A 63,266-nucleotide genomic window follows, 5' to 3' on the forward strand; every position below is an offset into this window, starting at 1 on the left:
CCACAAGGTCAAGAAAAGCATGACTTGTTCTTGTCCACTTCTTCTTCTCAAAACGGTGAATATAAAGAATCAAAATAAGATGGATTCTTTTTCACCACCTACCCAGGGTGCTGGTTCATCTTTTAAGGTTTTACAATTAAACGGCTGAGTTCATGAGAATTTTGGAAACTAATATGGTTGAGAAACTCTGATCCTTGCAACTCTCCACAGACAAGAGCTCGGAACATTTTTATTTCTGCAAGCAAATCCTTCTTGTGACAGCACAGCAGCATGATATTCTCAGGTGATGTGTACTCAGATACACAAGCATGCACTTCATACTTAGTAAGGCTTAAGTAGCCAGAGTTCCTGAGGTCAGAGAGACACTGGGTGCACAGTGCTGTTCCTATGTGGGATGATAATCACTACCATGATGCATAAAGATGATTGGTCAAATTAAGATATGAAGGATATTTTGAACACAGAAGTTGCCATGACGCAAAGTGAAATGAGATGGCATATGACTTCAGGTGAGAGTTCAGGTAAGAGAGTGCACCGAGGTTCAGTATGCATGTGTGGATGAGCTCATACAGATCCATATGAGCATGTATTATGTACATCAGGTGTACATTATTGCCCCTGTTCACCTCTGTGTCCATTCTCATTTTACCGAACACCATCTCCTCCATATGGTTCGTCCCTGGAGCCATGGGGAACTCTGAGCCTCTAATGCACTCAGAGCAGCCAGAAGCAATTATACATAATTAGCTTGGTGCGGTGGCTAGGCTAACAGGGAGTCAGTATTGACCCTCTCTGTCATTTAGTCATCTCTCTGTGTGCTCCCGCTGTTGATAATGACTGTTTGGGGCCTGAGAGTTCCAGTTAGGCAGTGGCACACGGATTGTAGGACACGGCCTTGTGTTCCCTCATCATGTCACATGGTCCAAAAACCTACAGACATTACCACCTGCCGCATTTAGCAACAGGAACATTAGAGGAAATTCTATTTCAGGCATTTTCACATGGAACATTGACTATTTTTGACTCACCACACCTCCCAACTTAACCAAGCTCTCACACATTTGTGCACTCATTGGTGTTTACATTGAGTTGTCCTTGCCTTTATCAGCACACTGAGTGAAATAGGTGGCATTGGAGGGACCTTGTCTTCTTATCTGCTGCTTACTTTTATCATCCTCTGCCTTCAGCATCCTGCACTCACTATAAGTCTGACCTGTTAGTATTTCAAGCAGCCTCAGCTTCTGCTTGAAATACAAACAAGCAGCTTTTAAATCAACTGATCCAAAAGCTTAGTGCAGCGAACTGAATTAAATCCTCAATTGCAGTGCAACAAGTCACTTATCTTATATCTCCTGGAAAAATGGTTGAAAATTCATATTTAAAATTGCAGCATATTTATGTGCAATCACAACCATTAAGATGTTTACCTGAATTCTCCCTGACGGGGTATTTCACGGAACAAAAGCCTATGTAATTGTTACACTCAGTGAACTCTGTGTTCCTGAAAACCTCTTTTCTACTCAGTCATCCCTCACTATGTTAGAAAGTCAACACATTCTCGTACCTGATCAACCGAATGGACTGATCACAAAGATTCCCAACATGGCTTGTACGACTGCTGAAATGCACCAGCAAAATGCACTCCAGACCTTCACTCTCACGTGGTTTGCCTTGTGAAACAGTCGCATTTTGATTAAGCTTAGGCACTTAGGCTTCTCGGTTAAGTGTAGGCAGCAGAACTACTTGGAGAAGATAGTGGTTTGGGTCAAAATAAGTGTGTCAGTTATATAAAAGTTACATTACGTACATGAAGTGAATTAAGTACGTTAAAATAATCATTAACTTTTGATTTCACCTAGGATAGGATGCCATCTTTCTGAAGAGCTGTTGCTGTTGTTGTTGCTGTTGAGTCTCTTCTTGTTCCAGTTCAGTTTGCCACTCCAGAATTTCTTCTCAGCAACATTGGAAACTTCCTTATTCCTGTTTGACTGCATGTGGACCATGACATTTCTTAACAATGACAATGCAATGAACAAAGCAAAGTTGGTGTTGACTCTACAGGTTGCTCCAGCTGAAGGAGCGTTTAAGGACATCCTGCTTGAGAGTAAAGTGATGCACACAATCTTCAGACAGATAAAAGCAGCATCTGCACTTATGCATAAGTATAAGTGGATGGGCTTATTTGACTGAGAACAGCTGGTAAATTTCACCCCTATAAATGATTTACTCTGTGTTATAAGAATTATGGCAGTTACTCTGGGATAGAGTAATCCTTTGACACTCATCCTTGATAGAAAATATGAGATTTTATACAAACCTTTACAACCAGGGAGACTCAGGTGACACAAAATGGATGAACACAGAACGATTTATTGAATGACATTTGACAGGAACCCAGTGGTTGGATGGGGAAATGGCTGACTCAGATAAGGAAGCAGTGCTGCCTCACCGGACGCCTTCCACTGCTGGTGGTACAACGCGAGGTACAAAGGTGAAGAGTCTGGCTGTGAACAGCAGGAGACAAGCTTTTCTAATTAGCGGTCTCACTTTTCTGCTTGCCTGCCATCAGCAGCCACTGAGAGTCTTTACCAGTGAAAATGTTATGCCTCTGTTAAACGGTGTAGTTGAGGAAAGGATTATGCATTTGTTGAAAAAAGTAAAGGTTACTCTAACAGCAGATCCCCAATCTAACTCAATATATTTTTGTTGTACCTCACTGTAAAAGTCACTCTCAACTTCAGTTTCTCTCCACCTGAAAATTATTTCCGTTAACTTTTTAAACCCTGCGTTAAATGAGATTAGTGGGACTAGGAAGTGTAATACCACACATTTTTCTCTTGGAAAGAGTCACATGGTATGTTGGATTTGGATTTTTAAAAACTAATATTCAGAAGCTTTCACAATCCACTGGTATTATTTATAGTTCAAGAGTAGCTTTCTCAAATAGTTTCCATGACGCAAGATTTTTACAGATTTGACCACAATAAGTCAATCACAATGGAGTGAAAACACATGCTTTTTCCTCTCTTATTTGGTAAAGGTCAAAATGATGCTTTTATTGAAACTCTTCAGACGGTGGCTTTAGGATTCAGCTCAGGCTGCACTTTCTCTTAATGTTGTGCGTTTTGAGATGTGTGCTGTATCTGCCCATTTTAACATCTTCTGCGGATACACTGTTGCTCTGTTGAGGTTTCTAATTGCATTCATGTATGAGCTGTGATCCATGTGATCGCTTCCTGTTTACATGTCTGATCAAACTCCAAAAGAGGACAAAAGCCAAGCTGTCAAAGCAGATCAACACACACGCAGATCACAGTTCATTAAGTGGTCTATCGTGTGTCCAACTTGAAGCCCACTGTACCAGCGCTGTAAGCATGCCTGTGCATGCTGCCTATGCAATTATTTGAAAAGAACGTGCATATATGCCTTATTAGTCAAACAGTAGGAATGTCCGTGCTGACCACTGAGTGCTAACTGTTGAAGCAGTTGGTGGGATTGGCGTCACACTGAGTCAGAACGGACACTCGTTACACAGAGTAGATGTAAACAAAAACAAAGAAATGGGCTGTACAGGCCATGTGTGTGTGTGTGTGTGTGTGTGTGAGAGAGAGAGTGAGAGAGAGAGAGAGAGAGAGAGTGAGAGAGAGAGAGGGAGATGTGGGCATGCATATGATTTACTGTGGTTCATCTTGTGTTATGAAATCCTGCTTTGCTGACTTGTGTCTCAGCACCTGGAGAGATATTCTTTCATTCAAAAACTGAAAGTGAAATTTTAAAAACTGCTACAACAGTGATGCTGTTGATACCCATAGCAGATTTATTCAAAGCATAATTTAAAAAAAAAAAAGCCTGTTGGATAAAATGAGCGATGAGTAGGCTTTTAGCAGGATTAATAGTGACAAGATGTGCATTAAACAGTGATGGATGGTGTGATGCAGCCCTGACGCACAACCTCTGGAGACATGCTATCAGCTGATGCGACATTAGAGGGAGAGCATTTTGGGTGTCACATAGCTGTCGCTGCTGTCAGCACTGCAATGACAGCTATGAACTGGCAGAAATTTAGATTCATGCAAAAAGTTTCTTCAAATAAATTGCACAAGCCCTGCATTTTGCCAGCAACACTTGTGTCATACAGTTTTACCCACAGGCCAGGTGGCTGGCTTTAATGTTTCATACACAGCTCAGGTAACTGTTGGCGAGTTTATGTAATATTTGTTATGACTGGGAGTGGGAAGGCGAGTTGGCGACTCCCTGGAGGGTGGCTCAACTGATGTTATTAGTATTTGGCATTAAAGGTGTGTGTACGTGCGTGTGTGTGGGGGTGAGGGGAAATTAAATATATCAATCCTTGCCAAAGACTTGCTACCTTTCCTCTCTTTCCTTTCTTCCCCCCTCCCTCTCTTTTTTTGTCTCTGCGTGAAGCTATTAGAGTTACGTAAACGGTGCTGCAAAGGGCAGCAGCTCACTGACGTCTAAGGTTAAGCATTTATAAGATCACTCAATGGTAGTCACATTAACCAACTGCACTCCTCAGTGAAATAACACACATTTGGAATTGGCCATCACAGAATGCCTCATGGAAAAGTGAAACACCTACAGCCAAATTTCCAAAAGCGCTTTTTACTGAGCTCCTTTGTCTGCAAGAAACTCGTCTTATTTGTTACATGCAGCCCTGAAACAACTGATACCTTAAAACTCCACTGTGTGTTTCTTAAATGTATTATAATTAAATGTATTTCTTCTTATTTGACCCTTTTCTTAGTATTTTTATCACACACACAGACACGCACACACACACACACACACACACACACACACACACACTTCCACAGAGGCAGTCTGAGGCCTAATTTGACAGAGAAATTGTCATCTTCATAGTTCCCAAGATAATGTACCTGAGTGGATATTAACATGTATGTCAACAACAATGTATGCAAAACATTTTGAAAAAGTTGGGCTGTACATATAGTGACAAAACACAACACTGGCAATTAATCAGATTTTTACTTACGAATAACTTTGAAAAGACTTTTTACTAGAAAAAGATTATTTACTTAAATAATTAAGATTTGGTGATTTGATAAAAAAAAAAAAAAAAAAAAAAAACACCCAAATAATAAAAGTTACAGTTCAGCTTTCATTTGTTGTGACTAGACAACAAGAAACCAGCTCATTTTTATTAGAGATATTAAGGTGTATTTGTTATTCTTTTGGTTGTCTTATACTTAAAATTACTATAGCTGAACTTGTTAGCGTTGGCTTATTCTATGCACATTTGCTATTTTGAAATTCTTCACAACTAAGTGATGCACGGTTACGCGAAGGAATGTGCGTAAATCTGCATTGACTAATTTCTAACCACTTCTATTGACTACTGTATTATCACTTTATAGAGTTCATATGACGTCCATGTATGTCAAATGTTTATTTGATTTTTGATCTTCTTCTCTGGATTGATTTGATCTTGTTGGCCATCCGATGACTGTAAGGCCATTTACTGTCCTTTCAGCTCTCTGACCTCCAGTTACTCTTGATGGAAATATCTGCCCCTTTAGTCAAAAGATGCTACGCCATGCAAACTGTCTGTCTTCTGTAGCGAACAGTCAGTTTATTGGAGCATTTTTGATGAGAAGAGATGCCTGCTAGTGGCTTAAACGTTGATTGATACTGTGATACAGTCGGTGATTAGCCTGTCCTTTGGGTTGTTTCGAGAAACAAGCATGTATATTAATGTAATTGACCTCCATCTGTAAGGTGAGTTCAGCTCTCCAGGTCCACATAATCAGATGTGTTTGTCTGTGCATTCAGTGTTCCTCAGTCCATTAGGAAAATAACCACCTGTTCAAAAGAATCCCAGTTCAGACAGGTCAGACAAGGAGAACCCTCTGAACCACCATCTGAACCACCATCTGTTCGGTGTGTGTGAGTGAGGCAAATCATTTCTGATAACTCACAGACAGGCTGGAAACCTGAAAACACACTGCTGAGAGTCATCATTTCTCAAAAGACTAAAAATTACAATGATGGATGAAGCATCATAATTTTCTGTTGCTGTTTTCCTCAGAATGAGATAAAACTGGTGTCTAGCCTGCTCTATAAAACAGATCAGGAACATAAAACACTAAAAACACAGGTGTCGCCCTACTTGTGCTTGGCTGCCATATAATCATAACAATGATATTTTGCTTCACATATTTACAACCTCGTGTCGTACGTCATACGAGTAGCCTGACCTCAGGTTGCATGTCACAGATAAAGACACAGTTGACAGATTGCTAGTTTATCAAAACATACAGGTGGTCGGCAAACTGAACCTGAACTGAGGCCATGACTCTGATTGGCTCTGAAACCTGAAGCCTTTGTATTGGAAACGGCAGGCTCATGCTTCATTCAACGGTTTCTCTGCAAGATGGCCCGGACTGACACGCAACAGTCCAAATTCTCACGCCATGCAGGCCTAAACACAGAATGACCCCCTGTCTCACTCAGCATGCAAGATCAGGTATCCTCTCCAGCACCAGGAACACTGAATTCATCAAGCTTTATCTCAGCGTAGTATCTCTCCATCACAGTGGTGATTCTGCACCTAGAGAGACTACTTAGAATCTTCTGTTCTTGAATGTTCCAACAAACACAGTTGAGCTTGTAGGCCCGAACCCAGACACAGTCTTTTGTTTTTGGTTTGAACCAGGTGGCTCTTTAAAGAAACGTTCAAAGTCTGAAATAAATCTGAACACAAAAGATTATTTGAGTTTGGAAGGTAGAAGATTTTGAATAGGGGACAAAACAAATTCATCAGATGGACTTGTCACAGTATACCTTATCTAGAGTTCAGGGAAGTACTGGACTGTGTATGTAACTGGTAAGCCCTCAGGGCCTCCTCAAGGCTGCACAAACCTTTAAAATTCACATCTTAAAAAAATAGCAAGCATAAAGACAAAAAAGCACCCTTCTTCAGCATGTAGGCATCTGATGTAACTGGGATGCACACCTGTGCTGAATCAGGTTTTTTTCAATGCACCTGATAGAATATTAGGATATGCATCAACTATTAAAAATACTGCAAACTGCATCATGACTCCACAAAAGTTGCTGAGTTTCGCAAAATTTCATGCATAAAGTCAGACTCATGACAATGCCATTAATGTATATGTTACCAGTATGTCACCTCAATTAGTTTCTATTGCACAAATGAGTTATGGAAGTTGTTTTCCCCTCAAATGTTTAAAAAAAACCAAAAATCACTTCTTCAAGCTAGATCAAATGTGTCTTATAAACCTTGAATGAAATATCTGGGAGAAACTTCAGAGTTTTGGCAGTCTCACAGTCACATGTCTTGTACATGTGTTGGATAAAAGAAAACACGTAAACCCAGGCCTCGCAGATTGCTGTTGATACACTGACGTTTGGTCGATATTGTGCCCCAGAAATCCAAAGACGTGCAAGTCAGTGTGGATCAGCTGTACTCATCTCCACCAACACTTCACAATCACACAGACACACATTGTAGGCAAACACACACCTATATACACACACACATATGCTCTTGTCGACTACAAATTAGATTTCTCACAAAGTGATTGTGTGTCAAACCCCTAACGCACACGTGGCTGTTCATGTGTGATGTGTCATCACAAGGAGCCGGGGTGATGACACAGAGCCAAAAATGTTGCTGTTCAGTCTGCTCAGATTTCTAACATATTTGCTTCAATAACAAATGGAGTCTACATCACTGCTTTCAGTCACGGGGTTCTTCTTCTTCTTCTTCTTCTTCTCACACGTCGTGTTTCATTCATAAACGTGCGAATAAAGTCAAACCACCGAGCATTACAAAGGTCTCTGCTGCTCCTCTCAGCTACAAAACGCTCCACACTTCTCCACAGTCTGCCTCAGCTGCGACCTCAGCCTTTCACTGACAAAAATAAGGAGACAATCCATGTTCCTATTTCATCATTTTTATGGAACTGATTCCTTCACAATAAAAGGTGGCTTTGGTGTGCCTATACTAAAAACTCACACAACATCTATGCAGTTTTGTTTTCACATCAGCTGTGAAGCATTGTGTCCTCACAGAGGGCTACAACATCTTTTTTTTCCAGTCTTTTCTGTCCTCTTTACTAATTGATGAAGGCAAACATGGCTGAGAAGGAAATTAGTCTAATGCGTATGATTGGCCATGACCTGAGTGGGCTGCAGCTGGTGTGTTTACTCTGTTTGAGCACCACGTTGCCAGGACAGTGTATGCGTCGAGGTCCAGCCCTGTAACAGAACAGACTGCGAACAGCCTGGGACACAAACATAGTCCAGGTCTAAAAACTTGAGCCAAGACGCACTCAGAAAAGGGACTGTGCCTAAGAGACACATGATACTGGACGGTATGTTTGTGTTTTCTAGGACTGACCCTGAGCTGGTTCTCAGGTGAGCAGTCAGGGTCTGTGTATTTGTCATTGACGTTCAGCAGAGTGAAAATGTTGATCTTTCTCTTCTTTCTCTCTCTCTCTTTTTCAAACAGATGATGAACCTCTGCCATGCCACGTCCTTTTCTGTGTCAGCTGTTACCAGGAAACTGAATGATTTAGCAAATTGAATCTAAAACCCATGCTGTAGAATGAGCCGTATAATTTTTTCTGAAAATGATTTTTGTGTTTGTTTAAATGTGCTATTCATCATTTAGCAATGACTAAAGACTGTATTGTTTAATAACTACTTTTGCCTGTGAAACGGAGTAATCACACACCAACACGAGTGAGTAAAACAAATTATAGTTAACAACAGAGAGCTAGCTTTCCCCGCAAGTTATAGCAACTAGAGGGCACCATTGATTGTCAAACCATGGGACACACACCAGTACGTTGACACTAAGGAATTTCTCTGGGTTTGAATGGATGGAAACATTTGAAATTACACTAAAAGTACACTACTCAACAAAATATATTACAGGTCTGGTTAGTGCATATTAAGTATCACCTGGCAGTTACCTTATTTATTGCCACTAGAAATGTTGACAAAATACTTGTGATTAATTAGTTAAACTATAAAAGCATCGACATACAGTAAGCACAATTGAGTCTCGCCATGGATGACAATATCCATGACAATCTATCATGTACCCTGTCATGTTTTTGCGCAGGCAGTTTTATGGCGGTGCCTTGATGAACAAGCCATTGTGCACGTGTCCTGTTATAGCCATCGCTGGGAACACACTGGCTTAATTGCTGACCAATAGTCGACAGCGTCGCATTGGCCCACTCCACCCCCGTTACACAAACCCCTTGATCAAGCCTTGAACAACCAGGCTTATGTACACCTATCTGATTTCATCCCCAGTGCCCCACAGAGGGCTAAAAAGGTCATGTGTACTTGCAAGTTTTAGATTTCACATAAGATCAAGGTAAATACCGAGACTTATGGCTACGTTTTTTTCTTCTTCTTCAAACTGTTGAGGCTATTATGCAAAATATTATTCGCCTTTTTTTATTTCAAGGATAGTTAAAGTGTAGACGTGTAAAGATAAGCTGGCATGCAGGGAGCAAAGAGTACTTTAATGTCAACCCTCTGAACCTTTGTGACGGCTGTTGCTTCAACATAATCCAGTGGTGATTTGCAAACTGGAAATTTTGACACACTGACAGAGATCAAACACCAATTGCTGTAAAAATGGGCATCAAATAACACAAGATATCTTCAATTAAATTTTAAAAAAACTTACATTGAAGGTATTGTTTAATGACCAAAACAGCCTTTCCAAATTTTTTTTCTACATTTGTGGTTTGGCCTATGATCTGCACCTGCAATTTACAAGGAGATTTGACAGATATTATCTACATGTATGTTTTATCGTTTTATGTTTGAAACTATTACTTATAAAGCATGCATTAATAAAACAAATCACAAATCACAGCTCAAATAATGGCAAACCACGGAAGTAATATGAAATATGAAAAAAAATATATGAAAGAGATTGTTTACACAATAAATATAGGCCAGTCTTACAATAATGAAAGGGCCATGTTATAGCGGCTGCTGACAGGCAGCACCAGTAACACATCAATCACAAAACTTTCTCATTTAGGAGTAATTTTCTCTCTCTACACTGATTCTTAGGTGAAAAGTAAAAGGTGATAAGTGGTTAATGTGCCAAAGTGAGGGAGCAGAGTTTGAGTCACAAACAGCGAGCTCTATCTTTAGACTGTCTGTGGGGTTCTTCAATTAACACATAAGAGAAAGTCAATACATTGGATTGGATGGCTCACAGGCACCATTCACACCTGGTCGTTCTCCAGTTGTGGGGTTTCTCATCTCTTGTTGAGATGATCTGACGTTTTGTCTAACCTGTAGCAGAGAGGACGGCTTTACAAATAAACAGAAACAGAAATATTAAAGTGCTAGAAGGGAAGGCATCGTTTCACCTGTCATCTGAAAGGCTTCTTCACTTTAACTGTAACTTTAGCACTTTAGCCCAGATGGCTGAGAACCTACATAGACAGAAATAGAAATGACAGAAAACATGGAATGACAAAACAGATTGAAAACCAACAAATTAATAGTGGACAACAACAAATATGCTATTTAAGAAGGGGAAAACTTTTTAAAATTATGACTAAAATAAATACAGCACCTACCTACAGTGAAACACATAAAACATTTAAGGTTGTAGAGGAAAACCTGCTGTTATTATGAGGATTATAACAGCAAAAGTACACTTTTCTTCTCCTTTCACATGGCATCTGTGCTTGCTGTGTGCCGCTGCGCCCCCTCTGCTCTCCTAACATTACAAACTACAGCTGCTTTCTGCTGAAAATACAGCCTGTTTACTAATATTTGTCTACTGAGGGAACAAATGAAGCCGATTTTATTTCTGCAGAAGCCGTCTGAGCTTCATGACCGACAAAACAACAAAAACAAAGTAAACTGCTACTTTGGATGAGTGCGCATGAAAGGTTAATATGAGATGCCTCAATCTAATGCATTAAAACTCTGAGGCACACACTACAAATAGTTTTGTGGGGCTTTCATTTTGATAATAATAAAAAAAAACAGTCAGTTATGTCCATTTCAGGAACATTTAATTTGTTTCAATTAGGCATGGAAGCGTACTCAATGTTTAAACAGTTAAGTGAATTCTATTTGAAAATGAGCCTGTGTCTTTGTCGTTTTCCGCGGATAAGGGGTAGACAGGGCTGACGCACACAAACACCCTTAGTGACATTATATTATCGGGTCTTGCTCCAGCTCGGGGAGCTGGAGAGTGACGCATGACGCACTGGGGAGGCGCGGCAATCTTCCCCCATAAATTCCCAACCTGCTCCCACTCTGGCTTCAGACAGACACTGAGGTTATATCCCTCACCTATAGGATTTTAAACCATCTCTTGCTGCAGCAGCGTCGACCTCTGGGTGCATCCGCTGCAAGTATGATTAAGAAAATGTCACCATCCGAGAATGAGTTCGACATCCCGGCCAAGAATTGCCACAGGATGGTGATTCTGGGCTCCACTAAAGTTGGGAAGACGGCCATCATCTCTCGGTTTCTCAGCGAGAGGTTTGACGACCAGTACACGCCTACTATTGAGGACTTTCATAGGAAATTCTACAGCATCAGGGGAGACGTTTACCAGCTGGACATTTTGGACACGTCTGGGAATCATCCCTTCCCTGCAATGAGAAGGCTGTCAATTCTTACCGGTAAGTTGATTTTTAAAACCACTTCAAACTCACAGCAGTTTGGCAATTTGTTGACTTCGCTGACTATTAAACTGTAATTATTTAGCACTGAATCCGTCTTCTCTTGTGTCTTCCAGGTGATGTGTTCATCTTGGTATTTAGTCTGGACAACAGAGACTCCTTTCAGGAGGTGCAGCGTCTGAAGCGCCAGATCTATGAAACCAAGTCCTGTCTGCGAAACAAAACCAAGGAGAACGTGGACGTCCCGCTGGTCATCTGCGGCAACAAGTGTGACAGGGACTTTTATCGTGAGGTGCAGGAGGACGAGATCGAGCAGCTGGTTGCTGGAGACGAACACTGCGCTTACTTTGAAATCTCAGCAAAGAAGAACACCAACGTGGACCAAATGTTTCAGACTCTTTTTACCATGGCCAAGCTGCCGAACGAAATGAGCCCCGACCGGCACTGCAAAGTTTCCCTGCAGTACTGCGAGCTTCTTCACAGAAAGTCCCTCCGAAACAAGAAGTGCAAAGATGGGAACGCATACGGGATTGTGGCGCCGTTTGCGCGGAGACCCAGTGTGCACAGTGACTTGATGTACATAAAGGAGAAAGCTATTGGAGGCAGCCAGACCAAAGAGAGAGGCTGCATCATCTGCTGACACTTTCGTTGCCTGTCTGCAAGAGACTTTCTTTAAGACTTTCCAGACCCTGATGAGGCCAATCACATGTGCCCAAATACTGTAGCCTTCGCGCCCTGAGGCGATTCTGCGCTGAGACGCATGGGGCAGGTGGCCTTTTGGTCCCTGTGTAGTGAAAATGTTGTAAAATCTGCCTCTTTAGCTGACCGAGAATGGGAAAATGTTTACATTCAGCAGTTTTGGGTTTTTTTTTCAAAACTTGGTGGAACTTGAATATTTGTTGCATTATGAACAAATCTGACTCTGAATGTGTATTTATTATGTCTATGTCAACTTTTTCAGAAAACAGAAAATAAAACATTACTTTCATAGTCTTGTCTTCTCTTTCCTTTCAAGCGAAACACAAAAACAGTTGCGTCGAACACCACACTGTCACCCCATGAACTGTTAAAACATCAAACAGACTTCCCACAGCACTTTCACATAGATGTAACTTAACAATAAATGCAGTATTCCACTATTTAATCACTGAATTACAAATTGAAAAGTTTAAAAGCAACAGAATGGATGATCACTTTGCATACTGATAGTACATAGATAGTAGTTTCATTTTGTCAAGAAGATGCTTAAACTATATAGACAAAAGTATACAGACACACCTCTTTATGAGGCTGTTTTTCGGGGTTTGGACTACATCCAGTGAAGAGAAATCTTAATGCTTCAGCAACACAGTTTGGGGAAGACCCTTTTATATTCCAGCATGACTGTGCTCCAATGCACAGAGCAAAGTCCATAAAGACATGGCTGGATGAGTTTGGTGTGGAAGAACTTGACTGACCCCCACAGAGCCCTGACCTCAACCCTCATTTCCACAGAAACACTGTATAAAACTTGTGGAAAGTTTTCCCAGAAGAGTGAAAGCTATTACAGCTGCAAAGCAGTCCATGTATTGAGAATGTGATAAAGGTATTATTGGTATAATGGTCAGGTGTCCCAATACTTTTGTATATATAGTGTAATTAACGAGGAAAGCCACTACGCTTAAATGAATGCGTGCCACTAGCAGGACCAATTTAAATCAAGGCTTTAAGCCAATCAGTTCTTAATCACTTTGTTTTATTACAAAAATATGGATATTACACAATATCACAAGATAATAAAGATAAACCATGAAAAACTACATTTAATAGGTCTACTTAGATTGCATAACCAAGTTTTCAATGCAAAAATTAAAAAGACAAAAACAGGACACTGTCTGATGTTCAACATCTTGCGACATGATGCAGCTGACAAAGGAAAACAAGTCCTTTTCCAGTTAAACGTCCATCCCGTATTCTTGAGTCACGCATTAATCTGCTCCATGTTTGAGTTTTAAATCAAAAAGTCCTTCCTGCACCCCGCCTGTGTGAGTTTCCTCCAGAGCGTGCAGCAATCCAGTCTTGAGCTTCATGACGCTTTCGGCACATCAAACATGCACAGACTTTTGTATTTTTGCAGCAGCTGGTTCTTGGTGCGGACCTGCTCCCGCAGCGTGGCCAGCTGCTGCTGCTGCTCCGTCGGACTGCTGTCTACCCCGGGCATGTTGGTTATCTGCTCCCGAGCCTCCTGGATTTTTGCCTTCAGCTTGGCCAGTTCTTGATGGACATCCTGGCTATCCTTGTCCATGCTTAAAAAGAGAAAGGTGAACAACACAAATGTTAGTCCCCTGGTGTTAAGTTGTTTAGGACATTTACCTTTTAAGTTAGCCTGGGTATCATCAATAGCCATCGTTAGCATTAGCCTATAACAGGCTTAGCAACACCAAAATGCTTTAAACGAGTGAAGAGGCGCCGACAGAACCATGAAAATCAAAGGGTCAACACACACGAACACCCGCGGACAATCTTACCATTTGATAATGTCATGAACTAAAGGCAACAAAGAACAATCATCGCCGTCTTTCTCTAGCTTTGGCTGAACCCCGGCCATCACGCTTCCTGCTTCGCGGCGCAGAATGTTTACGTTTCTCGTTGCGTGATGACGTCTCTAGTTACAAACCGCTAAGTCATTTTTGAACGACACCTAAAAAGTGACTAATCACCTCCAGACTACCAAAGTAAGGGTAACGGCACAAACACACGCAAGTTTTTAATGCCACTGCTTCAAAAATGCTTCAATATCTCAGGCTTGGTGTTGTATACGTGAAGGGGGCACCAGCACGCGGAACGGTGTGATGCATTATAGTGCTGATTGTTTTATCATGTGACTCAGATGTAAAGTATAACAACTACACCTCGGTGATACAAATACTCAGGAACCTGTTAACTAACCATTTAGAAGCACCTCATGTAGAGTAACCAGCATGGCACCTTATATGGTATCACCTTTACTGCCTGCACTATATTTATTTGATTTAAGATGTCGTCTATTGTCAGATTTCTGAATTACACACCAAATATTATGATTTTATTGGATAATATAAAGAAAGAACAAGCATGATATGCTGATGTCATCAGTGTGTGTGTGTGTGTGTGTGTTCTGCATCTTCACTGCTCCTCCTCCTGAAGGAGCTGAGGCCTGAGGTTGGTGGAGCAGCCTTTTCCAACCTTTGGTGAACTGAACGTAGACCTTCTTTAGGTGTGGTCCTTGAGATATTCCTGAGCTGTTTTCGAAATGTGACGTGGTGCATTGTCCATTTTTAAGTAGCCCATTGTATCGTATAAATAACTTTTGGAGAAACCAAATAAAATTTTTCTTAATTTTAGTTATCCTTCTATAATATTTATGTAAGACTGTTGCCCAAGTGAAATTTCATTTGAATGAAACCCCTGATAGTCTACATTTCCTCTGAAATAGGTCACAGACAATCTCCTAATACACAAAACCAACAGATCTGACCTGTGATGGCCGGAAATGAGTGCTTCACATGTCACCACCTAGCAACCATATAAGCACGTTTACCTAAATGCAACCTCCTTTGTCTACAAGCGTGACACCACACAGGGTGTGCATATAGAGTGAAACATGGCAACATAGTGTAATCATTAATGTGTACGAATATGGTCTAATGGACTGCAGTGAGTCATACTATATGTCAGTTCTGTAGATCAGTGAAGAGTTGTATCCAGGTCATGAGTTTCTATCTGGGTATCCCTTTTCCTTGTCTGCACACATGGCAGCTTGGTGTTGAAATTAGATTAATGATACAAGGTGAAAGGGAAAATCTAACAAGGCATGGACAGAGGTAGGCAATAATAGTGCGTACCATATTTCTGAGCAACAGCCAACTGTCCGTCAAATGCAGGTGGTAGCAAATGCATTTTGTCTTTTCAGTGGGTATCAGCCCAGCACAAGTAGGCATGAGATACACGCAGCGGTACTGCGGCTCTGCAAATAAAACCCTACCCTGGTCCATCTTTTTTTTCTCCCCCTCACTGACCCATATACTTGTGATATCAGGGCCTCGATCACCCACAGGTCTCCATCCTCTCTGTGTCCTCATCTGTAAGCCCCATTAGCCTGGCAACTTAGATGATTTCACAATGGGCTCACATAGTGTTTGACCACTGATAAGTCAGAGTTAATATTGGTAATGGCTGTGTGTAATGCTTATTGATTAGCTTATCACCTGTCTGCAAAGGGAAGGATTATGTAGACAACTGTGATTAACAGCATTGCAGCATCACAGATTACACATTGTGTTGAGGGTACACTTAATACATCTAAAGATGTATTGTCTTTTAGAAACACAAAACCACATGCAGTAGCTGAGTTGGCAGGTCTCTGCATGCTGTAGCTGTTGAAATTCTATAGTCTTTTGATTTTGTCTGTCGATCTTCAAAACCTCACTGACCTACATATATTTTCATTACTATATGTATTCATCAAAGGGTAGCTTCAGCAGTGAATCTCCTCTGTTTCTCCCACATACCCACACATTACCCAGACCCAGTGAACACTACAAATTCTCATTTGCTACCACAGCATAGATGCCACTGCCGTGACACAGCCAGTGAGAACCCGATTAAGAGTGGCTTCAGTGAGACTTCATCTAGATCTTAGGCTTACTGAACATTTTCTTTGGTCACAACTCATACTGAGTCGCATGTTGATGATCTTACTAGACTCTAAATTTTCTGGATGTTCTTGAACGTTACCGTTGAAACTTACACATTTAGCATACAGTATTTGACCCAGATTTGAGCTTGCAGGGCATTATGCAGTCACACTGTTTTGCCATTTGGGTCATGAGGGAAGCTCCGACACTTCACATTTGTGATTTGTGAAAAGTGGGCCATTTCATGACCCCTCAGCGTCATCTCGCACAAACAACCGAACAGATTTGACTTGAATAACAGGAACATTGTTACCATAATTGGAATGACATTAGAATATAGCGGTTTTGTCATAAAAAAATGACATGTTGGGGCAATAATGAAGGTAGTAATATATCCTGTCCAGGCAGGATAAGTGTCACATTATTATGTCTACCTAAGAGTTTGTTTCATTGCCACTTTTGTTTCATTCTAATACATTCTGGGTTATTTTGACCCAATTGCAGCTGGAAAATTGGCCACAAAACAGGAAGGAGCTTGTTAACTCTCTGTCTTGTTGGTCACAGTCGCTGATATCTTCGATCGATTTAGTTTGTGTTGTTTCTTTGGACCTTTTAAAGGGTAAGTAATTAGCCAGCAAGCTATTGATTCCTGAACTATCCCTCAGCGGCCCATAGATAGTCAAGTGACGTAGCATTCAGAAGGTTAATAACAGCATAAGCATAAATGAGGATAATATTTCGGTCATGGCTCATCTAGCTTTTCATTTGAATACTTGCTATTTAAATCACCACAGTAAAGGCCCTTGTATTGAGCTTGCCAAATTAGTTGTTTTCTTGATGAAAAAAAGCACATATTTCAAGTACTTTCGAAGGAATTGAGAGCAAGACATCACATTAAAACTATGCAAAGCCATGACATAATGACATAAGTTAGTGTACAAATATAAACGCTGCACTATTCTGTGTGTTCTGAACGTTAAATTTGTTTTAATCTAGTTTGCAAAACAAACATTACAAACATCATACAGTGCTTAACTATTAAAAAAACTCAGAGCTTGACTTCTTGAAATGGGAAAGTTTACATTAAGTCAGCACACACTTTCTATTCGCACTCCTGCTCCGGCAGTTCTCACACCTTTCCTTCATCTTGGCATCTTGTAGGTGGAGAAAGGCAGAAAATTATTTTTCCATGTATAGGCTTAACGGAAGCTTGATGTATGCTGTGTGAGATGTGCACTATTTATATCCCCAGTTTGTATTTATATTAAATGTCACTGAAATAATTATTTCTCTCTCTGTTGTTGTTTTTTCTTCTACACAGTATCATGATGGTAAGTCATTAACAAAAAGTTAACAAAGTGTAGATTTACACACACAAACACACACACGCACACAAAAAGAAAAAGAAAACCCTACATGGCGTTATCTGTCTTCTGTGAGAAAGGCCAGAGGTCCAATGGTTTGAATAAATTCTGGTTCTAACATAAATTCTCATGTTTGAACTCCAGAGAACAAACTGTAGCATCTTTCCTGGGAAGGATCTCATATATAGTTCAAAGTAAACTTTTGTTTTGTGACAAATGAGGGAGTTTTGGGCTTGGGTCACTTTAGGCCACTTCCAGCTGAACCTCTGCACAGCACTTCCCAAATGGCTTGCCTTGCCCCACCCAGACTCTGTGATGACGTGAAAGGGCTGCTGACAGCTTCTCTGGCAGAGAGTAGGCAGGATGCAGATGTCCTGACTACTGATCTGTGGTCAAATCTTGGAGTACGCCTCCATATGAGTGATTTTCCCTGGTGCTGTACATCATTAAAACTGCTATCTTTCTGACAGGACAAATTTCTCTGACTTTATTAACCCTAGAACACTAAGGTTAAAATTAGTAACACCATCACTAACGTTGGGTATATTTTACCCGATATAATATCTCGGATAAAATACAGTTTATCACACCAGCGTTCATCATGCCATATAGGACACACAGTGGCCACCTCTTGGTTTTTCTTTCACAGCTGTACTGAGCACACATTTGGTCGAAAGTATCAACACATCCCTTCATTTGGTTGTAAAATTCGATCACTTCAAAATTGTGTGGGTGAAAATCACCCGACGTTAGTGTTCTAGGGTTAAATCTGATAAAAACTGAGAAGCTTTAGAAGAAGAAATGCTTTCCCATCAAGTCCTGAGTCCAGCGAAATTTTGCGGAAAGACCCACAGCGTACCAAAAAGAAAGTCAGCTGCGGATCATTATTTATTACAAAGTTACTAGTAATTTAACAGACAATGCCTCATCGTTCATGTTTAGGGTCATTCAGTCATGAAATCAAATATATGTGTGAAGTGAACCAAAAGTCACGAGTGTCCGTAGGGGTCAGCCTCTAAACACACTGGGCATGTGACCTTCCACCTACCTTTTTTGCCATCTGTTTAGTCAATTCAAGCACAATTGGACACTTAAATGTAGCAACTTTTGGTCTGTTATGTGATTTTTTTTATTCAAAAGCCAAAAATCTGGCTCTGTATCAATACGCATTAAATACATACATGTAATAATTATAGAAATAATAAATAATTAAAAGATTTTGATGGAAGACTGAATTTACTCAGAACTGGCCCCGACACTACTAGATGCTTACCACAGAACTGCCTCATACTTGTTGATGTTTGTGAGTGCAATTAGATTTCCTGGGAAACCTGGGAATCTGTTCTGTTGGAGCCTTGATAGTTTCCTGTTTTTTGCAGGCCTCTGGCGCTACAATTGCATTAAATCAGTCCACACTCTTTCACAATGTAAAAATCTACGCGATTTGAATAATAAGCCATTGTTTTTGCATGGTGATTTGTGAATCAAGACTGCTTTTCTGATCTCTGTGGTCTCACGGTGACTTTACTTTACTTATTCTGTAATGTCATCATATTGTCAAGTGTTTTTACATATTATTTGTCCGTGCTAGATTTTTAAAAAGTGGGAAAATTCATACACAACTCAAATATTGAATTACAAATTGTTATTATTATTTTTTTATTAATACCAGTAGTATACAGTACTATGAATGATAGCAAAATTTCCTCCTGAGTACTACAAATTTAACCTTGAAAATATTTAGACCTGCACTGCCCCCAAGTGAACAATCAAGGTAAGTAACAGTTTTTGCCACAGTTTCCCAAATAATTATTTGTTGAAGCAAAACTGGGCCTGTAACCTGTAACCATCCTAGCCAGACGCGGACATGTGGTAATTAGTATGAAGTTAGTAGGGATGAACCTGAGAAGAAAATGAAGAGTAAATTCAGGTCAGATTTTTGCTCTGAGTCATCTTCTTCTCAAGTGTAGATCTGATCCACTACAGCTATCTTCACCACCAGTGGTGGAAAGCAGCTGATAATACAGTATATTCGCCCATGCATGTTACTTAAGTGCAACTTTGAGCTACTTTTCTTAGTAATTCCATTTTCTTCTACTCCATACTTTTACTTCACTTTTGGAGGGAAATATTGTACTTCTTACCCAACTACTATTTGTTAGTTACTGCTTACTTAGTTGCTACTTACTTGCAGATTCTGATTATTTGTACAAGATATAATTGGGAAAAAAGCTACTCAGCAGAATATAAAATTAGTTCCACCTTTACCAGCTGCAACATAAAAAAATATGATTAATGTATCAGTAAGTATAATACTGGTTCATTTGGGGAAAGTGTTACATGACTTATACTATGTTACCAGAAAACATCTAATGCCCAATCCAACCAGTCTGAAAATATCATTTAATATTCCGAGTTGAATACACATCAATCGACCATAATACAAACTAGAAAAATGTCATAAATTGCACTAAACACTTGCATATCAACACAATGTAAACTGTTTTAAAGCCAACACAGCATCCCTATATCACATTATGGTTGTGTTTATGAAGTCTGCACTTTAAATTGTCCCTTGTAGTTAATTGTAGACTCTAAGAATGTAAGATCCTCTGAAAAAATAGTACATATTTGAAGAACATTTCATTTGATTTATTTCATTTTTCCTTTGCAAATTACAAAACTCAGTAGATGAGGACATTTGAGAGAGTCAACTGTTAATGATCTAGTGGCAAGGGTTCCTCACATCATTCTTAACTTAATCCTTTTTGAATTCACTTAGAAGTTGTGTGTACTTTGCTTTACATCAGTGTCAACATTCATATATCATATCACCACTAGGTGGTAGGCTTTAATTGATGATACCGATTAAGGGTGAACTTTTACTTACTCTAGTCTAACTTAACATATGTAAGGGGGACTTGCTGATGTTCAAAGGAAAGTATTTATTTTTCACTCTTTAGATGTCACACCTCGGTACTCAACTAAATTACAATCGTGAAGTTACATTTAATTAGACAGATGAAGCATCTGTTAAAAGTAGATATCACCAATGATTGCTTTCAGAAAAAAACACAGGTTTGCACCATTAAGCACAACGTTGTGGTAATATTTTGGATAGGTTACATATCTCAGACTAACATGGATAGGATATATTTTTATTCAGGCAAAGTCCTCTATGTATTCCACGATTAAATTGCAAAATTCACCTGTACGGAACACACTGGGTTACAAACCAAGTGCACCCAACGTGTTCTAAAACCAACGTAGTGACGTAACGTCTTTGTGTTGGCAAATCACCGAGTACGCTGGGCGGGCATTGTGAAGCTGTAGTTGAGTGTTAGCAGGCTAACTAGAGAAAGAAAGCTAACTAATCGTGAGAGTGGAAGGGGAGCTAACATTGAAGGAAAAGGCAACTGTCAAAACAGCAAGGGGAGCAGAAATTTTACTTAAGTGATAATTCTGTTAGTTGTCTACATGAACAGATGCGCAGGTAGTTAGTCAAGGACCGTGTTTGTCAGATGCCCGAGGAGTATTTTGGATACTACATCGATTGTCCCATTTCCAAACGGAAACCATTTCTGGACAGACAGTTCGTGCTAGTTAGCTAAGTGAATCATCCAGGAGACTTTTCATTGTCACCTATAAACTCAAACTGAATGTTTTGTCTGTCATGAGTCCGGCCGGGTGTTCCCATGTGAACGGTTATAAGGTGGATAATTGGAAACAAAATCTTCGAGTCATATACCAATGCTTTGTTTGGAGTGGTACTGCTGAGACGAGGAGACGCAAGGTAAAAACACAGGAACTGCAATGTTAGCTTCAGAAACAAAAGTGAAATAATTTTAATGTGGCACAGACAGACATATAAATGGAGTGCAAACGATGTCCCACATGAAGCACAATCACTGAACGTGGTGAACTGAACAGTGTAACTGTATTCTTGCAGCAGTAATGTTGCTAGTTCTAAGGTTAGCCAGCTAATGTTAGGTTATCACCGGTATCGTAAGTTAGCCAGCAAGAATCTGCTTGGCGAACTGCAGAGACTGGTCGCTTCTTTGCAGTTTTAAGTGTAACATTTAACTACTCTGTATTAGCTTAGGCACTGATTATTTATTCTTTCTGTCGTGAATCAATCGGCTAGGTTAGCTGAGCTGTTCTTTGTGGTAGATGCTGAGCAGTTAGCCGGATGGCTAAACTTTGGTTTTAGTAGAGTTGTGGCCATGGGCTAACATTACCACAGCAAATGGACCCATTGTGTCTCTCCACACGCACTTACTAGGTCCACAAATTAGCGGTTCTCTCTTAGGCATCCCAGGTCTGTTTTTTTCCCCCTACACTGATAAACCACACATGAGTTTGAATGCTGGGACGTCAGCTGATTACTTTATTGCCAATTTCTTTTTGGGCTCATCCCACACCTGCTCGGCCTACACAGCTCCTAATAGCTCTATACAATGTGATGTTATCACAGGACTGTGTTGCAGTTTGTTTCACTTTCACACATTTCCCTCTTCCTTTTTTTTGTGAACATAAACTTGTTTTTTTATTTGTGCCATGATGTTCATTGTAAAACCCTAACCTCAGTTTCACTGTAGATAAGCAGCAATTTGTAGCTTGCTTGACTTATCAAGAAATCCATGCTTCTCTTATATGTCATACATTTTTATGTTGTTGTGATAAAATAGGTGCTTCAGAGTGATGCAGGATGGACAGTGCCGGTGAGTTGATGCTTATCCTCCTTCTCATCTTGACTGACAAATTGTAGATGGTTCAGATGCATAAGAGCTGGCTTTACTTTACTGGCTGTGTTCTTTTCACTTGCTCACCTATCATTTAATAGGCTGTATTTGTGTACATAGCAGAATAAGTCAGTCCTATTGCTTTATCAGCTATGATACAGCGTTAAAACCAGTAAGACTACTGAGTGGGAGGGTGGACTGTGAGCTAAACAGCCAAAAGCGTGGCTCAGTTACATTGTGGCCATGTCAGATAGCTAGTTCAAAATGGTCGATGACCCTTTTGTTTATACAGTGTTGTAATGATCTGCTTTGGTTTGAGTACAGCTTTCACATTGTCTTTAGAAATGCTTTTTACCACCTCAAGTACATCAGAATTAAAAAAAAAAAGTGCAGCATGACGTCTCACAATGTATGAGAAAGTCCTAAAAGGTTATCAGACAGTGTAGTGGATGACACTGCAACAATTTGACCAGCATTTGATGAATGTTAATTTCGACTGTCTAGTTTCTTTCTCACCCTCTGCCTGGCAGGAATGCAATTGATGAGAAAATGAGACGATGGAAATGAGACCGGTCAGGGTTTTTTCTTCTTCTTTGCAGCATTTTATAGTGTCCTGCTCAGTGCCCCAGGCGTGTTAAGCCATTGCAAATTTGCCATTGCAAACCCCTGTTCCTTTCTTTTGGGAGAACCTTTTTGTGTCCGTTTTGATAGCCTCACTGTCTCAGCACCATTCCAGCCAAACTCATGCTGTCACCTTTTTTTTGTCAAGATGATGTATTCAATAACCAGCTTGTCAACAGCCACGTCTGCTTTTCACTTAATATTTACCTTTGACAAAAACTCAATGTCTCTGCCATGTTTAGAGAAATACAGTGACAGTGTATAAGGAGCATGGTGAAAATTTCTCTGCCTTGATTTTCTAACAGTCCGTGTACTTTTTAGCTTACATGAATACCAGCGCTCCAGGTTTGAACCTCACTAGCTGTCACAATAGTCAAGGTTAAATGGCATACACAGGCAGTTTTTTATTCAAAGCACTTAGAATATGCTATCGTGATCAGGGTTCTGTACACTGCCCTTACCACTTTCAGACTTGATCACTTTGCATTTTCGTGCTCTGACCTCCATTGATCCATGGCATCTGTCAGTGCAGTTTTTATTTTGCAAATGAGAACCCTCTAGTTCCTCTCACATGCCACTGCATCACAATACACTGGTGGCTGTGGAATCTTAGAATAATCTTGCATAGTTAGACCTCGCTCTGTTTCTGTTATTGAAAAATTGCTGTGTAATACTGGTTAAGGTGTGTACCTAGTGGTTCTGCTGTGCCCATCTCGTCCAAGGCCCTGAATCTACATGTGACTGATAAAAAGAGAAAGGCTCCTAAATGAAGTCTTCTCTGTCTTGCCTAATTGCACTCCAGAATGGCTGTATGGGTGTACGAGTGTTGTGTCTCACACCCCCTTTGCTGATGCTCCCTCCCACCTAACTAATCTGACATGCAGAGCAGGTGTAGTGCTGCTCCAGTGGTACACAGGCAGTGCCTTCTTCAGAGGTGCGGCAGTCTTGCTTTTTGCTCTGCGCTATATTATATACTAGAAGACTAGGTACCTTTAACATCACATCCCAGTATCTGAACATTGTAGACTAAAAATAGATATACCAATGCTGCGTGAGTCCTTCCCACGTTGAAATGTGTAGTTTAAAAGATGACAGTGCCAGTGAGCGACACTCTGAATCTGAATCTGAAGCTTATCACTGCACTGCTGTTGCAGACAGCAGCAAATACAAATGCTGTAGTAAAAGAGGCGGTCTCTGCGCAGAGCAAAGTTGAAAGACATTGTGAACTAGAAAAGATGCATTTTGACATTGTATTCAGACTTGGTTTCGTTAGCCAGTGCCTTTCATCCTCAATAGCTGTTTTTCACTTCCTCTTATTTTCCTTATTTCTTTTTTTTTTCTGTAGTCTGTCCTCAGCAGCCTGCCTGCAAGCTGTCATCCTCTCTACCTCGGGCTAAAATCAATTCCCAGGCAATGTGCAGGAACACTGGTGGAAAATCAGTCACCTTCTCTGCATGCACAATCTAAAACCCACATGGGTAACAAATGGCAGAATGAATGCCACAGATATGAGTTTGCAGAGATGACATCATGGCCCAGTGTGGCTTGAGAGCTGGTATACTTTATTAGAAAAAATTAGGATAATCATTCTTCTGGGGTGTTGGTCCTAGATGAAATGCTCCGTTAGTTTGGGATGAGTATGTAGATTTAAAGACAGTGTATGAGAGTGTGTGCTCTGTGGAACTGGTGCATACGTTTCAGGTATAAAATCTGCTACTTGGTGACAGATTTGATATTGTTTCGGACTCCAGCTTTGAGTCTGATGTTCTTTTGCATAAAATCCATCTATGGAGAAAGCACTTAAATAAAAAAACAACTGAACAGTCCTACCAAAGGAGGTGTCAAGAATAAACAAGTATATATGTAATAGTGTTTTTTTCTTTTGGTTGAGGTGATTTATGTGCCAAGGGCTGTCATTTAGTAGAAAGATTTTGATTGGCCAAGCCACATAGCCTGTCTCGCTGTCAGTTTGTGTCATGTAACAAAAATCGTTTACTTTTCAGATTGCAGCAGAGAAGGAACTATTTTTCTGAAGTACTTCCCCTTGTATCCTCCCAGTTTTCTACTTTGACCCCGTCTCTTAATCTATTATTACCGTGTTGTGAGTGCGATTGTTTAGCGAGGGACTGCTTGAACATGGCACCCGAGTGTCTGCTTGCCTTTGTCTGAGCAGAAACTGGATGTTCCTACGTATAATAGATTCATTTTCCACCAGAAAGCCACGTGCCATTTAAGAAGACTTGCACAGACCTACTCTCGCTTTTAGCAGTCGATTTCATTCTTCATTAGGCCCAGCTCCAGTCATATTCATAATTTATAGTTTGTGAATGGCTATGGTGGTGGGGGCGTGGCGTGAATATTCATGAAGGATGTGGTTAGTTATTTTTGTGTGCTGCTCTATTTTATAGGAGAGTCTCAGTTGACTTTATCTGTAGGCTATGCATGTACTGAAGCACTGCAACCATGAAAAAATCTTGCAGTTAAGACAGTGCTATTACCTTAGATTGAGTGGAAATTGGACGTAATGAATTGGTCGGGTCGGCAGAATTTTACAACCACAACTGCTTTGAAGAATTTGCCGTCACTTTGGATAAAGGGTAAGGGTTGTGATTAGAGAGATGACTGAACTCAACTTTTTTTATCTTCTAGTTTTGATAAATCATATATGATCAGAGGAACCAAAATTACCCCCATCACCACCACCACCACACACACACGTACATACACATACACACACACATACACATGCGCTCTAAGCTGCAAAGCGCTTTTATGCTTGTGAAGAGGGAAGATGAGAGAGAAATCGTTTGCTAGATGTTGCTGGGAATTTCAGAAGTATGAAAAGGATACATTTTCAAGGATGACGCATTTACTTCCTTCTGTCACTCTTTTCTACCTCCTGTTCTTACACTTCACACACACACACATGCACACGCACAAACACAAAATGCACTGTGGCACAGCCAATCCCGGAGAGTGGCTGATTCCTGTGCTGTGAGCAGATCTCTTTGTCAGATCAGTCTCCCATCACATCACAGGCCCGCTGCCTGACTCATCAGCATACGTTTGTAGCATCAGGATCTATTCCTCCAGCCTCCTCATAGCTCTCGCTTGTTTCTCTCCTGCGCTCACTCCCACGCTTTTTTCTTCACGCTTTTCCTTGCTTTCGATTTTTGTCTATTTGCAAAACTATTTTGGCCCACGGTTTTCATTGCATCTTTATTATTCCATTAAATTAGTGCAAATAATTGCTTAAACTGAGTAATCTTTTGATAATTCTAAAACTATAGTGGTTACAGTTTAAGAATTACCCAGATATTCACTGCACTGTTAAATTGTCAAACTAAAATATCATTTTCTATTCACAGACATTCTCATCTGAATTTTTTGATTGTGTGAAACTCATAATGAAGCCTCTAATCCTCTCATTTCTCCCTCTTCCCTTGCTGTCCGTTTTCCTCAGCCTTCTGCCTCATAGATCACTCAGTGGATTTGGTGATGTCAGATGTTGGCTTCTGGCCCTCATCCAGCCCTATTTCTTCCATGTCTGTGTGCTTTCTGTCACTCCCAGGTCTTGTTTAATGTGGCTTTATGTCTGTCAGTCGTTGTGGCTGTGGCTTACTGACTCAGAATACACAAATGGAGCAAGGTCTGAAACCTCCTCCCGGAGTAGTTGTGTGTCACCTTGTGGTGTCTCCTCCCAATTTTTCAGCCTCAGAGAATCCACCCTCTTTTACACATTCAGCATCTTTAATTTAACAGTATAGAGGCGCTGTAGTGGACTTAAACTCTTCTTCATTGTACTGATCAAGCTCCGCCACAGTTCTTTCGTCTTCGCTGTTTATTTCAGATCAGAGATGCAGTTGTGCCGTGATTGAGAGCCTGGTGTCTATTAATGTTTTAGCAATCTTCCACTAGAGAGCAATCATGGTCAAGAAGAGACAACCTGACATAGACACATAAGTGACATTAGTGGTAATGGAGGTGTGTGGGCTGCTTCGTGAGGCTGGTAATTGACAGTGTTAAGCTTTATCTTCAGAGTAGTAATAGAGAGAAGGCTCATGAAAATGGCAAACAAAAAAAGCAGTATTTTTTATAATGTAGTGAGCATATGTGAGCGTATAAGGTTTGGTAAGGTTTCAATTCAAAAGGTCTGCGTGACTGAGGATGAGCACTACTTTGCGTTTTGAATAAGCTCATCTTTGTGTAAAGCTGTATCCAGCTTTCCACTTGTCTGACTGTCCAACAGCCTCTGGGAAGACATAGCTGCTACAAAACATGCTGGTCATGGCCTGAGCCAGCCAATGAAGCTGCTGTCCAACCCTCCCTTAGCACCACCATCTGCCTAATGACCTGTCAATCACTCTCCAGGGGCCGGCCAAGCCCAAAAACCAAGAGGCAATCAATCTCTTCAAGTGCGGACACTCAATTATTCCCTATTGTTAAAACCTTGGGCCCGAGTGACAGCTTCTCTTGGGACTAAGCGGTTTATGTGGAAATGGTTCTCTGTCCTTGTGGAAAAGGTGAAGATCGTTACGGGATAATTTATTACTTAGGTCTGGTCTATATATACTTGCTTTTAAAGACTCTGTGGTCCACTAATAGTCCCACTGTGTCCTAGTGCTTCTGTAGGTAGTGCTCATAGATTTTCCTGTAGGTAATGTTCAAGGCTCTGTGGATCCTGATTGGTGCCATGGGCATAGAGAAGAAATCAACATGCGATCTGATGAGAGTCCAAGGGGACCAATCCGAAGTTTGTGTGTGCTTGTGTGTGTGTGTTCTTTCAGTGGAGTGGGATGATTGTGGGCATCTGGTAGCTTCAAGGTTTGACAAATGATCACGCAGCCTTTTGTTAAGCTGGAGCTAAACTGTTAACCATCTGTGCAGACAAACACACTGCCGTCTGTATGATCCCTCCCTCTCGCTGTACATGTTTTCCATTTTTTTTTTACTTGTTGATTTTATTAATCTATTTATTTTGCAGCCTTTGTGCAACTAATCACGACTCCTTTATGTGGCAGTTTTCTGAGCATGTTCAATGTTTCTTTACTGGTCTCACTCTGATCATGTGTATGTGAACTCAGGTAACCAGTCTGGGACCAATTGATTCTTTCACACCATAATATTACTTTTCACTGTACATTTATGAGTAGAAATGCTTCTGTTGCCTCTTCTTGTTTTCTCCCACACCCTGTTATCTCTGGGGAATTAAGAGAGCACAACATATTTCTCCCTAATCAGATCTTAATCAGATTCACACTTGCTTATTATGTGCTACAAACTCTGCTTCATTACACCAACTTCCACAAACCCCCAAAAAGCAGTAAACTACATTTTTGATCATGACATCAAAGCTACTCCACCATGAGTATCTCAGTTTACTTCCACTCCATCCACATTTTATTCCATTTTGTTTTGTTTCCTGGAGATGGCATGGAGCTTGTCTCTGTAGGCTTGAGGCTCAGGGTTTAGCTATAATGTCCTTATAGCAGTGTGTGACAGTATGAGGCCAAACTACAAACTCCAACAGTCCCTCATCTTTCACTCAGATTCATTGAGGATGAGGTGGGAATACATTCTCACGCAGAGACCACGCAGCATGTTATTCTCAACAGAGGTTACAGTGAGCCGAGGGAGGACTGAAGGAAAAAGAGAACAGTGTAAGAATCATATTGTGTGTGTGTCTGTCTCTAGGGCTGCTTACTGTGATTGCATTTTGCAGGCCAGGCATTGTCATGTGGAGATAGTGTCGAGTGAGGAGGGGTTAACAACATCATCCTGCCAAGGCACTGACAGGCTGCAGCCCCATGGGGTCAGTCGGCCGCATGTTTCTGGAGCATCACCGTCAGTCTCCTTCCCCAGCCTTATCTAGCTTGTTCATAATAAATATATATATATATATATTTATATATATATATATATATATATATATACAGTCAGAAAGGACAGTGTGTACAGATGTGTGTCTGAATCGTCATAGGACATGTCTAACAGTGTGTGGGTGTGTGTATGCTTGCTTAGAGCATGTCTTTTCATATATATTTCCAATGTGCAGATCTCTTGTCAGCCATTGTTAATTTTGTTGACGTGTGAGCATGTGTGTGTATAGAAGCATGCACAGGCTTGTGAGTGTGAGGCAGCATGGTGAGTCACTGTTCTCATATAGCTCTGTTCTGTACGCTTTATTGACTCTCTCCCCTCCCCTCCCCGGTCTGCTCTTTGCAGCTGCAGGAGCGTGCTCAGTAGAGCCAGACCTTTGTCCACATCATAATCGTCATCGTCATTCTCTCTCCCCCTCGGTTACAGCTCATCAAATTAGTTTCTCTCTTTGAATATATGAATGCATTAACCTAAATGCTGAGTGGAGGAATAATGCGGGAGGAGATGGAGAAGCTGGATGTGAGACATGGATGTATGTGGCTACTGTTAGAGCAATGGAGGATACTATCTTCACGTTACAGATGTTTTGGAGGTCTATTCACCCAGTTAGTTCCTTTTTGAATGAGTTCCTCCATCAATGAACAGCAAAGTACATTAGTGGGTCCTGGACCCATAGCCCAGCCTGAAACACCTCAAAGAAGACATCCCAGATCGGAGACACAGCCTAGTGCAACATGAATGTGAACTTGCTACCTGTCCAACACTTGTTCCAGTCATCTGAGCCAGCGGGTGATCAATAGCTGATCTAATAGAACATTAAAAGCCCTGGGCGCAGAGAGATGCAGTGCTGCTGACACTGAGGAATAGACGGCCCATGAACCATGGTGAGAGGGAGAGAGCACAGGGAAACTGAGGGAGGGCTGGAGCAGAGATGGATTATCTGCCCTGCTTATGGGCCGCTTAGGCGGGCGAGGGTGAGGAGGAGGAGGAGGAGGAGGGCAAGGCGTGGCATTGGCAGGGTTTCTTGTTTTTAACTTGGTGTCCTGGTGCAGTGGAAGAGTGGGGACTAATAAAATCGCTGCTTAGTTAGGACAGGCTTGAATAGGCAGCTAATACATATTTTCAGGAATTCAGTGAACTCATCTGTGTTTCCACATTATCTGTGGGCTGTCTTTTTACCTTTTACTCCAACATGCAGGGTTTCATTCAGGGTCTAAAAACACAAGTTCTGCTTCAAACTCTATCCCTTTTTATCTCCTCTGTGCCCTTACTTTCACTTAGCTTGCCAATGACACAAGCTCTACCTTAAAAGTTCAAACAGTCTTTGTTTCTGTCTCACCACACATCCCTCCTGGAAAAGCACCCAGCGCAGACTTGGTGCTGCCCCTTGTCTCCGACACACTCATTCAGAACTCGATGGCTAACCCACCAATATGAATAAAAACAGAGCTTAGTGCCTGCGACCCTGAATATCCCCTCCACTGCAGTGTCATCACAATCCAGCCCACGCCTGCTCGTGCTCAGCCAAAACACAGACCCGACTGAGTTTTGCGTTGGTGCACAGTAGCATAAGCCTGGTGCTTTGTGTAACACCCGTATCCCCAACATACCATGATAAATGAATATTACTTCTGTACCCTCTGTTAACTCCATACAAATGGTCTGCATGGAACTATTATTTCAATCTTGCACCCACCTGCTCGTGAAGAATTCCCAATCATTTCCACCCACTCCCACATATTAACTATCCCAGAGAGATTCAGAGCTCTTCCATTGCAGCATTTCTTTTTCTTGTTGAAAGTCTGCCTGTCTTATCCCACAGGGAATATAAGGCATTTTTACTCTAAAGAAATACACATAGAGTTCCTCAACAGTTTATGAAGCCGCCTTTGGAGGACATGTGCTTCCAACAAGCTTTATTGTATACCTTTTAAAGTTAAAAATACCCAAGAGTGGATACATATTTCAAGAGTTGTTTCTGTATTTTTGTCGTTTCCCATAGCAAGATGTTTTAACATTAAGATGCAGAGCACCAGTATTTGTGGCATTCGCTGATATGTGTATATATAAAAATCAAATGTGGATTAAGGACAGAAAGTTTGCTTAAATCTTTTGACTTTTAAACAAAAATATATATTATAGTCATCTTCCCTAGTAAAAAGATAAAAAGCCTGATGGAAATGGAGATTGGATATTGATATTTTGAGTGGCCTTGTGAGGTATTTTGTGAGCTAGTCATTGCCACATAAGTGGTATTAGTTTGACTCCCATTGTTCTGGGTTATGTGTCACCCAGAGAGAAGGAAGTGAAACTTGCCGGCACAACCCATTTTATTTCTCTGCCACAATATGCTTTTAATGTTGTTCAGATGGTGTTGGGTTATCCTATTGTGTTTCTCGTCAAAAGACAACAATAGGGAGACAATACAGTACAAACCTGTTGAGTTCATGTCCAATAGCTTAAGCTTGGTGTGTAGGAGTGTGTGAGCCTGTATTCTGTGCTAGTTTCACACAGTGTATAAGAAACTGAAGACCGGTAAAACTTTCCAAGCAGTAGTTTCTGTCTTGTTTTGTTTCTCTTCACCTTTACTTTTTTCTTCTGTCTTTCTCTATGAGTGGGTGACTCATAGACTCAGAGGTTTTGATTGCATGGCTCCTCTCTTATTTAGTTTCTTCCTCTTGCTTGCAGCAGACTACTTTGACATTACTTTCCTGTACTTTCACTCACATTAGCGACAGAACTGTGAACGCATTGGGTGTAATTTCTGCTAAAAGACTTAGTATTTGCCGATGTACTAAGTGTTTTCAGGCTTACGTGGCCTTGTAGTATACACTCTGCATGCTGTACATGTTTTAGAGGGACAGAGGTGAAACGGATTTGGAGGTGTTTCTCTATACCTTATCACATCTTCAAGTGTCTGTGCAAGCTATCACATCGAGCTGATAAAAATTCTCCCTACTATCGTACTTGGAGCTGTGCACAAGCTTACACTTATGCACAGTAGCTTCTAGGAAGCTGAAGTGTTGAGGTTTTTGTAATGAAACAGGGAGGTCGATTCAAATATTTCATGTACGTGTGCATCTGTGCTCACACACAGCAACTATATCACACGTGACAATGTTCACCATGTCCACACTTGTCTGCCAGTCTTTATTCACTTCAGAAACTAAGAACCCTTCTCTGGGCTTCCCTTTTTCATGGTTGTCATATTGTTTTAACAGGAATGCAGTGTAACCACCTGTGCTCATATGCAGCCCTTGTAGGGCTCATTTTTGCAGATTTGCCAAAGACGTCAGACATTCTAATGCTCAATTTCTCCAGGTTACCGCTGGCTGCTATAGTCAAACCAATTACGCATAAACTCCAGCCGGCATTAGTATGTGCTTCAGACAGATCCTTCTCGCCTTCCCCAGTGTGCCTGCCAAGCATTAAATCCCATCGTGCCCTGCAAGTGTCAGAGAGTGAAAGATTCAGTGTGGAAATATGTTTTTATTCAACTGTACTGGATTTATCAACAGGGCCCACTAATCTTTAGCCCACCCTCATATCAGGTCTGTTCACACACTATGTCCTCCAAAGTGTTTGTTTGACTGACTGGATGATAGAAATCTAATTCAGCTGGCAGGGAGGTCCACTTTGTCCGCCTACACCACTCCATATTATAGCTGAGGGCTCTGTCCTGCTGTAGAGGATTTTATCACCACTCTGACTGTCCTCTCTTTTCTCACTCCCCGCCCCCAATCCCCTTCTCTCCCTTGGATGTTTCTCTCCAGGCCAAGTCGTGTATCTGTCACATGTGTGGCGCCCACCTGAACCGACTCCACTCTTGTCTCTACTGCGTCTTTTTTGGCTGTTTTACGAAGAAACACATCCACGAGCACGCAAAAAGCAAGAGACACAATCTCGGTAAGCCACGCCACTCACTCACAACTGCATTGTCCCTCACTGAGGTGTTCACAGGCTCAGTCCCATCACGTCAGTCCTCACATTCACATGCACCCCTATGGCCCACTGCAGCATCAGCTATTATCAGTGAAGGATTACAGCATTACTTTGGGCCACTTCCTCCTCTTAGCGGACGGGGAGCTGAACCTCTCTCTAACCGCAGCACATTACCATTCTGGTGGGAGCTCCTTATCCAGTCAAATGTCATGGGTTTAACTTAGTACACCCTCCTTCATGCAGCAGCAAGGGAGGGGTCGACATCACTAATCCACAGCTACTAGAAAGCCTAGCTTCAGCCTTACATGCTAATTATGTTAAATAAGACGATGACACTAATGAGCAAAATTTTGATATTACCCTGACGAGGACAACTAAATACGGCAATGGGAGAGACAGTTGGGTGGCTCAGTAGTTGTCAAATGGCTTTAATTGATGTAATGCATTTCATCAGATTGGTTACACACACACACACACACACACACACACACACACACACACACACACACACACACACACACACACACACACATACACATACATACGCATACCCCAAGTGCACGGCCACAGTGTTAATTAGCTTTGAGCTTTCCACAGGAGCCTCTCTGACACTGACGCTCTGTTCCTTTCCACCTCTAATCAAATTAATCCAAACTCCCCTGTCTGCTAGAGAGCAAGCTCCCTTCTCAGGACTCCTTTTACATCTTTTTTAATCCTCCCTTTTCCCTCAGTCCTAGCTACCTCATTCTCTGGACGCATTTTAGGTTTCCTCCTCCTCCTTTTCTTCCACTTTCCCCTCCTCTCATCCTTTGGTCTCGTACTTCACTCAAGTGAACAAGATTTATGAATTCCTGCCTGTGTCTTGTGCCATACTCGTAGTCTAGTGTATCCTCTTCTCCCCACTACCGCTTCTGTAGCTCTCATTTTTTTTCTCATAACCGGGTTGCTGTTGTACAGAGAGGAGCATCCCATTCAGCTTGCATAGTTACCAAATGTGGCCATGGTGATCAAGGTGATTATGCTTTTCAATTTTTTTTTTTTCTGTGTGATTATTTCTTTCTATGCTTTCTTAAGCCACATACCTACAAACACAAAAAGAGAGAGACATGTTTACACACACAACAAAAGATGGCACTGTGACGACAACAGAACATACACTAGTCAGGCTTCCTACATGATGTATTAGCTCACTTTCTCAGTGTGGGTAGCACCAAAAACAGAAAAAATGTCCGGTGAAGCTAAAAATAGGTTGTCACGGCAACAGAGCTGAGGTATTGTTGGAGTTTAGGATAGAAGAGGCTGGTGTGTTAGTTGAAAGCCCAGGTGGGGGTGGGAGACAAATACACCTATTCCATCGCTGCTACCCTTAACATATCTTCTAATTGTTCAGCGCAAGTAAAGAGATCAAAACATATTGCGACGAGCCGAGAATGCAGGGCGGTGCGGAGAAAGCACTCGTCTTGAGGCTGACTGAGCCACCAAGGGTTATATGGTAAAATAAGACCCAGTGTGTGTTACTGTGATGGAAAAATCTATTTGTAATTATAGTTCAATCTCTTTCTCTCTCTCCCTCCCTCCCTCTCTTTCCCTCCCTCCTGTTTCCAGCAATAGACTTATTATACGGAGGAATATATTGTTTTGTGTGTCAGGACTACATATATGACAAAGACATGGAGCAGATTGCCAAAGAGGAACAGAGGAAAGCTTGGAAATTGCAAGGTACATCATTTTGGCTTTCTATCAGAGAACTTAATGCAGCTTTTGAAGCAAGGCCACCTGATAGCTCAGTGCCACCATGTTTGTGTTTTTTTTTATCAACAGGCACGGGGGAAAAATACACGACATGGGAGCCGACCAAGAGGGAGCTAGAATTATTACGACACAATCCAAAGCGGAGGAAAATCACGACAAACTGTACCATAGGTGGGCAACAGACTTCACTGTTCAGCGCGCAAAGCTTTTTCCTTCCTAGACAGCATGTGTGTGTTTGTTTGTTTGTTTATGTGCCTTTGGTGTAAGTGTACTTGAGGGTCACGCTTACATTTAAGGGATACCCAAGGTCAGCGGGACCGGGCAGGCCCACAGGCAGTGTGCTGTGGGAGGCAGAACACAGTGTTCTTTCTCTGATAGATGCACACCACAGCGGGCCTGAATTTGTCTCTGTGTCTTTCGGCAACTTGTTTTCCCAATGTACTGTATTCTCAGTGATCTGTTACTTTGGTTTGTGCCTGCCAGTCTCTGATTTGCTGCATGCACTTTTGTTGATTTTTTTTTTTCTCTTTTATATCCTCTTTCCCTTTGCCTGCTGTCTCATGCCATCCTTCACCCACTTGTATCTTTAAAGAGCTTGGTCGATAGCTGTGATTGGGCAGTAGACAGTGTGTGTGCGTGTGTGTGCGCGTGCACGTGTGCACTAGAACCAGTCTGAAGTGTTAAAGCCCTCTCTGAGTGCTCTCTTCCTGAACCAAACCTTGCTCAATTGGATTAGACTCAAGACCTTGCTGTGTCTCACCTGTTCTGCTGGCTGTCACTGGAGAACTGTAGCTTTACTTTCTCAGACTGAATGAATCCATTCACAGCTTCGGGGTCTGCTCCAGGATACACACAATTTTTCTGGCACACCTGATCCAACACCATATTGTTAACTTTCCAGTCACAACCCCCTCTCCCTAAAAAATAAAAAAAAAAGGATGGATTTTCTGCCAGTGGCAGCAGGTTACAGCTAGCAAATATTTACATTATCCATGCCAAGTATTTTTCTGATGAGATTAATACTTTGGCTTATAAAATGTCAGAAAATTGTAAAACTTTGATATCCTGGAGGTGATGTCTTCAGATGCCTGTCTGACCAATTACCAAAACTCCAAGACACCTAATCCACTGTCATATAATACAAAGAAAAGGGGCAAATTCTTATACAAGAACCTCTAATGTGTATGAATTTGGATTTTTTTTCTTGATAAATGATTTAAATGAGTAATTAATTCAGAATGTCAATATTTGTGGTTCTTTGTCTACTTATTCAGTTATTCTCTCTGATGTTGTTGGTTTCTAATAAGCACGCTGACCTCAGCTAACACTCAGTCCTCACTGGTTATTTAAATTCCCTCCGTTGGCAGCAGTATGAATAACATTGTGTTTAATCCTTATTTCCACTGTTGTTCTCACACTTTTTCCTTTGTCTGTTCTTCTTGTCCCGCAGGTTTACGAGGGTTAATAAACCTGGGCAACACATGTTTCATGAACTGTATTGTTCAGGCCCTAACACACACACCACTGCTGCGAGACTTCTTTCTCTCCGACAGACACAAGTGCGAGATGCAATCAAACTCCTGTCTGGTGTGTGAGATGTCGCAGCTCTTTCAGGAGGTACGATGCACAGGCTTTTGTGTGAATTAACTTGATATATAGGCCGGTTAAACTGCGCAGAGAGAGGAGGAGCTTATCATTTAAAAAATTTGAGAGATTTTTTTAAAACGACCATATAATACAAACTGTTCCCTCGTGGTTTAACCCACTGCAGAGGGCTGAGTCACTGTTTCGCTCTTTTGTCAAGTCCAAAGAAGGGAGGCAGAGAGGAGGGAAAAATCCAGCTTGAAAGGAATGTACAGAACCACGTACAAATGAATGAGCAGAACGCAGTAATTATACCTTTATTGAACCTGATCAGTCAATGCGATTTATGTTTCACGGCCATTTATAGTCTTTTAAAAAATCCTATCTCTTTGATACAGAAGTTTAGCATTTCACATCTAACGAACTCATCGGCCCGTTATGTAATTTCTGCCTGGTCTGCTCCCACACTGCCTCGCTTTCTTTTTTTTTTTTTTTTTTTTTTTCCTTACACCCTCTCACTTCCCAGTATATATGGGCCCACAGATGGCAAGTGGTGCTATAATGAGTTGAGTCATCACCCCCCCACACCCTCCACCCTCCACATCACGCACACGGCGCCCTGCCCTGTCTCTGCAGGCTGAACCGTTCAGCTACATAACACATGAAGGAGATAATCGCTCACCTCTGTCACCCAGGGAGGCAGACATTGATTGAGTATTCAAGCTGTGTTTAAGACAGAAAATTCGAGGTCAGTCATGCAATAGCGATTCATTTAAACACTCCCTAACACACATACAGTTGCATTCCCAAGTCATTCTTACCTCCACGCCTTGTCCCCAACTCTAATTTAATTCTTTGCTCCCATCCCTTACCTTTGCTCTTTTTTGTTTTTTTTCTTTTTTTTTGAACCCGCCTGCATATCGTCATCAAAAGCTATCTTCTGACTGCACACACATACAGATCTTTTTGGATGTGAAGGTGAGAGGCAGCCCGCTTTGATCAGCCACTCTCTCTCTCTCTCCCCTGTTTCCTACTCCTCTTGTAGCGCCTTTCGTTTATCAGCCACCATCAAACTGTCGGAATGAAGCAGAGTTTGTAAGATTCAAGAGACGTTAGTGCGGCATGTTTTTCCTCCTCTCACAGCTCAATCAGATTTCAGAGACAACTGCGACGAATAAAGTGAGGTGTGCACCACATCTATATGTCAAGAATAGAGTGCCCCTCTCTGGCATTAATGAGCCCTGGTTGGATATCCGCTGTAGATGCTCAGCTTTGTTACTTTCTTACCCACGTCTCCTGACCCTGACCCAGATTGTCATTCATTTGAATTCCCATGGCAACCCAGATGGATGTTTTTGCTCCAAACGCCTCCATTTTCCTGCCACTTTGTCTTCTCTGCTGTGTTCCTCACACCTTTCCTCTCTATGAATGCACCGTATTTAGAACTGGCGTTCTTAAGGGACAAGTGGTGGAATTCATTTGTATCTGATATATGTTAAGCCTCAGAAAATCACATGGACTGACAGAACATTCCTTTTATGGTTCAGCAATGAATTATAGATGATAGTGAGCAATGTAGCTATGACACTGGCAAAGAAGTGATAGAATGTAATAGACACAGTAACACATGGAAAAACAGGCTAACCACTCTCTCCTCTTCACCCCAACCACCTCTCCCATTTTTCTTTTTCACTCGCAGTTTTACTCGGGCCACCGTTCTCCCCACATTCCCTTCCGGCTGCTGCACCTGGTGTGGACTCATGCACGTCACCTCGCTGGCTACGAGCAGCAAGATGCCCACGAGTTCCTCATCGCCGCATTGGACGTACTACACAGACATTGCAAAGGGGACACCATCAGTAAGCTATATGACCAAACTAAATATCATTCCCAGTGTTTACACTGCATTTACAATAAAAAAAAATAGATAATTGTTGTAAGAGTTATTTTCTGTCAGACTAGGATTGCAGCTTGTTCAACTTGGCCTGAATTTGGGAAAAGCAACGAAAAGCATTGTCAGTGTTGTGACTGAGATGAATGTACCTGGGACTGTGCCACCTACTGGTTCTAATCCGGAAATGCGGAGTTATACCTTAGCTCTACCCACGGAGCACAGTACTTTACTTCACTGGAAACATACTAAAGGAGACTGACAATGGTGTGCACCAAGGGGGACAGCAAGCAAGCAGTGTGAGGAATGTCAATAGGCCTTGGTGCAGTGCAATGACGGGCTGTCTCGCCCACAAACACTGCAGTAGGACTCGCTTTGATTAGCTATAGAGGATCCAGAGGGTTGTGAAGTGGAAGGGAGAGTCCGTGGCAGGGGAATGGTAAAGTGAGAAAGAGGGCCAGAAAGAGTCCTTCAGAGGTGCTAAAGAGGTTGCTGGCATTATCTGTGTCTGTATTTATGCTTCCTGCTCTTTGTGCTCTGCAGGAGATGACAATGGGAAGAAGGCCAACAATCCAAACCACTGTAACTGTATCATTGACCAAATCTTCACTGGGGGCCTGCAATCGGACGTTACCTGTCAAGTTTGCCAGTAAGTTAGTGTGTCTTTGTGACTTTAGAATATGTGAAGAGGCAAAGGAAAGTTTCCTGAAATAAAGTCCCACCTGAGATGTGTCTTGTCCCTTTGTCTTGCTGGAGCCTCACAACACCACCAATAACCCCCCCTCCCCCTTTTCCCTTTATCCATTCATCCATCATCCAGCTATCCCCCTGTGTTCTCCAATGCTGTAGTTGCTTCTCATGTGATAGATGTGGACACCATTCGTCCTCCTGGAGTGGCTGAACCACTGGTTGTGTCCTCTCCACTGCTCTTATTTAAAGGCCTGCTCCCTGCAGAGCTGTTGTAAGGGGGGTGGGGGGATGTCTAGACAGCAGCAGCCCAACCCAAGCTTTGCCTGCCTGCCCCCTAGAGCTGTCCTGTCACATTAACACTAGCACACTGCACTGAACTCCAAAGCACCTCGCCCAGACTAACAGGCAAGCCGAGTTCAGCTCTGTGCAACATTACCTGCATCCACAGTAAAGAGAGAGACTGCTGAGGAAAAGCTTGTGATGCTGTTTCATTCTGCCATAAACTGAACCCCTTTGTTATTATTCCAAATGTCCCCTGACTAAAGGTTGCTTATGGGTAAAGCCTTAAGCACCAGTAAATGCAGGCTTTTTGAAAACAAATGGTACCATATTGGAGCCGTATTACTGCAGGGTTGCTCTTGCCATCCTAAGTGCATGAATACTTGCCCTGTTAGCCACCTGCTGATACCATTGGGTATTACAACATCTCCACTCATCTAATCAACAGTGATGATGTGCAGCAGCTCATGCCCTTACACGCTTGTATTTGTATATACTGAACACCTTTTACATTGGAAGCCTCCATTTTTCCTGGGCAGCAGTCCATCACAGTCATCGCACTCTAATAACACAGATTCCTTCTGTAAAGCCAATTTTCTCTGATGTAACACATCATTGAATTGCAAATGAACCTGGAAGAACAGTGGGATATTATGTATGCACATGCACGCTCTCAATCTTCCAGCAAGCTTAAACAAAAACATGATCAGAATCTACAGGGGCTATGTGAATTTAAGCCTATGTGTTGCTTACGATGTCATCATCCTTTCATCATGACAATCGTGCGATTTATTAAACGTCGTAATCGGACTCCCTTCTCTCCCTCCTCCCTTTTCTTTTCTTTTTTTTTTTTCCTCTCTAGTGGGGTTTCCACGACGATAGACCCATTTTGGGACATCAGTCTGGACCTGCCTGGCTCATCCACGCCCTTCTGGCCCCTCAGCCCTGGAGGGGATGGCAGCACAGTGAATGGAGAGAGCCACCTGTCAGGGTCCACCACGCTCACAGACTGTCTACGCAGGTACAGTTTCGATCTCAGCTGACACCGGATGGGTTGTCTTTTTGCTACCTGTCATGTTTTCTTTTCACGTCAATCTGAAACAACCAGACTGAATTCCCACTCATCTACATAAATGATTGAGGGGTGTAAGTCAGGGGCTTCATGCCAAAAAACAAAAAAAGATGCCAGATACCGCTGATGTACAGCAGTAGCCATATTTCACTGTGCCGATGCACAACACTCATAGTGTTAAAGCTTTGTTAGATTCACGGTTCATGAAGTTTTTGGAAAGGAAAGGAGGTACTGGTACTTATTTTCCACCCTCTCTTCCTCCACATCTCTAAATTCACAGCTATCAATCGTTCACTTGTAATCACATACATTTCATTCATCCCTCCACTTGTACGAGGGGTCACATGTTGCGTCTGCTCAGGCACTACAGCCCTGTTACCCGAAGATCTTGTCTTCAGCCTTCACCAGGCTGGCAGAGCAGGTGTGACCTCTCATATCTCCTCTTCTGCCTGTTCATTCTTCAAATTTCTTTTTCACTTTCTCCTTATCTTATTTAGTTCCCTCCTCTCTCCACCTAATTCTTTTTCCCTCGTGCCCACACTCTCTACCTCTTGCATTTGTCTCATCCTCCCCCTCTATTTCTTTCACCTCCTTTCCTTATGACTTTTTTTTGTTGTTTTTTTTTTTTGTACTGCAGCTCCTCACACACCCCCAGTTGCTGCAGCGAGTCTCTTAAAGGTACAGAACTGGTTGGTGCTGTGGTTACTGGGCTGGGTGGGCTGATGTACAGAGTGGCTGCACCAAAACTATGCAGGCAGACTTGAGACATAAGCCCTCATGCGTCTTCAGATTAACTTCCTGCCACTAAATACCGTAGGACTAGAACAAGGCGAGATCGACGCAATATAACCATAGTAGTCTTCTTCCTCGTTTTCCCAGTTTTCAAATCCTGTTTGCCAACATTTCCTCTGCTCTTTTACACATACACCCGCCCCTCGTCTCTTTCATTCCAACCCTCTCGCTGCAGGTTTACGCGGCCCGAGCATCTAGGAAGCAGTGCCAAAATCAAGTGCGGCGGTTGCCATAGTTACCAGGAGTCCACCAAACAGCTGACAATGAAGAAGCTCCCCATCGTAGCGTGTTTCCATCTCAAAGTGAGTCAGCCAGCGGTGACATGCTGCCAATAATCGCTTGTTGCGTTATCTGTCGCTGTCTGACATTTTGATTATTTATCATTCACACGTTTCATTTTGTCGGTCGTTAGTCCAAAACAGCAGATGTAGTAGTGTCTTGTAAATAGGGCTGTGTGATGTGGTTTCAGCAATCATCCAATTGTAGTTGCTTTACTTTTTTTATGAATTTGATCCTAATTTTGATGCTATTGTTTACAACCACATGTATTGCACTCAGCATTGCTATATTTATATGCGGTAATATATGATCCATTTTGCCCCGTGTGTGTGTTTGTGGGTGTGTATATCCATTTGATGGAGGCAAAGTTCAGATTTTTCAGTGACTTAGCTCTCTGGTGTGTTGCGTGTGCGTAGATGTGTTTGACTCCGTTGGTGCATTACTTCCTACTGTGTAACCATTTCACACATTGTCCCAGGACACCTATGATTTTAATGACTCATACTCGTGTTCCAGTGTCCATGTTTTATTTATCATAACAGTATTGGAGGCCCATAATGTATTTATGATATTCATAGGAACAGGCTGCAAGAAGATTGTCTTCGATCAATCCACGCCTGTTATTATCCTGTTATTATCATGTTATGAATGCATGAATGTGCGAGAGCAAGAGTGGGAAACATACATTTCCACTTTACACTATCTGTGTTGTATTTTCTATATTGTAATGATGATGCCTGTTATTTCTAAATGTGTGTCCTCTCCCCTCCCCCCACTCTTCTTGCCTTTCTCTTGCCATTTTTCTGCCCCATCCTCCCCCTCCTCCTCTCTTATCCTCACTCTCTGGCTGTCCCCAGCGGTTTGAGCACTCTGCTAAACTGCGAAGGAAGATCACTACATATGTTTCCTTTCCTCTAGAACTGGACATGACGCCTTTCATGGCATCCAGGTAAGCCACCAGCCACCCAATAGCTCCTTAGCTGGTCTGCCTTGTGCATTGAGTCTTGTCCTGCCACAGATCACATCCAGATACACAGATTGACTAATAAAACCCCCCCATTAATTGGTTTATTACATGTTCATTTTTACATATGTACATACATGCTGTAATTGCTAATTGCACGTCCTTGCATCAGTGCCAGAATAGCATTATTAGATGCTCCCTATAATTTTACACTAGTGTCAGAAGAGCATGCAGCAACAGCCTTGCCCCACCCCTGTGGCTGTAGCATCCATTCAGCTCTGTTCAGAGACAGAAAGATCATTAAGCAGTACAGGCAGGGAAGATACCAGCTTTCATAGATAGTGTTATTGTGCCACCTAGTGGATTAATGTGCCAGCGTAGCATGTTTACACATGCATGCAGCATTGTAAATGCTAACCTCCTTTCCTTGTGTCTTCCGCAGTAAAGAGAGCAGAATGAATGGACAGTATCAACAGACAGTCGACGTATTAAACAACGACAACAAGTGAGTAACGTTGGAAAGCATGTAGCACAGCAAACACTACTGCTTCACAACAGCACCGACATTGTTGTGAAATTTCTGCTCTAGCACAGCAGCACATGCTAATGACCTGAGGTATCCAGCTGTGACTTCCCCCAGTGAAATCAATTTGAAGCCTGTTAAAAGCTGCTTAGTTTTCCTCATCCGTGACGACTACAATAGCTTTCATTTTCCAGGACATTTATTGGAAATTTACAGTCTTAATTCCATTGACAGGTAGCTTGTAGTAGAGACAAGAGTTTGTGTGCAAGGTGCGCACAAAATCTTGAAAAAGCAACAACATGGGGCTTTAAGCAAATGAATGTACCCATGTATACGGAGCTTTATTTAACTTGTGTTAAAGTGAAGTCAGACAACAAAGCAAAGACAAACTCACATCTCTTTGGTCTTTTTATTATCAGGTATTCCTTGTTTGCAGTGGTCAACCACCAAGGCACATTAGAGAGTGGCCACTACACCAGCTTCATCCGCCAGCACAAGGACCAGTGGTTCAAATGCGATGATGCCATAATCACCAAGGCCAGCATTAAGGATGTACTCGATAGTGAAGGGTGAGAGTGGAGGCAAGACGTTGACAGTACTGTAAAAAAATAGTTATACAGCACAAAATCTGACTTAAATGTTTTTTTCCTCCCTCTCCTCAGGTATCTCTTATTCTACCATAAACAGTTCCTTGAGTACGAGTAGTCATTGTGACCACTGACCATGAAGAACCACTGCTTCTAATGCAAGAGACTGGGTACAGGATGAAACACAAACACACAAACCTACCTGAAACTCTTTGACTTACCAGTCTGATCCTCCGCCTGTGGAGGATGAAAATAACATGAAAAAAAAAGACATGTGAAATCATGCAACCTTCAAAAGAGAGAGAGAGAGAGAGAGAGAGAGAGAGAGAGAGAAACAAGCACTGAGCTACTTCTTGGCATCTACTTGACAAAACTGAATGAAGAGGAGAGGAGGAGGAGGAGGAGGAGGAGGAGGAGGAAGAGGAGGTACCGAGCATGGTCACTTCCAGGCTTGGGCTTGAGGGATGAGGCCCCTCACCCCTCACACACTCACACACTCACACACACACACACACACTTTCTCTCTCTACCACCCCTTTCTGCTGCAGGGGCAGAGTGTGACCGACCCTCGTGTTGATTGGGCACATCTGGATTTTTTTTTTTTCTTAGAGTATTTTGACCCCCTATGTGCGCACACACACACACACACACACACACACACACACACACACCCTCCATCTCTCTCCCATGGTGCTCTCGTTTCAGCTGACCAAGCATTTAACTTGTTCATGATGGAAGACAAGTTTGTTGTCATATGCATATGGGACTGAACACACATTAAATAAAAAAAAAAGAATAGAATCAACGTATTATGAACTTTGCAAGAACATTTTTAAAAAATATGGTTATGATTCTTATCATTTGTGACTTTAGTTATGAAATAATGTATGAATCTAGTATACATCTATTTTTTAAGAGCAAAGAAAAACATGGGAGAGCTCAGAGATGCTGCCTTTGCCAGTGGCTGGGGAAGTGCTGCCATGGAAACTAAGCAGACTTGGACCTGAGTGTGCTCATGTTCCATTCTTTACTGTGTTGATTGTTTTATTTTTAAGTCTGGTTGAGGGCAGGGAATATCTATTTTTTTTTAGCAACTCAATGAATTTTGAGTTTTTGTTTACTGTTCTTTTCAGTGTCTTTATTTTTTTTTTTTTAAGTTTTCAGTACAGTCACATGTTCCTCACTGTCCTGGTACTGGAAATGTTTTTGGACGTATTATACTTTCATTCTTGTGGAATTGTTGGTATAATGATGGTGATGATTAAATTGGCTCACCTTTTGCTGTTTATGAATAGTATGTTGAATGTGAGCTTTGGGTTTCGTAAGGCATTTCTGAGAAGAGAGGACCCGATACATGAACTCCAAAGGAGGGTCCTAAAATATATGAGAATGCTGTGGTCTCTCCTCATTGAACACCTTGAAGGCTCTGTGCGAGAAAATGAAAAAAGCCCATTTAACAACACTGCATGCAACTGGGCTCTCATGATCTTATAATATGTGAAAAATTGCCCTCAGTGATGCCTCAAGGCCTGCTGCCCATCATGATTTTTGTTCTGTAGTTTAGGGACAAGAAGATGATCTTGTTCAGATATAAAGAGAGTAAAACACATTGCACCTATATGAGCACTGTGCGACCACAGGCTGGCTCTGAATCCATCAGTGTTAATCTTCTCCATGGCAACTGTGTGGCTGGTGTAGACCGGTGCGTCTTGCCTCTGCAGTGCAGTAAACCCAGTGCTCTATTCAATCAGTATGCTGTCAAGTTGGACTTTAGGTAATGCACATACACATCAGGGTGTTGTGGTCTGTTTTTGTTTGAATATCACTGACTGTGTATGTATTTAAAAAAAAAAACGGAATTAAAAAAAAAAAACATATTCACTCATGTATAAGATGAGGGCTCTAACCTATCACAAAGAAATGCCACATTAAAAAAAAAACCACAACCCCTGGTTGTTTAGCTGCTCTGTAAATGAAAACAAACATGCATATCCTTTGGTCTGCTGCAGAACCTCAGCTCAAAAGCATCAGTGGGTTTCTAAAATCAAAGCCTTGTGAAATGGTCATACTATGGTTTTGATGTATCACGGAGCAGTTAAGGCCACCCAAGGACATTCAGGGACGCAGCTGAAACGAAAAGGAAGAGGAGAGCTTCATTATCCGTTTCAGTGATTAAACTCGGAACAAAACTGGAATGTGTTTGTGCTGTCTCCTGTCTCATTCTTTCATTCACACTTTTCCTTTATTAGATTATTTTCCAGAATTGAAGCGCTGCAATTTCTCTGGTCCACCAACTCCATGAGTGACTCTTTATTACTGCCACTGTGGTGTCATGGTGGAAGTTCTCCAGAGAAAACAGGATCTTTTTACACAAGCAGTTGAAAGTCTGGATACAATAAAACACACCAACATTTCTCACTGCATTTTTGGCCTCGGAGCAGCTCTGGTCATGCATTTGATTAGGGCGCCACTTTGTGGTGAAACCAAGAAGTTCAGATGAGGTATCAAAAAACAAAAATCAAACCCTTTTGGGTTGTGTGCAGTGCAGGTATGTGAGCAAATTCCAGACAGAAACATGTCAAGACAGGGAACTTACACACATTTAACGAGAGAATCTTACATTAATATTCCCAAAAAATTACAGGTGACAAGCTCAAATTTGTACTTGTGTGATTTGTGATGACTTAAATATTTTTGGAAATAACTCTTTAATGTAAACCATTATTTTACCATTAATTAAAATATTTTGATTAATTTAGCTTTATACATATATATTTATTATTTATTTATTTTCTTTTTTTATATCTTTTAGCATGGTTGTTCATTAAGATACTATACCATGAGGAACAATTACTGTACGTCAAACATTAATTTATTTCGTTTCAGCACAACTACACAGAATCTTTGCTTATTCCAACAAACGTGGTGTTTCAGTGTAACCGAAAAGAGCAGAGTCTGGTACATAAAACATACAGAAAAACCTTTAACAACTGTGGCAAAGTTTTCCAAAGCACATGAGACCTGAGCATCGAGCAAATGAAACAAGACTCCTCATACAAAGCACACAAAACTGAAACACAGATGAGCAAATACTAAGTAGAAAATCAGCAATACGGAAATACAGCTGTTTTAAAAAGCTGCAAAATAAACTGGAAGCATTGTCTCTGCCAGGATCATAATTACAACAACAGCTGGGTGATATTATACAGTGTATGCATGTCCGGTCTGCAGTAAACTGTGACATTATTGTGATCTCTAATTTCTGCTATGAGTCCCACCTGCAGTAAACAAGCTGTTTGGTTATTTTGTTCTTCACGCTAACACAACTATACATTTTAATGGGGTTTAATGTAACTGAGGTGTTTGGTTTCACGGCTCAGTGGGTCGTGGTTTTATTGCTTCAGTCATCTGAGCAATAACTACATTCATAATTCAAGTCCAGGGTCATCTCTCTACTATTATTATTATGCTAATCATTGTAACCATGGAGCCAACACACTTGGCCACTGTTTCTATGGAAAAATAGGGCACAAGAGGTATGTCATGTCTTCAGTTACAGCCCAGGTAACAAATTCCGCAATACTGCAGAGACAGATTGGATGTGGAATGTGATTAGTCATGGCTTGAGATTCACAATGTGTGTGTGCGTGTGCATGTCTTATGTAATACTGACCTGTGAGGAAGATGTACGCACGTATTCGAAGGAATACTTTTATAATTAGAATTAGATTAGTGATTTGAATTGATTGAATATATATATATTTAAAAATCAATAGAAACATATATTTTTTTGACATTTTTTCCAGAGGCTGGCTTGTGGAGATTAGTATAACACACGCACACACCCACACACACATCACATCACATCACATCACTTTTTGGGACATTACATAGACTTATATTCATTTCCTGGAGACTTAACCACCACCTAACCATAACAATCTTGCCTAATCCTGACCCTGACCTCAAACTAACCTTAAAGCAAGTCTTCACCTTAATATTTAATGCTTTACATTGTGGGGACATGCAGTTTGTCCCCATAAGTAAGGCAGGTCCTCACAATGTGAATCCCACAGCTACAGAAATACGAGTTCACACACACACACACACACACTCTTCTTTGCACATTAATCATAATCTGTCCCCGGCTTTGATCTATATGCACATCTTGGGTGAATTTTTAATAATGTATATTGATGGAAATCTACAGCAACAGGCAGGATGACAGAGTGAACTGTGGTGATGATAGAGGAACACCAGAGCCTTTTGGGGATAAGTGTTCTAGCCCTTCACAAATTCATGTCTTTCAGATACCCAGAGACAGAAACAACACTCAAAACATGGAGGACGGGTCAGCATCGGCACACGTTTACAAGTTGCTTGCAGTGAGAAGCAGCATGGGGCCAAGCCAAGCCCCTTGATGTATGTATTATATAGTGAAAGAAAATAGAGTACCAAAGCAGCAACCAAAAAGATGCAAGAGGCAGCTACCAAATTGCATTTCTGTAACAGGATATACAATATAGTGGAAAAACACGATAAGGTCAGTCAAGGAAACGGTGGTCAGTCACCAGCTGGTCTGCGACCTCTGACACACATGATGCAACATGAGAGTGAAATAATGATTTACGAAATGTTATCTGAGCAGCTTTTACGCACTCAGATGACATAAAAACGTGAAGCTGAGCCACAACTCAGGATTCATGTTGAGTAATGCAGAAAAAAGCAGTTACTGTAACAACTGCAAACATTACTGCATGATGCACATGACTGATGGCAAAAAAGCCATGAGAAAGAACAGTTCCCAACAGAAATTCAGTCCTGTGACAAGCATATAGTGACATTATACTACACAACATTGTAGTGGAGTTTCTATAAGATATATAGAAACTCCATATATCTCCATATATATATATATATATCTTAGCAGCATTTCGGTTCAGGCCTGGCTCAGCGTATCAACCAAACCAGTATCACTGATGTAATATAAATTATGCATGTGGCTATAGTGTAGCAGAGAGTAACGTGAAATATTGTCCCGCTGGCTGTTGTTCACGTTTTGATACATGTCAGTCACAAGCAAAACTGGTCACATATTAACTGTTACAGGCCTACGACAACACAAGAATCGATGGCACTGACGTCCATTAGCCTCTGCGTCTGAGAAAAAAAATCATCACGTATTCACAAGTCAGAGTTAGAGTTTGAAATCTAAAGGACAATAAATATAAAATCCTCTGAATCTGAATACAGTCTCTGTCCATTTTCTGTACAGTTATTTACAGTCAAACCACCTCTCAGAGGAAATAATAAAAATAAACTGGAACATTAATAGAGGAATGATAAGGGTGCTAAATTTAACAACACTGTATTATTTAACTTACTATTATTATTTTACATTATGTTGTTATTTTTACACAATACAGGACTTCTAAAATTTGACACAGGCCCTCTGCGTGTAAACTATGTATTTAATTCTGGGTCTTCAGGAAAATTCACATCATCCAGTGGACCGTTTGCAAGTGGGCTTTCATGTCCCTTCTACCTTACCTCAGAGTAAATACACAGAGCTTCATTTTCATTTTCTGCACAAAGTAAACAGTTATGTGACCTCCTGGTTATTTCATAATGGATTTGTTTACAGTCAGGGAAACAACAGCAACATGTTGAGGCAGACAGAGGAACAGTGCCGCTCCACTTGCTCCTCTGTGAACTCCTTGTTTAATATTTAATCACACCCTCTTTGTCTCTGATTTGATCTTACAGATGTTGATAAGAGCTGACTGTTATTAGTTTCAGAGAGATGCTTGTCCGGATGACTGAGTCTTATTACCTTTCTCTCTCTCAGATGCTGGTCTGCAGGTCGCCATTCAGCAGAGTACTTTGGGTCTCCGTGGGATCATTCATCATGCGAGATTTATCCTGCCGGCTATCACTGCGCTCCACCTCATCAAGCCCTCCCACCTTCTTAAGACATAAAACATTCTGGAAGCTCTTCTTGAAGTTCTCCGAGAGGAAGGCGTAGAGTATGGGATTGGCACAGCTGTTGGCGTAACCTAGAACCACCACAAACGCAAAGGTGCTCCTCAGGATGGGAGTGGTACTGATGGTTCCCGTCACCGAGGTCACGTTGAAGACATAGAAAGGCAGCCAGCAGAAGACAAACACTGCCACCACAATGGACACCATTCGAGTCACCTTTCTCTCAGAGCGCTTCCTCTTGGAGGAGCCCACACGGATGCCTGAGGACTTCACCTTAATGATGATGAACAAGTAGCAAAGGCAAATGACCATGAGGGGCAAGAAGAAGCCAAGGATGAAGGTGTAGAACATGAATGCTGTGTAGTAGGCTTCTTGAGGCTCTGGCCAGACGATGGTGCAGAAACAGCCATCATGCTTTGTGATGATGCCGCTGTAGATAACGATGGGCAGGTTAACCATCAGTGAAACCCCCCACACTGCTATGTTAATAGTCTTGGCCATGCGTGGCTTGCGCCACTTTGTGGACTTAATAGGATGCACCACAGCAAGATAGCGGTCGATGCTCATCACCATCAGGCAGAAAATGGATGTGAACTGGTTCAGGGAGTCCACTGTCATTACCACCCTGCAGAGCACAGGACCAAATGGCCAATGGACCAGTGCCAGCTGGATGGCAATGAACGGCAGACCCAGCATGAAGAGCACATCAGCCACTGCCAGATTGAGGATGTAGATGTTGGTAACTGTCTTCATCTTGGCGTAGCGCAAGATAACGTAGATGACGAGGGCATTTCCGCAGAGCCCAACAGCACAAACCAGAAAGTACATGCAGGTGATGACCACTGTGCTGGTTTTGTTTAAGCTGTGGTCTGAGTAGTTCCCCTTGATGTCGGACTCATTGCCCTGCATGAAGCTGTCATACATAAGGTGCTCTGAAAGGTTCGGAGGAGATGATGGGAAGATCCAAGTGTCCATGATGCCTCAATGTCTCCTGTGGATTATGGCATCTGACCTGCACACACAAAAACTTAGTCACTAACAGTGTAAATTGCTTAAAAATAACCACTTGTTATAAATGATTTTGACAGCTCTGACAGTTATACTGAGAAAGAATACAATTTTTCCACTTGATATGGATTTTAATATTGATTTCATGCTTTCCAGAAGAAGAAAAATGAGTTCCGTAGCCATCATCTTCATCAGATATTGAAAGTGATTTCTGCTCCTTCCTCTATTCAGACCATCTGTTGAAGGATGTGAGTCTATTGAACCAGTCGGTCTAAATATAATGAAAGACACTTCTGCATTGCAACACTGTGGCCATGTGTGACGAGCATGACACGATAATCTCTGTGATTATATAAATCCAAGTTTTCTGTCAGAATAAAAGCTGAAGTTAACTGCAAGCTGAAAGATGCTACAGTACGTTCACTTGTCTATTGTGAAAAAAGAAAACGTGCTGTTTTTAATTACCCTTATGTCCAGCAGTATCTCAGAAGATTTTATAGATTTTGTGTCTGAAGCCTCTTTTCTTCAAAACAGACCTGACTGATAGTATGTGTGAAGAAGAGCACCCCAGGGTCTTAGGCAGCTTTCTGTCTGAGGCAGACACATTCCTTGTGTGTTTACTTGGTCAGGCACCGCTACCAAGGGAAATCACTCTGCAAGTAGCCCACAGTCATAAGCTGTCCCTGGAGAAATGCTCGCCCTTCACGTGATCAGCGCAAAGGGTTACGCTGAATTCCCTGCTGACACATTTTTTCAGTTTATTAGGGGGTGGGCACGGATGTAAATTAATCCCAGTCTAAGTAATTGAATGAGGGAATCACTGCTGCCAATAGTCGCCGCATAGCCAGATTGAAGTGCTTGTCACTGGCAATGCACAGGAGGTAAACATGGTCTGACAAGTTAGTTTGGTGCCAATAACATAAGAGGTTTACTTATGTCAGTTTATCATTTTCACCATGGCAGCAAGATAGGGTGGACAATGCCTGGAGTCTTGTTTTTTTGTGAATGGTTGACTGAATGTATAAGCTCAATGAAAATACAGCCTGTTTGAGACATACGGAATGAAAACCCAAATATCTTTTGTTGGTGCTGCATAAGAAAAATATATGATGATTGATTTTCCCTACTGAAACAAACCAGGGAAATACATCATAGTGCCGACTTGAAGCACCAAGCAGAAAAGGTCACTGATCACTGTTAGTATGAGTAATATTGTGAATATTATCAAATATTCTTGCTGTTCACTTGCTCTGTTTGAGGCATACTATGCAACAGGTTTTCTTTCTGTAAACAACAGCCAGAAGTCAAAAGAAAAAAAAACACTATAATATCAAAGTGGATACTTTAAATGTTTTAGTTTTTTCATGTGTTATTTTCCTCTTATTCACTCTTCAAGGACACGCTTTAATTTTTTCGCTTTTCGCCTTTAAAGCAATAGCAAATTATTACATGCTCATAGTTAATCATGCAAATCCAGCTTATGGAAAACAAAGTGAGAATGAGGTCAAGTCAGGAAATGAATTTACAATTAACGCACACTCTGCCAGCGGAGGATTGTTTGGTGTGCATTCACATGCATGAACATCATCATTTCCCAGTTAACAATAAAACTACAGACAGGGAAACACTGACACACTGCAGTAAATACAGCAGAGATTGTGCTTACAACACCGACATGTTCAATTTGCAAATTTGTTCAACTTCATTTGAACAGAATAATCCAATTGACCCGGTAATGGCATCTGTGCACATTCATCAAACACTCTATTATGTCAACCAAAGTATCGTCTTACCTGCGACTGGATTCAATCTCACTGTTTCTAAAACACGCCACTTCTGTATTTTTTAGTGTTTATGGCAGATTTCATCTTCAAGTTTGTCTCGAAGTGCAAAACCTCTCTCTCTGCAGCATAAATCTCCCTTTTAATAATCCCATAACGCAAGATGAATTACACAGGAGAAACGGACAAAAAATAAAAAGGTCGGACAAGTAAATAAATTACAAACGCCACTTGCTCGTTTGGCTCTGCTTTAAGCTCCGACGCGCTCCTGGTGTGATGCGCGCAGCGTCTGTCTCCGGCTGAGCGCGGCGGATACGTAGAGGGACGCGCACGATTCAGCGCTGAGGAGGTGCCGAGGCGACTCACCTCTGAACGAAGGGAGGGAGACTGTCTCCTTGTGATGCATATCCAGTGTCCCATATCACTCGGCTTCATCTGCATACAGATTGAGCCAAAGGGAGAGGAGCGTACATCTGAATGGCACCGTAATGAAATTCACTGAGAGGGCCGCGCTTGTGAAACATCTTGATACGGTGAAGTGGGCACTAAGACTCAAAAAGGGATGTTAAACTGGAAATAATAGTGTGAAAAATTGACACATTGAAAATATAAATAAACAGCGAAAATGCTGGTAAAATTCCCACAGAGAAGGAGGTAATGGCTGGGTGAAACTGATTTGAAAAATATTTCAAGTATTAGTCAAAGCTACCAAAGTAACATGTTTTCTATGCACGCCATATGGCCATTCGTAACCAAGACTTCCGGTGATGTACCTGGCCACGGTGAGTACACCTGTCACGAACAGCATTTTTTCTTATTCCTTTTCTCCTACAGTCGTGAACCTTCTGGTATTTTGGTAATATCAAAGTTAAAGTCATACCGTCCATTATTTCAAGTCCCTGCCCCGATATCATCTTCTATTTAGCTTCCAGCCATCAGAGGCAGCACTGAGCCCAGAGATGCAGATCAGCACCCAAATTACCTGTTAAAACCCCCCCACACTCACTGGGAGCTAATCTTGTTTTTAATCATTGTTTCGTCAACAATGTACTGAAATTTCAAAATAAGTATGCGTGGATTGATGCACGCCTCGACTGTGGTTGAAGCAGGCTCTCTCCACCTTAGCTGCGCCCACACCTTGGATTTTCTCCAAACATCAGCCGTGCGGCAGGTGAGCACTACAGCCCTTCATGTCATCCACGTGTGCTGGTCTAAGTGTAGTCAAATCTGCTACAAAGGGAAGGTAAATTTCATTAACCCCCAGACTGGTAGCATTTTGGTGTTGCTATCGTTATGCAAACTCAATGGATCAGGCATTTTTGGCAGTTAAAAGAAAGTTGTGATGTACTGCTAAGTTACATTTGGCTGTGTTGAAGGTTGTTGCAGGGCACAGCCAACTGCTTAGCATTTTGTATCTGTCTGCTGTATTCTCGAATCCCTGGCAGGCCAATGTGAGGCATTATTGTCTCTGTCTAATTGACGTATGTAGTTTCACAAGTTTATCATATGTTTATGTGTTTGGTAGTGGCTTATTTATCAATCAATCTCTTATCCACAATCACACAGATTTTCAGTTTTTCTGTGTGAGAAATATGACACAACTCTCATGTGTAAGCTGGACTAAAAATAGCTAAAATAATGTTGCAGGGCTGCTTGGATGTGAGCCTTTCTGCTCAAATATTTCATCAGTCCACAGAATTTTAGATCTTAACAGCTATGGTGACTTTTTTTTTTTAATGTCATGCTGACTAAATCTCAAATCATTCATCCAGCTACAAGAAATCGGCTCCTTAGCTGTCAGTGCAAACTCCTCGGCAAGATCAAAAGTCTAAAGGTCCTTCGCCACCTCGGTAGAGATGCTGAGGTTACCAACTTTGGAGGCTAAGTTAGTTTTCACTGCCTCCAAAAAGCCTCCATCCGTTGGGTGAGGAGTGGGTTGTGTAATGGAGAGACGTGAGGCTTTTATGTAAATCAGCTGACAGAAGGGTCAACTTCTTTTGAAGTGCGTCGAACATTTTGACAAGGAGCGTCTGTTTTATCTCTGACCTGCAGATCCTTATTAAGTTGGTTTGAGCGAGCGTGTCTGAATTCTGATAGAGATAAGCAGGTGCTTGTTTGGATCAGCTCAGTGCTGAATGCTGATGCATTGCCATCACGCCGTGACCATCCAGGCCTGTCGTGACTTCATGTCCGTTAAAGGAGATGTGGAGAAAAACATCACTTGCATCAAATCCGTACCTCTAATCATAAAATAGCAGTTCAGGGGAATTAAAGAACCTGACAATAGGTGCTTGTTAATTCTCTTTGTCTTAAAAATTCAGTGTTCAGCATTCAGTGTTTCCATGTTATTCTTTGGTCCAAAATGATAATATTTTAATAAAACATTGAGCTGGAAAATTAGCCCATCTTAGCTTTCAGAGGGCGACGACTGAGGAAAACGATGGGAGTCAGCTGTAGTCTGTCTCACTTTCCCAGTGGAGGTTTTGCGTAGACACAAACCCTGCATGGTGGAGGTGAAACAGTCACAGGGGAAATCAAACAAATTAATAACTGAAAACGATAATTTATTAGAAGTTATCTTGCCACAAGGTACAATCAATGACTCATTAACTTGATTTTGTAAGTACAAAATGGGTAATCAGGAGCGAGGCAAAAAGTTTAGCTGTGACATTTTAACATTGACAGCTTGACGAGAACTGTGCTTTCATTTACCTTCTCGGGTTGTAAGGACCCTTCAGCCACCAGCATTTCTCATTATCAGTATTCTCCCGGAGGGAAACAAGCATGCCAACACATATTGGCAATGAATGATGCCCAGAGTGAAGTCTTGAAGGCTTCCTGGGTTGATTAGGTTGTTACTTCAACTAATAGTGGTGATAAAATGCAAGAGAGAGCTTGAAGCTCAGATCTTTATTTGCTTTCTAATTACTGAGGCATGACCGATCACCCCTCGATTTCAGACTCTGCATTGAGAGCACTGACTATGCATCCATCCATCCATCCATCCATTTTTTACACCACTTATCCATCAGGGTCGCATGGGGCTGGAGCAACTGACTACTGGCGAGAGGCGGGGTACACCCTGGACTGCTCACCAGTCAATTGCAGGGACTATGCATCCTGCCAGGGTAAATTGACAAACAATTAGTAGACCAAGACAACCGCAAAATATTCAAGGAATACCGCTGATGCTTCCGGCATTTTTGTAATGATTCTGCTATGAGAGAAACATATTAACCAGGTGGTCTGAAAGCTAATGAGGAAAATGTTAGCGCAAATCAAAGATTTTATTTTCTTCATTGGCCTCAGGCAAACTTTTTCTCATTTTCATATTAATTCAGAGGAGAGGAATAAGACTAAGCTAAGGCTGAAATCCTCCCTCACACACGTACACACAAATAATTTAATAGTAATTTAATAGCAAATGAATTTTCTGCCGAATGGCTAATTAGTATGTAGTATTCTTCACACTAGTTTAGAGAAGTTTAGGAAGTTTATATGTTTAATTGTTGACCAATAAAGACCTGTTTGACATATTCCAATATTTGTTATTAACTTCTCTTCTGTGGCTGCGGTATAAAAAACCGCAATCAAGAAATTCATCACTCTCTCATTTTGAGTCTTATCGAGTGAAAACAGTCACGAGCCTCAGCCAACATGTACAGTCTGCTCTGTGTGTGCTCTTCACACACTGCTGTTTGTTTTACATGAAACGGGTCTGGCTCCTGTGATAAAGCCTGCTGAGGCTGACTTTAACTCCAAGGAGACACCATTGTGACCGGGCGAGTCTGGAGGATGTCCACTGTTCAAAAAGAAAACACGAATAGAAGTGGAAATGTGCCCTACGGTGTTGTGTTCTTGCGTTAACCGGATTTCTTCCTCATCTCTCTGTCCCTGACACATGGCAGGCAGTCGTTAGCAGTCGGAGGAGAACATCTACAAAACACTGCCTGAGTACCTCTCATTTCTTCTTAACTGTAAATCAACCGTAGTCCTTGAAGACCACAGCGTCAACACTGAGCCTGGGAAACTGCCACTCAAATAATATGCAACCAGGAAAAACTTCCAGCCAGTAGACATCAGAAATTGTGAATGGCCTTTCCCGTTTAAATAAAGGTTAAAGATGAAAACATTCTTACAAACCCTCTAAAAATATCCCGTCTGCAAAGCTCATGACGCACAATTTTTGTCAAGCCCATACAGAGATGAACTGAATTTTGTGGTAGGTTTTTACTTCTAATTTTATCTGTCATTGTTCCCTGACTCGTAGTGAGAATATTCATGATGAATTCTGACGCAATTCCGAAGGTTATTGTTGACCGTAGAGAAGTTTGGGCAAATAATCTTCAGTCTGCTTAAGAGCTTTTTCAGGAGCTTTTGAACTTTGGTCACTTGATGACAGCTAAGCAAAGTGATGTGAAGACTGTGTGATGCAGTTGAATGCTCTGAAAAGAGCTGATAAGCGAACGTCGTATTAAGATGTGTTGCAAAAACTTCACTTACTATTTGGTGTCTTTGGAACGCTGTTACAAAAGTCACTTTGAATATACAAACCTATCCGGGTGATGTCCCACTGCAGCTCAACGCTGGTACAAACATCTAGTTGCCATTCATCTTTGTGTGATTTTGACTTTGTTGTCAAAGTTGTTGTTTTTGTACGTGTGTGTGTGTCTGTTGTTATTTTGCACACTCCTGTAAATGTGATGTGTTGGAAACATGAGCACAGGTGATTCCTGAAGGGAATGAAACTCAAATTAAAAAGCTCCCTGTCTACGAGCGCGACGTATTTAGGGCACGTCCCTAAGCTTTCAGGAACCACAGGAACGATACTGTGCTGTTCATATTTCTCACAGGTGCAGATGTGAAACTGCAGGTGAGAGGCCAGGTGGGACAAACATACTGGATGTGGGCTCCCAACAGAGACCAAATGTCTGAGTGATGATGAGTCAGTTTAGATTTGCAGCAATTCAGCAGTCTTAATTGAGAATATAAATACTAACTAATTCACAGTTCCAACAATAGTTGTACCCATGACATTTGACAAATCCGCATGTAAAATCCAAATTAATTAATCTGTGCGGTTGTGCTGCTTCATGTAAAATTGGATTGTGAATGAGTTTGTGATTGAATTTGTGGGTGAAGTTGAGACGAGACTTCAACAGTAAGACTGTTGTGGGTACAACTCAACTGGAAGTACAGCAGTGATATTTATTTTCCTTGTGGTGTAATTGATTAAATTAAACATTGACAGGTTGGGGATGAGTTTATTTTATTACTATTATTATTATTTTCAGATATAACATTGCAGCTACAGAAATTAGTATGTCTCCGCAGTACATGTGACGATGTTTGGGGCAAAAGCATGGGGTTTTAGCAACAGCTGCAACTCCAATTTTGTAATTGAGCTCACACTGTGATACCAGAAACACTTATCAGCTGTGAAGAGAGATGAATTTGCCGCAGATGCTCTTCTACATCGTGTCATCCGACAGCTGATCAGTTCCTGCTGAGGCTGTTAGCAGTCTCTAAGGCTTGTTTCAACCTGTTCTCTGGCAGGCAAAGCAGCCAAAGCAGCTAAAGAAACTGCCCGTTCCAAGGCTGTTAACTGTGATTGATTGCGTTTGCTGCAGATTGTGCCACAAGACTTGTTAAGGCACTCAGGTTCAATCCAAAACTTTCTTCAATCCCCCCCTTTTTATTAATAACAATTGCAGGCAGTTAGTCTTTTTCATCGCATTCATTCTCAAAGCACTAAAGGTAAGAAAACATGTACTTTAAAGAGTAAGACACATTTGAGACCAGAATGTCTTAAGACATGACTTCAAATCAGTGCTCTCTGTGCCATTTGGTGCCTTGTGGACTGTTTCTATTTTGGGTGGCACTTCATGTTTTTTTGTTTTTGAATTCCCTGTTAATTTCATTTTCCCGTTTTATTTCCAGTGGAATATACTAATTAAAATGTAAATGAAGCCTTTGACTACTCAGAACTGTTTTCAGGCTTCTAGAGCAGTGTGAGACGTCTGAGCTTGGCAGCCAGCTCATAACCTTTAGATGTATGTAGCTTGGCATTTCAGGGTCTTTATTGCAATATTTCTTCAGGGTTAGTGAAGTATTCAGCATTTTCTTTTCCTTTTGCTATAGATTTAGAGGGCATTAAAACTTTTTTCATTCACTCTTCTTTCATGACTTTCTTACTCATAGCTTGTCTGAATCCCACTGAGTGTTTTCTTGTGGCTGAGACACAGCAATAATGTTATGCTTTCCTGGGAAACAAGAAGAAAGCTTCTTAGTTGATGTGAATTTGGCCCTGGAAAAGTGAAATGAATCATTATTAATAATTTTTTCAATCAAATTTATTTGAATGCCACTGCTGATTATCATATGGAGCTGTGATGTAGTTCTTTCTCTACTGGAAAGCAGCATATTTAAAATAAGGTCATAGGAAAGCATCAAAAATTCAGTCAGGATGTAACATGCTGTCCTCTCACTGGCAACAGCCATTTTTTTCACGCCTCCCAGCTAGAGCCTTTTTTACAGGTCACACAAAACGCTTTAACATACACATCCTTGGATCATGCAGTATCTGCAGTGACATGTGAAGGTGTGCTTCAAACAGGTGAATCCACAGATTGGTGTATCCGTCATCCATCCTGAAGCAATGTTCCATTCTGGAGGTGAACCCTTCATTTCAGAAGAGAACACTCCGTCACATTCGTAATTGCACGCGAACGTTTGGACTGCGTAGTGGCCGCTGTGTGCAGCTTTCTAATCCCATGAAACCAAAATTGGTTTTCACTCTTCTTTTCAGAGTCTGCAGATGATAGATAATTTATCTCATGGAGGGAGGCAGGCTGGTGTCAGCTCAGATTTCTCAGGTGAGCTCTGCTTGAGTGAACTGAATGAGTCCGTGGCACCGATCACCTTTCTTGGCTCTGTGACTCACCATTTAGTGTCTGGCCAACACCCAACTCCCCCCCTCAGGAGTTATTATCTCATCCTCACTTGTTGCAGATTTTAAAGAAAGTACATACGGTGTCACTTTTTGTTTTTAGCTCTTTGGCTCCATTGAGTTCATGCATCACAATATGTGTGCACAGTTTCTTTCTGACAATGGAAAATTGCCTCTGTACCTTCATACCTTAAATGCCTAGTTTTCTAAATCCTCAGCACACTGAATCTTGGAAAGTCACTTGGATTTATGTTGACTATCGTAGCGACACATCAGCAGGAACTCCTCTTCGTACGGACACCAATTGGCAATCGTCTTATAAAGTAAAAGACAGTTTTCTCTTGATAGCTGCAGGGCTCCTTAGAAAGATTTCTGTTCTAATAAACGCTGTGTAGTGTGCCTCATTAAAGAACAATATGCCTGTTGCTGGGCTTAAAATGAAGATGATCATGAATGCATTTTATATATAAATTGCCTTTGGATCGTTAGGAAGCTAATGGAATGAATAACATAATACTAGACACAATAACACGAAACTAGGCCCATAAGTGCAAAATGTTATGACACCAACAAATCGGTGATAAAGTATCACACGGGTAACGTTGTGCACAGCATGATATTGGACTCCAAATTTATTACTCCTACCACTGGTGCTTAGCAGCAAAGATTCCGTCTGCATTGACCCAATGCACATGAAAAGGTGGAAACAAGTGAAGCGCACCACTACTGCATGTTCTAAACAGGAGTCAAAGTTTTCATGTGTTCTTTCAGGAGAGTTTTCATTTCTGCATGCACTCTAAACACAAGACACGCATACTGTGTGTTAGTTAATGTGTACAGTATGTCTTGTGTTGAAAACATGAAAGTATACCTATATAGAGAGTGAATTTTTGATTTTGTGAATTATTTTCTTAAGAGGGCCATCTGTATTTGTATGCGTGTGTGTGAGCGATGGAGGCAGTGGTACACTTAATATACTAGCATTCATACTTGGGCAGGGGAGGCAGATTTGGCTGCAGCACCGTTCTCAAGTAGAGGTGTAAACAGAATGCTTAGCCATCTGCACTCCACAGACCTCTCATCTACCAACTACAACTGAAACACCTGCCACCGTTCAGACCGCTAGCTGAAGTAAATTATAACTTAGCATAGTCTTAACTCACACAACTGTCTGGGCACTGGGCATTGGAGCTTATTAATTTATCCACAAATGAAAGATATTTTTCTATGTATAGTATAGAAAGGTGTTAAAATGGAGGTTCACACTTCCAGGGTCATGAAACTGAAATCTTATGCTAATGAACTTTAATCTGATAATCTGTTGATATTTGTCCCATTGCTCCATCTCACATTGTTTTGTATCTTGCACAACAGAAGTCATTGCAATCCCCTGTGCTCTTTTTTTTGGTTTTTGATCTGAAATCTGATGAACAGGTAACAGTTCAGTTTACATGAGCTTGTACGACACTACGTTTGTAGCAGGTAAAGAGTGTCTGTAGCGGCCGAGAGGATGCAGCTCAACTTGAGCCTCATCTCTCTCTCCTCATCTCAGTTCTGTTGCTGATTATTGAATACAGTCTTTTTGAATTGTTGTGCAACCTGCTTGGCACATAAATCGAAAAATAATTGCCACTGTTGTCAGTAAAACCAGATGTGAAAGCAATTTAGTAACAGGAAAGCAGAAACAGGTGCAGGAGTCAGTCTATAATCTACATTTATGCAGTTTTGTTCACAGAAGCAGAAACCATTTCATTGGCCAAGATGTCATGACCTGCGATGCCAAGGAGTGAATATTTCTTATAGCTCGCATGTGTTCTGAAAGTGTCTTTTTTTCCCAATTAAAATTAAACTTGTTCCCTTAGCTTTGTCTGAAATGATTCACTCCATTCCTTGTGAAGCCTTTTATGTGCATTCAGTGGTTTGTACTCATCAGGCATTAAAGTGATTGATTCATTACAAAGAAAAGGACAAATCTCTCTTTAAACCTAATTGGCTGTCATCAGGATGAAATTCTACCTTTGTCAGTGCTTCAAAGCCTTGTCTTTATAATTTATTTTGGTCCGTTAACTAGACAGCCTATAACACACAGTAGCCTAGAACACACACAGTCGCTTCCAGCACATTACAGGGGCACATAATAACTTGGTGTCTCGTATACAGACATGCAGTGTAGGAGCAGGGTGCTGGACAAAGAGTTAGTCAGCACAACAAAAAGCTTATTTGAATGCCTAGTTTAATAAGATAGATGAAAAGAAACCTGTTGTCCTCTGTTCGTCCATGTGTCTGGTTGTCTGAGCTGAGTTGTCTTCAGCCTCTGCTGACAACGTGTGCCTTGTGACCCTGCGGATTTAGCTCCAGTGCTATGGATGTGCACATTTAGATTTCTTAAATGCCACAGCCTTGAGTCTCTCAAACACACACATGGATATGAAAAACCTCTGATAATAACATAAATCACGTACATTCCGGTACTCAGCCACAGCCCAGGTACCACACAGAAACGGTAACAAAGGGATGAATGTGCTTCTGACTGGATTCACTGGAGACACTGAAAGCACCGTGATTCATGCACATCGTGAGTTTTATACAAAAGTTTGTTCCTGTTGATCCTCGACGCATTTTGCTTTTATCGGTAAACCAGCCTCAGCCAAAAGTCAAAGCATTTTTGTTGTTTTTTCAAGATGTTTTTGGGTTCAAAGCTTTTTGTAGTAGCCAAATTGGTGTGATTTCTGGTGTACATAATCATCGGCTGTCATCTTCCCAGCAAAGGTGTTCCTCTTTTTATTTTTTGTTTGTGGGTATTGCACTGGTGGCAGTTTCATGTTTTGTTGGCACATCAAGACTGCAGCTAAATTGCTTTAATTTATTTACTTATAATTGTTGTTTATTTGTGTTTCCTTTATATGAGGAAGTCATTACTTGTTTATTCACATAATTAACAGCGATCTTGGGACTTAGGCTTTCAAAGTCTGTATGTATGAGGACAGTGGGATGTTTGCTTAGCAACACAGATCACAAAACACACAGGGCTATGGACAGATGGCTGTATAACGAGATACAGAAACACAGCAATGCGAGAGAGAGAGACAGAGAGAGAGGGAGAGAGAGGGAGGGAGTGCGAGAAAGCGAGACGGTTCCTTTCCTGCAGCAGCCGAGGTGTGCTGTAATACACAAACAGATATGCGCCGACAGAGATGGAGAGCTCGGCTGCCTCGGCTTGCAGCAGAAAACCCTGTTTCAATAAAGCATCTCCCGCCTCTTAATGAATCTTTAATATGGACCAAACCAAGAGCGTTGTTACTCCTGGAACCTGCCATGTGCTTTGGGCTGTGTAATGGAGATTTGTAAATGGTGCAGTAATGAAATATAAATAAGCCAGAATTATATGAAAGTACAAACCAGACATTGTAGCTAATAGTAGTGTTGCAGTATGTGACTAATAGCTCTGTATGAATGTGAGCAAATAGTGACAAATCAACACAGGAAACCGAGATGTATGGTGTGGCGGTGAGTATTTTCTGGCTTACACTGTCCAAAAAAACAATCCGTGAGAGGATGGCCTGCCCACTTCTTTTTTTGTTTTTCCACACCAAATGTTAACCAGTATGCATCCTTTCAAATCACTGTCACATTACGCTAGTGAGAGCAAGAATTCACAGGTCATTGCTACGGTTCACATGGCTCTCTGTGACACTCGTACCCGCCTCCGCTGAGGTGAACTGATTTGGAGGCCTTAAGGAGAGGAAATTGAGAGAGGAAAACAACAGATGCGACTCTGTTAGATTCATTAGATCTGCCACGGTGGAGAAGACTGTGATGTCTCCGGACTAAACAGTGTCCAGTGTCACTCAGGACTCTCTACAACTTGCTTGTTTTTCTGTTTTAAAGCACTGTGTCACAGAATTGCTTTGCTTTGAGGCTATAAACACGGTTAGAATAACAAGCCCAAGGAGGGGGAAAAAAAGAAATAGAAAAAGCAGCATTACAAGCTTGAAAATGTCCTGCATGTCATACTAATATGTTCTTCTGGGTAACAGCTGTCACTCTGACATGCACCTGTGTGATCTCTATGATCTTTTGTATGATTGCTCCACTCTAATTGTGAAAGGATTACATGAAAGTCAGATGGGTTGTTTTGGAATTCTCCCACAATGAATGGATTTGGGGGATTTATATTCAAGTCCCACTAAAATTAATATCATTTCTGCATTTTTGTTTTTTACATACCAGCTGTTTAGATCT

The 63,266-nt window shown here is 41.4% G+C and overlaps 4 protein-coding genes across 5 annotated transcripts; 2 read left to right on the plus strand and 2 right to left on the minus strand.

Annotated features, from left to right (window-relative positions):
• Positions 1–11,100: 11,100 nt before the first annotated feature.
• On the plus strand, positions 11,101–12,687 carry LOC124073252 (dexamethasone-induced Ras-related protein 1-like). The gene is made up of 2 exons (XM_046415362.1): positions 11,101–11,687; positions 11,804–12,687. Exons 1-2 carry the CDS (start codon positions 11,417–11,419, stop codon positions 12,325–12,327), a joined length of 795 nt encoding a protein of 264 aa, XP_046271318.1. The 5' UTR covers positions 11,101–11,416; the 3' UTR covers positions 12,328–12,687.
• A 718-nt stretch (positions 12,688–13,405) lies between these two features.
• med9 (mediator complex subunit 9) lies at positions 13,406–14,481 on the minus strand. Its single transcript, XM_046416507.1, has 2 exons — positions 14,195–14,481; positions 13,406–13,972 (listed from the first exon to the last, which is right to left on the minus strand). The coding sequence occupies exons 1-2, from the start codon at positions 14,272–14,274 to the stop codon at positions 13,753–13,755; spliced, it is 300 nt and encodes a 99-aa protein (XP_046272463.1). The 5' UTR covers positions 14,275–14,481; the 3' UTR covers positions 13,406–13,752.
• Positions 14,482–21,015: 6,534 nt separating this feature from the next.
• Positions 21,016–43,633, plus strand: LOC124073393 (ubiquitin carboxyl-terminal hydrolase 22-like). 2 transcript variants are annotated; one of them, XM_046415550.1, is made up of 14 exons: positions 21,016–21,499; positions 22,395–22,427; positions 32,723–32,855; positions 34,497–34,610; positions 34,713–34,814; positions 36,094–36,260; positions 37,927–38,086; positions 38,662–38,767; positions 39,950–40,108; positions 41,127–41,253; positions 42,088–42,179; positions 42,637–42,699; positions 43,137–43,286; positions 43,380–43,633. In XM_046415550.1, the coding sequence occupies exons 1-14, from the start codon at positions 21,380–21,382 to the stop codon at positions 43,420–43,422; spliced, it is 1,569 nt and encodes a 522-aa protein (XP_046271506.1). In that variant the 5' UTR covers positions 21,016–21,379; the 3' UTR covers positions 43,423–43,633. The 2 variants fall into 2 exon arrangements, with proteins under 2 accessions (XP_046271506.1, XP_046271507.1); XM_046415551.1 differs by lacking the exon at positions 22,395–22,427.
• A 4,614-nt stretch (positions 43,634–48,247) lies between these two features.
• On the minus strand, positions 48,248–52,447 carry LOC124073995 (somatostatin receptor type 2-like). Its single transcript, XM_046416591.1, has 2 exons — positions 52,088–52,447; positions 48,248–50,298 (listed from the first exon to the last, which is right to left on the minus strand). The coding sequence occupies exon 2, from the start codon at positions 50,259–50,261 to the stop codon at positions 49,149–49,151; it is 1,113 nt and encodes a 370-aa protein (XP_046272547.1). The 5' UTR covers positions 50,262–50,298; positions 52,088–52,447; the 3' UTR covers positions 48,248–49,148.
• Positions 52,448–63,266: the final 10,819 nt, after the last annotated feature.

Source organism: Scatophagus argus, chromosome 16 (assembly GCF_020382885.2).
Source record: "Scatophagus argus isolate fScaArg1 chromosome 16, fScaArg1.pri, whole genome shotgun sequence".
Lineage (NCBI taxonomy): Eukaryota > Metazoa > Chordata > Actinopteri > Scatophagidae > Scatophagus > Scatophagus argus.

Bases quoted from the DNA above. Each gene is read 5' to 3' on its own strand.
- LOC124073995 (XM_046416591.1), bottom strand. From the start codon at position 50,261: ATGGACACTTGGATCTTCCCATCATCTCCTCCGAACCTTTCAGAGCAC.
- LOC124073252 (XM_046415362.1), top strand. From the start codon at position 11,417: ATGATTAAGAAAATGTCACCATCCGAGAATGAGTTCGACATCCCGGCC. The intron at 11,688-11,803 runs GTAAGTTGATTT...TGTGTCTTCCAG, and splicing joins AAGGCTGTCAATTCTTACCG to GTGATGTGTTCATCTTGGTA.
- LOC124073393 (XM_046415550.1), top strand. From the start codon at position 21,380: ATGAGTCCGGCCGGGTGTTCCCATGTGAACGGTTATAAGGTGGATAAT. The intron at 38,087-38,661 runs GTAAGCTATATG...TGTGCTCTGCAG, and splicing joins TTGCAAAGGGGACACCATCA to GAGATGACAATGGGAAGAAG. The intron at 40,109-41,126 runs GTACAGTTTCGA...CTCTCGCTGCAG, and splicing joins CTCACAGACTGTCTACGCAG to GTTTACGCGGCCCGAGCATC.
- med9 (XM_046416507.1), bottom strand. From the start codon at position 14,274: ATGGCCGGGGTTCAGCCAAAGCTAGAGAAAGACGGCGATGATTGTTCT. The intron at 13,973-14,194 runs GTAAGATTGTCC...TCTCTTTTTAAG, and splicing joins GTTCATGACATTATCAAATG to CATGGACAAGGATAGCCAGG.